The sequence below is a fragment of the Cyprinodon tularosa genome, unplaced genomic scaffold (assembly GCF_016077235.1).
Source record: "Cyprinodon tularosa strain WSP-4 unplaced genomic scaffold, ASM1607723v1 ctg160, whole genome shotgun sequence".
Classification (NCBI taxonomy): Eukaryota; Metazoa; Chordata; class Actinopteri; order Cyprinodontiformes; family Cyprinodontidae; genus Cyprinodon; species Cyprinodon tularosa.
Window position 1 is genome coordinate 1,829,410 of NW_024038438.1, and position 72,089 is coordinate 1,901,498.

Sequence of the window (72,089 nt, forward strand, 5' to 3'; positions counted from 1 at the left end):
TTACTGATCTCACTCTGGAGTAATGTAATCGTTACATCGGCTCAAATAGTCAAAAAGAAAAGAAGGTGCCAAAGGAAGAAAAAGGTGAATGGGGGTATATTCAGTATAAGTGCGTCCACATTAAACAGGATTATTATACAGGGCCATTTACTCAATGGCACAGTGGGTAGCACTGCTGCCTTGCAGCAAGAAGGTTCTAGGCTTGATTCCCGGCACGAGGTGTTTCTGCATGGAGTTTGCATGTTCTCCCTGAGCATATGTGGGTTCTCTACGGGTACTCCGGCTTCCTCCCACAGTCCAAAAACATGACTGTTAGGTTAATTGGCTTCTCTAAATTCTCCTTACAGTAGGTGTGAGTGTGTGATAGTTGTTTGTCTCTATGTTGCCCTGCAAAGGACTGGTGTTCTATCCAGGGTGGACCTCACCTCTCGCCCGTAGACAGCTGGAGATAGGCACCAGCACCCCTCACAACCCCACTTGGGATAAGCGTGACGGAAAATGGATGATGGATATTATACAGGGTTATTGCACAGGGTATTTACATGGGTATTTATATAGATGGATATTTTAATATATATATATATATATAGCTTTTGCACAGGGTATTAAATAGTAATTGCACATTAAACATTGCACAAGTTATTGCCATTGTAGTGTCGCATTGTAGAGTCAGGTTGCAGCAGGGAGAATGACCTGTGGTAGTGCTCCTTTTTACAAACAGGGTGTAAAAGTATTTCACTACAGTCTGGTGTAGGGGGTGTGCAGTGTTGTCCATAATGGATGTAAGTTTGGACAGCTCACTCCTCTCAGCCACTTCCTCCACTGAGTCCAAAGGTCAGCCGAGAACAGAGGCGGCCTTTCTCACCAGTTTGATCAGTCTCTTTCTGTCCCGCCCAGCATAAGATAGGGTAGAGGAGGGCCGATGCCACCACAGAGTCATAGAAGGGTTTAAGCAGGGTCTGCTCACTCCAAAGAATCTCAGCGTCCTCAGAAGGTGGAGGCGGCTGAGAGCAGCCATTTGCAATAAAAAAATCTTTATTCCTTTTCCTAACTTGTGATTTTCTGTCAGTGTGACGAAGATGCAGAAAAATAGCGGAAATTAATTTTGAATGCATGCCACCAATTCGACGTTACACACGCTGCCAAATTCCAGCGTGCCTGCACTAATGCAGACTCACTATTTAAGGGCTGAATGGTCCACTCGCCCTACCCGCTACGTGGTTTGGGTCAGCCCTTATTGTGGCAAACCTTCTTTGGGAACGCACAAAGGGAGGGTTGGTCCCTAGGGGCCCGTTTGGCCAGTTTCAACCTTTTTTTTCTTTTTAATAGAAAATGAACAGTATACAAAGACTCGTTGAGGTGGAAGCATTAAAACATGGGTGGAAAAAAGTAAAACATGGGGCTAAACCTAAGAACAGATACATTAAGAGTAAGGCCAATGAATAAAAATAAGAGCAAGATAAGGAGAAATACAGGCAGTTACTTTTTTTTTGCAGAAACATATTTCAAATGTTTCAATGAGGTATGAAACAGTTTAAATTGGTTAAGAAAATAAATCGAACAAGGAGTAGAACCTCTCAATTTACAGCAATGTATATTATATCTGAGCAAGAAAACAATATCTACCATATCGGATATTTCACTATCAAGGTCATCAACATAGTACAGTATGTGGGTGATGGTTATTTCTGGGATGTCCTCACTTTTAAGGGACATCTATTCGTTAATGTCTACAGTTTAAAAGAAAGAGGACAGGAAAAAAATAGATGATTAAGGGATTGATCTGGACATTCACAAAAGGCACTGCATGATAAATCAAATTTAAATCTTTTGAGAAAGAAATCTGCCATTGGGTGAATATTGTGAGAGATTCTGAAACAAGTCTCTTTCACCTTTGGTGTATCTGGCCATTTAACACTCTCTCAAATATAGGCAAATTCGTTTTTGACAAAAAACTATTATTGTACTCATTAAACAATTATGAAGCTGAAGTTGGCTTCCGAATCTGGAAATGTATAAATGGCGATTCCACTTAATTTTTCCATACCTTCCACTGCATCTTTAATTTATAAATAAAAAAATACCTAGACACGTCTAACCTGTATTAGATTATTTCAACTACTAGTATAATAATTTAAACCCGGGATTTGTGAAACCTTTCTCTGATTTGTGAAACTTCAATAAAGTTTTTAACACTTTTGTTTAGTGTCCATGTCACACAAATCAGAGAAAGGTTTCACAAATCTGACCCTGGTTTTTATTATTCTGCAAGTATTTTAGAATAATCTAGTCCAGGTTAGACATGTCTAGTAGTTGTAGAGCCAGACCAGTTTTAGTCAGGGATTATGGGGGGGCAATCATTGGCCCCCCCATGTGGCCACCCCTATCATCTTTTCCCCCTAATAATAAACATTTTATTTTTTTATATATTAATTATTATTTTTTCATATATTCATAATTACTTGATAACAAAAAACCCTGTAGTTAATCAAACACATCAATATACTAACATTAAAGACAGAATTCATGCTCTTTTCTGAACTAGATTTTGGGTTTTATGGGTTAAAGAGAAAATTATGTGTCTCTGCAAGTCATCAGTGAAATCATAGATAAATAACAATTTTAATAAAAAGGTATTAAATAATCTATTTATGTAGATATTAGTGCTTATAAATATCAATTTTATGCAGAATGATTACTGATAAAAGTAGGAAAGTAATGAAAATGGAAAAGATGTTCGCCCAAAACTCAAACCTGAAAGAATTTTATCCACTATACCTTTTATGTAGAAAGCACAAATATTTGAATATATTCCTCTATTTGTTAGCAAATGCTTTAGGAAAGTATAGCTTTCCTTTATTTAGAAAATATGGATGTTTTGCTCGTTAATTTTCTTGTTGGAACAGTATGGACCGAGCGTGAGGTTTTGGTGCCTATCTACTTTCAGCCACCCCTCAGTGTACATTGGTTACTGCCTGGCCACCCTTATTAAAATTTTCTGGCTACGCTGGCTAAGTGTTTAAATCGGACTTTATTGAAGTTTCACAAATCAGAGACCTGGTTTTAATAGTACTTTAAGTAGGCTACTTTAAAATAATCTAATCCAGGTTAGACGTGTATGTTATTGTTTTTTGTTTTTTTATTAGAGTAGATTAAAGATTCTGAAGGTGTAGAAACATTGTTTTCCAGAAGCCAACTTCAGCTTTGTTAAATAATTTAGTTTTGAAGGCGGTAACAAGCATACTGTCCCTTTAAGAGCCGCGTGCTCTCGTCACTTCCTCCTCGCGCCCCCTCCATTGGCTCACCTCAAAGGGTTAATTATTATTGTGTCAGGTGAAGGAGCGCCGCCTGCTGATTGGTGGGAGGAACGTTGGTCGTTTGGTGCATGGCGCGTGTTTTGAAGCTGCTCTGCTTGTGGAGAAATGTCCTGGGCCGTGAGTAGTGAGGAAACAGGAAGCGATTCTTGTGGGATGGAAGAGGGAAATAGTGACAATGAAGGTTGGAAGATAGCAGCATCAAAAAATGAGAAAAAGCGGAAAAAACAGAGATCAGTTAAAGGGGAATCTAGTTCAGAACAATCCAGTGATGATCAATCCATACATTCCACAGCACAACAAAATGAATTCAAAGTCATATTCAAAGTCGTTAATCAGGCAGACTCTTTTACAAACTGGAATCCGGTTCACTTAACAAAAACCATCAATAAACTTGTTGGAGAAGTCAGAGGTGCCAGAATTCTGTACAGTGGAGACCTGCTAATTAACTGCAGAGACAGCGCCCAGCAAGGCAAAGCAATACGTATTAACAAAATTGACGGGATAAGAGTTCAGTGCAGCCTAATGGAGAACAAAAAGATCAGCAGGGGAGTCATTGGAGGAGTTCCTCTGAAAATTTCTGAAAAAGAGATTCTGGAAAACATAAGCGGTGCAAAAGTAAAAGAAGTAAAACGGTTAAAAACAACAAGAAACGGAGAAAGATCTGACAGTTTATCTGTACTAATTAAATTCGAGGAAGAGCAATTACCAAGCAAAGTATTCATCGGTTACATCAGTTACAATGTCAAAATCTACAATCCACCACCATTGAGATGTTTCAAATGTCAAAAATTCGGACACATTGCAGCAGTTTGTAAAGGGAAACAGAGGTGTGGAAGGTGTGCAGGAGAACATGAATATGGTAAATGTGGAAAAGAAGCTAAAATAAAATGCTGTAATTGTGGTGGAGAACATACTGCTGCTTATCGCGGCTGTGAAGCAAGCAAAAGGTCTGAAGAAATAAAAAAAATGAAATTTGAGCTTGGAATAACTTATGCTGAAGCTGCAAAAAGGATCCCATCTCAGTCAGAAAAACCCAAACCTACAGTTCAACACACGGCAAATTTCAAACCTCTAGAGAAATCTCCAAAAATTGATGAAGACTCACTAATTGTTAAAAAGACAAATTTTGTTCTTTTCATGGTGGAAGTGATTAATTGTACTGCTCAGACGACAAAAAAAACAGAAAAAATCAAAATAATAGTGAAGGCTGCAGAAAAATATCTGGATGTTAAAGATATGAACTGGGAGATGGTTGGAAGCATGATGGAAAGACCAATGGGACCATCAGAAACTGGCAGAGGTACGATGACCTAGAGTAAATTAAAATTATACGGGCAAATGTAATTTAGTATAATTTAGTATTATGTGGGTTTAAGTTACACAGGTTATTTTATTGTATTTTTTTTTTTTTTTTTTTTTTTTTTGGGGGGGGTGAATCGTTTCCTGTTTCCTTGCTTTACTCCATATCAGTTGGTGGCGGTAATGCACATTTCACAAGTTTGCCAACCGCCATAAAATCTCATAAGAAGAAGAAGAAGAGCGCCGCCTGCTTCTGTTCACATTACAGACACATTTAGATCCAGTTTGTGAGCAGAGGACACCTCCAAGTCCGGAACGAGTCTCAGGAATCATCACAGTTATCTGCTTCTGAGGTTTTCAATCGATGCTCTGAGGTTTTTTATTTTTATTTTACTGTGGGCTTTCACTGCCCAAGAGACTCGAAAAGATTATTTAATCACCTGCTTTCCGGTAAGGAATCCGCTTGTTGTAACATTATTTTGTTTGTGTTGGAGGTTTTTCAGGGGATCCTGTGAACTCCGGACCGGTTGGCTTCCCTTTGGGTCACAGATCCCCCTCGGATTATAGATTATTTGGGTAAAGGGCAATTTCCTTAGTAATCTGGCCCCAGACGGGATCAGAACTATGTGAATGACAACAGGTTGTATGCAGAGTTAACAGAAAAGGATATTTAATGAAAATATGTGTGGAACTGACCAGGAATTAGAGACAAGATTAGGAAATGCTGCAAAGATGTAATCTGTAACAACAAGTACATGTCATCAAATTAGATGCAACATTGGCTCTAAAGTTATAGGATTAGATGTAAGTTATGGTTTTGGTAACAAAAGTGCCACCTTTTCTGTTCTATTTGTTACAAAAGGAGTAAAATTGCACAAACTAGGACAAAGATGGTAAATGTAAGGTCATTGATCAAAAAGAAAAAAAAAATCTGAGGTCTAAAATATACAAGATTATACAAAAGTAGTTTAAATTGTTGTACAAATTAATAAAAAAATGATGGAATTGTCTTTTAAGTTTGGAAACCTGAGAACAACTTTAGTTTTCCAGGCGCTTTATTCTCTGTGCTTCCAGATGTTCAAATCTTGTCTTTTTCATTCTTCTATTTTTCCCCCTCAGGGTGCTGAAGATGCCCAAATGATTTCAAATAAAGGTTTTTACAGTAGAGTCTACAATATTATATTTAAGCCCTTTAATTAAAGCTTTGAAACTATTAATGTTAAATTTCTTTAGCAGATATTGAAGAAAATCTTCTATTTGGATTTGAATGTTGCTTATGTAGCCAACTCTAATTTCTGATCCATAAAACCAAAATGTCATGATGTAAATAAATAACTAGCTAAGAACAGACCTATTTTAGTTGCAGTGATTCCTTTAAAGACATAAAACTCCAAAGTACTGTGGAGCACGTTAGAGCGGCTCTAGCTGAGGTTGCTTTAGTTTATAAAGCTTAATTAAACACTTTAAAAAAGCAAGAGATTTTTTCATAGTGATGGTTGCAGTGGAGTTTACCTTTCAACAGAAGGGTTGTCGGTTCAAGGCCCGGCTCCGGCTTTCAGTGTTGCTGTGTCTTTTGGCAAGACTCTTCACCTGCAGTAGCTACTGATGGTGGTCAGAGGGCCTGGTGGTGTAATTGTCTTACCTCTTCAAAGACACTCGGCTCAGTGACCAAGAAACTGGAGGAGTGGTTATAGCAGATCCCTGGAAATACATCAGACATCTCAGTCCAGAAAAGTGTAGTTCTAGGAACCGCAAAGATTACTGTGCAGAACCCTCAAGCTCCCAAGCCTCTGATAGAGGTCCCGAGCTTGGAGGAAAATAGGGATACCGTCTGCAGTGAGTGAGGAAGGAGGCATTTAAGACATTTTCGTCTGTCAATAATATGCTTTATTCATAACTCCTCAAGTGGAAAAGCTTACATTTTCTCCTGGTTTAAATATATTGTCTTCTTCTGTAAAGAATCTTAGGCTATTTGATTATTAATCAAAAAATAATATTGAAAGATGAATTAATTTGCTAAATAATCATTTATTGCAGCCGTAATATATTTGTGTGTGTGTTTATGTATATGTATATGTGTATGTATATGTATATGTGTATATATATATATATATATATATATATATATATATATATATATATATATATATATATATATACACTGCTGAGTCTTTAACTAAAATGAAAAAAAAGAAAAATGGATACAGAGATACAGTGAAGGTCCATAATTAAAAAAACAAATACATCAAAAAACATTCCTGGAAAACTGAAGATAAATAAATTATAGGGGCAGGCACAAACACGCACAAAAACCCAGAGACAAGGAACCAATGCATAACACAGAATCTGAGGCTATACCATCAGAGAGTTGCATGCTTGACTTTTGCATGGTCTTGTCCAGGCAACAATAATGAAGTCAGCTAAACCTGTCGGACAGCTCAGAGTGATTTAGGCTCACCACACCCTCATGCCTTATGCCATTGATAGGTGTTCCATAATTTTGGAATGGAATGAAGCTTGTTCAGTTTGCCTCCCAGTCAACTCAGCACAGGTTGACCCCAGAAGGCAAATGATGAGACACTTACTCCTTCCTGATCGATCAAAGGAACAAAGTTTCTCCTCCAAATTTAGTGTCTACTTGAACACGAACCTCTGGCTTAAGGTCGGCCTCTCTTTCCAAGCCTTTAAGTGGTATAACCTGCATTTTCAAGATCATGCAGGGTCCGAGAGTCAGAGCCGAACTGGGCCAAAAAAAAATAATAAATTATTTTTGTTCCATCAATCTGGAGTAATCCATAAAAGCAATTGAAATTGAGAACTCCTTTATCTACGAGGGATTTCAGATCTTTTATAAATGACAAAGTCACAACATTCAATTTATTGGATGTTTGGACTGGATTTTATAAACTGTTAATCTTGTTGTCTGTATTGCTATGCAATGTGCGCACATTTATTAATTCACCTTATGTATTAAAGAATCTGTCTTGGCAACGCCAGCATTATTTATGTCTACTATAGTGGTCTCCAACCTTTTTAAGTGCTGGATTCCTTACCTCCACCTGTATGAGAGACAATATCTCCCTATTAAAGTGTTGATGGAGACTTTCTAGATTGTAGTTCCAACTTGATGTCTTTTATTCATGAATTAATGCATGAATAATAAGTTGTTTTTGAATTACGTAAAATTTTTTAGTCTAATGTTAAAACTGATTAAACAAAGAAAACATTGTAATAAGCATATCAAACTGGAGATAGCTTCACATCAACTTCAAATCTCAATTTAACAGCAACTAAGTCTCATTGATATCAATGTGTTACAAAATAGAGCTGTGCTAACAAAATTCTTAATACAAGGTACAGCTTGACGTCCAACACTTCATCCTTTCATATGATGTCATTATTTTGTTAATAGAATGCTCACATACACACTCGCAAATAATAAATAGAATGGAACTGATTGCAGGTTGAGCTGTTTATCCACTCAAGCTTCATGCAAGTTACATAACACCTATATTTTAGAAATAAAATGCTTTGTCAAAATAGAACTGTAATTGTGTTTAACAAAGTTCATGGTATAAATGAGCTCAGTGTAGTTATATACCAATTTATGTATCATTACTTTTCTCATTACCATTACATTTAAAGATGTTACAAAATATTACTTACTCAAGTTAATAATAATAATTGTACTTTATTGACCTCACATTGGAGAAATTTACCTCTGCATTTAACCCATCCCCTTGGGGAGCAGTGGGCTGCCATCGTGGGGCACCCTGGGAGCAGTGTGGGGATAAGGGTCTTGCTCAGAGACCCAGAGTGGCAGTGGGGGTCGAACTCCCAGACTTCCCTCTTCCCAGACAACTTCTCCATCTCTGCGGGGGGGAAGCTTGAGGCTCTCCCAGGCCAATCAAGAGACATAGTCCTTCCAGCTTGTCCTGGGTTGCCCCTGGGCCCCTCCCCATGTTATGTGCCTAAGGAGAGAGGATGAGAGGTCCGAGCAACCTCAGCTGACTCCTCTCGATGTGGAGGAAGCCAAACCCAGGAGATTTGTTCAACTCCAACCTCTGGGTGAGCATCTCCTAGATTCTGGGGGAGACGGGAGTCTGAGTGGGCCATGTTCTGTACCCATGAAGTTTGCGGTGCCTATTGTGGCGACAGTCCCCAAACCCAGTGATGGACTCTGGTGAAGTAGTGTGATTTTCGACCTGCTGTGCAACAGTGGTCTAGCTCTACACTCTTTGCAGGGTTCTTGAGGGTGCCTGGGAATTGCCCAACCAGTCTACATGTGTTTTGTAGACCAGGAGAAGGCATATTAAGAAGGTGAAAAAAAAAATATATATAGCTCTCTACTGCTATGTTTTCAAGAATGATTTAAACACAAAAGTACTTTACCGTAAAGGACTTTTCAAAGGTACACTATTTCACCTGGAGTGAAACTAAGCAAGGCAAGTTTATTTGTATTGCACACTTTAGTACATGGGTAATTCAGTGCTTTACATCAATCAGACAATAAAATAGAAGAAAAATAAAAGCTAATGCCATATATGAGAGGAAGATGGTATTGTTATAAGAGATAGACAGTCCAGACTGTTATAAGGTTGAAGAATTTACACAGTGGTTGTTTTTTGAACAGCTTTACCCCTAATGAAAAACATAATATTTGGTGCTTTTTAACATTTGGTTGTGAAAAAAAACAACAAAAACTCTGGAAGAAAATCTTGATAGGGAAACACTTAATCAATGCACCGCATTTCATGTTCTTCCTACTGAAGCTTTCTTGTTGACTACTTCTCCTCTTCTACTTTGGCTGCTCAGGTATTCATCATGTTCCTGTAGACACTTGAATCTGGGGTCTGCCACCATGCGGAAGCGTCTTGACAGAATCCGGTTCCGGGGCCAGAGACGGGACGAGTTCCTTGACACTACCGAGTCGCCTAACACTTCTGATACAGAGTGCAATGACGACCTAATAAAACCCCGCATCTCTCTGCGAGAAGCTGAAGAACTACGGGAACCTGAGGGAGAGCAACAGATAGACATCCAGGTGGAGTAAAAAGTGAACACCCCTATGCCTTTGGTTTAGAGACAGTCTCTAATATTGCTTCTTTCTTAACTGTGTGTCCAAGGCTGGTTCTGGTTCGTTTCCTGCTGGTCTCCAAGATGAACCAAAGACTGATTTAAATGAGGTCAAAGGTCTCCTAGAAATCGCCTTGTTAGAAAAACACTTCTTACGTGAGTATGCCTTGCACTTTAATGAGCCATGCAGAAGTATTCATACCTGTTTAATAAAAAAAAAAATATTTCATTGGGTTTTTTGACAAACCAGCACATTTCAACCTTTTGAAATAAAATCATATGATGCTTTTGGGGGACTTTATATGGCATGTATATTCATCTGACACCTCTAAAGAATTCCAGTAGATCCATTTGACATTAGAAGTCATACACTTGTGAATATTTATCTAATTTTGCTTCTATTGTTTCCCTTGTAGCACTATTATTTAACAGACCAGTAGAAAATCCAGATGTTTCAGTGATAAAATTAGTGGCAGTATCATGGTGTAGTACAGGAAGCTGCTTAGGGTTTATATGAAGATGGAAGGCCATCCTGGCCCAAAACCTGTAGATGCCCGGGTCGAGGTTCATCTCCCAGCAGGAGAACCCCCCTGAACAGCCAATACCCGAGCAGAAACATGGGCTAGGGTTGTTTTAATTTCTGCTAACTTAGAAACATATGCATGCCTCACCTTTTAAATTTTGTAAGTAAAAATATATAAAAACTAATTAAACATTCACATAAAAATTCTGCATCAACATTGCATGTATAAGACACCCCCAAAAGTTGGAATGGAACTGCTGTCCAAAGTCTGTGAGAATCATTGCAAGATCCTGAATTAACATTTCTGATCAGGCTGCAAGGTCTCATTTTAAACCCTCGTCAAACACATAATTAGCAGGTAGTCCTCAACTGCTGTATTTTTCTGGCAAAAAAAGGAGACTTTAGGCAGGTAGCTTTTCAAGCTGTGTAGATATGGTTTAGTACAAATTCTGTCACCTCAATGACCAGATCAAAGCACAGAAAATCCACAGCACAACTGCATGTTGGGTAATCTGTCAATATCTGCCTTTACATAATTCACCAACAGCTATTTATAACAGTGCAGTCCTCATTGGCATGTGAGACACACACTTTTGTACATTCTCCTCATGCTAACATTATCAGTGCATAACTAACACTAACCTGAACTCACACATCTTAGTCTTAACCCTGACCACAGGAAAAAGGTTGCTAGGTTCAGCAAAAATAGTACATACAATCTTCACTTTTTAAGGTGAAATCAGAAAAATGTTCCTCACTATGATTCAAATAAAGCATGAGGGTTTCTGTTTGACAGGTGTTGGACTTTGGACACTTTTTAAACCAGCCTCTTATTTTTCTCTGTCCTCTTATTCCTCTTTGTTGCGCTATTAACATATAGGACATGGTGATGTACTAGTGTGAGGCTCTTCGGGCTCCTCAGGACTTCATTAAGCACATAATGGATGATGGAGCCTTGTGGGTTTGAGGCTATTACCTAGAATTCTGTCAGAATAAAATGCAGAATGCAATGAATTAAGTTGAAACATGATCCACAAATGGGTTTTTATATTATCAATAGAAAAGTCTCATGTTATTTGTTTTTTAAAACAGACAAAAAAATATATCTTCACAAATATGTACTGTTAAAATCTTGAACAGGTTAAAGGTTAGGTCTAAAGGGTATTTTTCAATTTTCTTTTAAATGTATCATAAAAATTTAAGATGTACTGTTCTAAAAGGGGAGGTTGTAAGTTATGATTTAATTTGGGTTTGTAGTGGTCTGTGTTTCTTGATTCTTTTTTATGGGTTAAAAGTGCAGCACAATAACATCACTAAGCTGCATGCTATTTATGGAATTCATAGAATGTTTTTCTCACACTTTACCACATGTTATGGCAAGCCCATTGCCACAGTATATGTGAAAGTTTTCTTGTATGGGTGTGGTTACAGTGATTCCTGTGGACACACCCCCAGTATTTCAGAGCAGAGAGATCAGTTTTTTTTTTTCATGACTTTTGATATTTTAATTTTAGATACTTTGCAGTGTTTTTAATCATTCGATTTTGGCTGGATGACTGATAACAGATATATCTGTAGGTTGACAAACTTAGAACACATTTATTGCTACTTAGGATGGAATTTAAGAAATCAATTTATGCCAAACAACAAGAACTGACAACTTTAAATAAAAAAAATCTTCCATATAACTTGAATGCAGGAGAGCAATAATGGCTGCATCTCACTTTGGGGGATGTGTACTCTGAAGGCTTTAATATTAGACTGATTATGTCAAAGCGCCACAGCGAATGCTGTCTTAAACCACTAAATCCTCATAAGGATGCTTCAAATGTTGCAGACAAATAATTCAACATTGGGCCAATCTGAGGGATCAATCCAGAGTATCCTATATGCCCTATCATGTCCCACTAGTCGGTGCAGGTCATATCGGTTCGGTCAAGCTTGGGCAGCACTAATGGAAGGCTCTGGCAATTGTGGCTGAGAATATTGAACCTACTTCTGGGTTAAACCGGTGGGTGGAAGTTAAACACATAACTCATTAAGATAATATCAAAATGCTCATGTTTGCATATTTAGATGCTACATATCTTCTACCAGTCTGTTGTCAGAGTGAGATCTCTTCTGCCATCATGTGCAGTGATAGCGGCATCAAAGCAGATGACTTAAAAAGCTCAGTGAGTTGGACTTCCGGATATGGCATGGAGCTGAGCGGCTGCAAAATCTGGAAGCTCCCAGAGGGTCGTTTCCCTCCAAATGTTGGGGAACTGCTGCAGTAGTATTGTGGCAACTGCTGCAGTAAATTAACAAAAACAAACAAAAAAAACAAATTGAGCAAATAGTAAGGATTCATCCAAAGCTGTTGTATTTGTTTTCCAGATTGATTTAGTTTAAGGATGTAGCCGCTCAATTGGGACACCCATAATACTGTATAGTTATAACCTTCTAGGAGTTATATCTGATAAAGGTGCCTCTACAAGGTGCTATGTTATGTTCTGACTCATTTTTTTCAACTTAAAATTTCAGTTTACTGGTTCTTGTAAACTGATTACTTTTCAGTACATCCCTGTTCAAATTCATCCACCTCATGGCCTTTTCACTTTTGATTGTTGTATCAATTACACTTGATGTTGCTTATCAGCTAAAAGACATTTTGGAAAGAAACAAGTTGTTCAGGAGTAGTTCTTTATTGTCCCGATCTTTACTCTTTCAGAGGAAGAGTTGCGGAAGCTGAGGGATGAGTCCCACATAGATTCACTTAAACAGGAACTGGAGAAGGAGCGATGCAGGCGAATTGAGTTGGAACAGAAGGTCAATGATGCCATAAAATCAGGGTAGGTGTTTAAGATCATTTTCTAAACGGATTCATTTTTACTTTTCTTGACTGACATTATATATATGTGTTCTCACAGACTTGAGGATTCACCTTCTCAAACCTCCAAACCTCCATCTCCTCAACCTTCTGTAAGCAGCAGCACAGGTTAGAGAGCCAACTCGTTTTATTTTTTATTTTTCAAGTTGTTCAGGTTTGGAAAAGGTAGCGGTCACTATCCATTTTCTTTGATTTAATGAAGCCTCTCCTTTTCTAAGACAAACAGAAAGAAACCCTATCCAACACTTTCCTGAGATGGTTTTACGATCGATTTGGATGTTATATCGAAGACTTCCGCTTCCAACCAGAAGAGATAACTGTTGAGCCAGATGAGCCACTTAGTGGCAGGAGGTAAAAAAAAAAAAAAAAAATACTAGACTGTCGCAGGACAATTTAGTGCTGTTTGATTCTAATAGATGTTTCGTTTATTTAAAATCCAAACCAACATCCATTGTATTTGATCCCCAGGCTGACTGAAAACATGAGACGTCTTAGTAAGTATTTCTCTCGCTTTCCTGTCTGGAGTCCCATACTAGATGACTAAGAGTTCCAATAATGGATCCCTGTGGGACCTTAGACATAATAGATTTGGCATATTTTTGATAACTTTATTTACTGGATTCTATGGTAAACATTATGTTGTTATTAAAAGCAACAACATTACAAATGAGTCTAATATACTGTTTCCTCTTACTTTGTGTTCTTAGAACGAGGTTTCAGACCCGTGACTAACTTCATGAGGAATCTGTCTGCTTTATCCAGCTGGTATTCTGTGTATACCTCTGCCATTGCCTTCATTGTAAGTTCACACACAGACAAGAATCATTTTTCTCCACCCCTCAAACCTGCTACAGTAAATAATAACAGCAGTGACCAGACAGTTAATCTATGAATTTAGGGGTGTTTCCTTTGGCTATGAAACAGTTTTCAGTAAATATTGTTTGTAAAATTATACACTCATACTACATTACATAAAAATATATGAGCAGGTGTGAATTGATGAAAAGATGCCAATAATCCCCCATTAATACTGTTTAACATACAGTATCATAAGCTACGTTTACATGCATACAACATTACATGGACACTAAAAGAAACAATCCGATTATGGCGAATGTATACATGTACCAAGAGTTCGATCAGATTAAATAATTTAAGCATGTACAGAAGTGTCTAATTTTTCGTTAACGCTTTATTAGTAAAAGGCAAAACTGCCTGTTTTGTAAATTAAGCAATACTTGTCTGCTTATCCTCAACTATGGCTACTGTACTGCCTTTCTTTTCTTTTGTTCTTTGTCTTGTCTTTATATGTAGTTTTTTTTTCGATTATGGATCTGTGTCACATCTTTGCATCCATACGTTTGGTTTTGGTGGTCACTTTAGTTGAGGGCCCACCTGTGCCTTATGCTCACACATTTCTTTATTTCAAAAATCCCTCCATGAGTTCCAAGTAGTCCAGAATTTAGCATTTACATTTTCACCAAAACCCCCTCTTTTCATCACATCACTCCAGTTTCACAGCAGCTCCATTGACTTCCTGTTAAATTCAGAACCCAATTCTCCAGTATAGATTGAATTTTATTGACTTGATGTCTCCTACCATTTAGATCTCCTCCATATCTCTACTATATCCTTAGATCTTTCTCTTTCACCCTCTGTACTGTTCCTTTTCTCACTCAGCTCCTTGGAAAATTGAGCTTTTTCCTTCTCTGCTCCCAAACTCTGGAAATCTCTTCCTCTAGACATTCGCTATGCTGCCACTTTCTGTTGTTGTTCAAATCTAAACCCAAAACCTATCTATTCCACAATGTCTACTTTCTTTATGTGCATGTTCCTTGATTAATGTATATTGCTTTTATCTTGTCTTATTTTCTTAACTTGTGAACTCCACTGGTCCAGATGTTTTTGGCAAGTGGCAAGAAGTTAAGCAAAATCAGTTTAACTTTAAGTTCTTCACTAACCATGAAGGCAAGATAAACATTTAGCAAAGGTGCTCCAGACACCTTCATTTCCATCCATTCTATTTGTTTTTAATATTTTCTGCTAAAATATTAAAAACAAATAGAACAAGTTGTACACAAATAAAACATATTTTGTATCATCAAGTAAAAATTCTTCTCTACTTGCAAACAAAATAAACTTATGCAACCTTTTGTTAAATTTCTGTTGTATCAAATGAGATCAGTTGTTCTCCCTCAGTGACAGCAGGGGTCACCGTTGAGATTATATTCAAATACTGGAATAACATCAGTCTCTATACCTTTGAAACATACAATAACATATTTATAGTGAACTGGTTAGCAATTTGATAAAGAGAAGGATAGCTATTCAAATTCCTTTATTGATTTGTGTTGATTTTATTATATTGGTTAAACAACTTCTGAAAACTAATTGGCTCTTGTTATGAGTTCCTCTCCAGATTTAAGGTGGCTATTCATCCAAAAGATTATGGCAAGCCTCACAAAGCCCCCAATGACCATGTCAGGCATCCTGAGGCCCATTCTAAATATCAAAACTTACCATTGAATTTTAAATTTATTTTGTTGCTCTTTTTTCACTTGTTGTTTTAACAGGTGTACATGTATGCAGCATGGCATGGCTGGGCCATCCCCATGTTTCTGTTCCTCGCAATAGTCCGTCTTTCATTGAATTATCTGATTTCCAGGTGAGTTTTCCAACACATCTCCTGTTTAAAGGCTGACTGTGGGGGAGCGACTAGGTGTTAAACGTAATACCAAATTCTTATTTAGAGCAGAACTTTTCTTCAAAAGAAGTCAAATGAACTCCAATAGAAACGTTGTGTTATTTAAAAGATTGCATTAAAACTTTGTCATTGTATAACTTTAACATAGCACAGTACAATTATAGTTGTGCTCATAACTTTAAATAGTCAGGTTACTTTTTTAGGTAATATTAAAAAATGCTCAGTGGAAGAGTGCGTAGAACTGCCCAGGGTCTTTCTGCATGGAGTTTGCATGTTCTCCCATGCGTGGGTTGTCTTCAGGTACTCCGGCTTCCTTCCACAGTCCGAAAACATGACTGTTGGGTTAATTGGCTTCTCTAAATTCTAGGTGTGAGTGTGGCGGGAATGTTTTTTTGCCCTGTGTATCTCTGTGTTGCCCTGCGATGGACTGGTTACCCCTCCTAACCCCAACTGGGATTAAGCGTGACAGAAAATGGATGGATGGATTAAAAAATATATATCTCATAAAAACATCAATAAAGGCCTGGAGTCTTTGTGGTCACTCCACATGTACTACCTGTAAATTTATTGGCTGCATGTTTGAGACCGCCCAAGACTGAGGACTAATGTAGTCTCTCTAGAACCTTCAGTTTCATCTGCTGTATCCTATAATGAGTCCACCTGACCTTGTGTTTTAGTTCATTGTCGTGTTGGAACGTTTTTGCCGAATGTATTGTTGCTCTACCTGCCTGTGGTTGAGTTTTTTACGGCATCCTTCTTTTTCCACACCTTAGAATTTGACCACTGCTGACTGGCATTCCCAGTCAATTTCGCTGCAAGTTAATTTATGTAGCACCAGTTCACATCACATGTCATCTCAAGGCACCATCCAAAGAGAATTCAATCAGATCGTTCTTTCTGGTTGGTTAAAAGTTCTCTATCTAAGAAAAAAAAAAAAGCAGCTGAATGCATCAAGTCATTGACTTGCAGGTCACGCTCTTCCTGGATGAGAATGTAGAGACACTAGATATTTTCTTGCTTTTTGACGTAAACTCCACAGCAATGCCTCGCACCAACCATGCATGCAAAGACAGTGGAGAGGGAAAAACTCCCTTTTAAGAGGAAGAAATCTCCCGCAGAACCAGCTCAGTGTGAGCGGCTTGCTGCCGAGGCTGAGTCGATGGTTCAAGGAGAGGGAAGCAGGCATACAAAAGAAACATAAAAGCATTTGTAAAGGAAAGCTGGGTGTTAAAACCTTTAAGCGTTCTCTCCCGATTCTTTCCTGAGAAGACATAACTGGGAACAAACACTTTAAGTAACACTTTACAATGTGTATGTATTAAATGACTATAAAATATGACGGCAGATTTAACAGAATTAGAATTTTATTTAGACCAGATGGGGTCACGGATAAAATGGCATCAGGCTTGCTTGGACAGGAAGTCTGCCCAGAATAACTGTTAAAAAAGCATTTTATACATCTCCATGGTCCCACCCTGCCACAGCAATCACAGACTTCATCAGAGGAATTTGGTTGCTACTAAATATAGCTTTCAACATAGAACAGGTGTGTCTAGCCCTATCGTAGCCTTTGGCCATGGGCAACAGGATGTTGAATAGGAGCCGGCTCCTTCAATAAACTCAGTCACAGGGGTGTGATGTCAGAGAGGAGTCGCTCCTGTTACCTCACCCACATTCTATCTCAACACTGTGAATGTGAAATTTTAAATTGCTGTATGGAGTTGCCTCATTTCAACTAACAAGATCCTCTTGTTGCTTCCAGGTTTCTGTAAAACAACATAAATAATTTTTTGTACAAATCAAACCATTAACCAACAAATAGTTTAAAGTGAGAGATCATCATTATCAGATCTTAATAAACCACATTTATTTGTTTTAACCGATTTTTCAATTAGAGTCCAGTTAATTTTAATCAGATTATCATAAATGACTCCGTTAGCCTTTTTTTCCCCTGTCATTTGTTGGATTTTGGCCAATATAGATGGTCTGAATGGGGTAATGGGTTGGTAACAGTAAAGAAAGTTTAGAGAGGTTTGCATCACTAAAACATATCTCCTGAATCCTGGAAAGACAAGCTGCAACAGCGGAAGTGAGATGGACACCATCTCAAAATCACACCAGGTTTTCCCCCCGAAAATCAGCTGATGATCATTGTAGCCCACATCATAATGCCTCCGTACATGGGTCGTGTTTGCTAATCATTGCGCCACCAAAGCATGCCCAAGCCCCAGAGATGGGAAGTAACGAAGTACAAATACTTCGTTACTTTACTCAAGTATATTTTTCTGATATTTTTACTTTACTTTACTACTTATTTTTATGGCGACTTTTTACTTCTACTCCTTACATTTTTACACAAATATCTGTACTTTCTACACCTTACATTTTTAAAAACTGGCTCGTTACTTTAGTTTTGAATCATTTCAATGGAGTTACCGTTATTATTTTTCACGTCATCAATACCAAATTCAATCTAATTGGATGGGAATCTACATTGCATTTGACGCACCACTACAAGATGAATCGACAGATTCGGCGGTATTCATTGGCGGCAAATCATTGCAGCTTGGTGGTGGTGGCGTTAGCATAGTAGTATGGACGACGAGATGATTGAAAATAACCACACAACGGAGATCTAGTCCTATTGGCAGTCATCCATTTAAAATGTAGGCAATGGCATGAAAAAAGTGGTTTCTACTTTTACTTTTATACTTTAAGTAAATTTACAAGTCTGTACTTTGTTACTTTTACTTGAGTAAAGAAGTTTAATCAGTACTTCCACTTTTACCAGAGTATTTTTTAACACAAGTATCTGTACTTTTACTCAAGTACGGAAAGTGAGTACTTTTGCCATCTCTGCCAACCCCAAATCATTTTCAGGACGCCACCTTGACAACCAGTGTTTGAATGACAACATGCTGCTAAACATGTCATTGGTCAGATCAAGGAGACGGTTATTTGCAAATTGTCTCACCAAAGCAAACGTAAAAATCTATGTTGCCCTTTCTGGCCCCTATCAGACATAAGGGTATGGTCCCTGGTGTCTCTAATGCCCCGTTTCTGACTATAGAGCTGCCAATCATCAGAGTTGGCTTCTCAGTTGGTGTATCACTGGGCAGGGAAAATTGCTGACAAACATGGACGGGTTGGACAGGGATTTAGGGAAAAAAAAATCTGCATAATGTCACCCAGCTGTCCTTGCATACTGACTACTCAAGGACTGCTGGGGGATTGCTATGTTGCTATAAGGTTGATTTGTACTCAGAAAGCAGGTTATCTGCATGTGTTTCGCAGTTAACCCTTCCGCAGACACTCTGGTGCATCAGCTTGTAGGTGACCACAGACAGTGCCGCAGACAGGAGGCATCTGATTGGTCAAAGCTACATCCACTCTACACTATCTGTATTTCCTGGCATTGTCTCTGTAAAGTGAGATGACATGTGGTGTGAATTGGTGCTAAATAAATCAACTAAATTGCATTGAAATGGAATTATTTCCTGATTTAACAAGCAGGACCATCATGTAACGTGGGGCTGATTTGAGAGATCCTTTACTTAATTAAATAAAACCATCTCTTGAAAAGTGTTTTTTTATTCAAGTTATCTTATGTCTAATATTACACTTAGGTGCATTATCTGAAGAGTGTATTCCTGGCCATTTTTGTTTTCATTTGTTTGTTGTTTAAATTTTTTGTAATTGATAAATGACTTTTTAAACATTTATTACATGAATCCTTTAGAATGTTATTTCATCAGTATCGTTTAATCAGAACAATCTTGAAAGGGTTTCCTGTATAATTGTTCATTGCATTTCTCTCTTAGAGGCTGGAGGATCCAGTGGAGCATTGTACCTGAAGTGTTTGAGCCATTGGTGAGGCATCTCCCTTTGCCCTATGAAGCATGGGGTGATTAACGACGGGTCAGGAGATCAGTTGATGCTAGTTGCTGAGGATGGTAAATCGCTTACAACTATTTTATTTTCAAGGAACCTTCAAAAGAAGACTTGACTGTATCTGAAAAGTTCCAGCTTGTTCTGGATGTTGCCCAAAAAGCTCAGGTGAGGGCAGGTGCTCCAACAAATTGATGTTATCGTTAATACTGTCGTGCAATTTGACCAGAAGATTATTAAAATAATATTAAATAGAACTGGACGTTATAGTTGATTAACATGTCATTTAAATCATGGGTAAAACCAAGTCATGATCGTTAGTTAAATGATTGAAACAGACAATTTGCTCAATTACCAGGTTTTATTAAGAGCTTGCCTTTGTGGCTGAATGTTTTGGACCAGATGTTTAAAAACCTTGATGTCTTCATCATTATTAAATGTCAATAAGTTGATGTATAATTCAATTACATTTCTATTTAGTTTATTTATATGGCACCAGCACATGTAATTTCAAGGCACTTTAAAGAGACAAATTAACCAGATTTGTTCTGGTTGAAAACTAGCTGATAGCATCAACTAATTGATTCGAAAGTGATCCCGCACACTGAGCATTTATATAGCAACAGTGGAGAGGAAACTCACTTTTAAAAGGAAGAAACCTCCAGCAGAACCAGGCTCAGTGTGAGCGGCCATCTACCGAGACCAACTGGGATTCAAGGAGACAGAAGCAGAGACACACACAGCCAGGCAGGCAAGCTCCTAACCAGCTCCCATGTCAGAGGATGAAAGAGAGCACATAGAGTTAGTCACAGTAAGAGACACAGGACCACACTGAAAACAGCCCAAACTCCAACATCTATAAACAAAGATGCTTATGGCAGCAGCACAGCTGATAATTCATTCTGGGATTGTGTCAAATCCAAGGAACAGATCAGACGAAGCTACTATGATACAAAAAAGCAGAGAGGGCATTAAGTTAGAGGTTGACCTAAAAATTATTGCAGAATGGTACAAAATATATAGAATGAAGCAGAATCATCAAAAGTGGTCCCTATGTCCTCCAGCAGCCAAAGCCTATAGCAGCATAACAAAAGAGATAGCTCCAGATGACCAGAGCCACTCTTACTATAATTTTTATCAAAAAGGAAAGTTTTAAGCCTACCCTTGAAGGTAGACAGGGTGTCTGCCTCATGGACTGAAACTGGTTGTTGGTTCCACAGGAGAGGAGCCTGATAACTAAAAGATCTGCCTTTCTTTCTACTTTTAGAAATTAAACCTGCAGATTGAGAGCAAAGTGCTCTGTTAGGAACATAAGGTACAATAAGATTTCTGATATGAAATGGAGCTTGGATGTCTAAGGCTTTATATGTCAGAAGAAGAATTTTAAATTGGAAGCCAATGAAGAGAAGCTATGATAAGATAAATCTGTTCTCTCTTTATAATTTTCATCAGAACTCCTTTTTTTTGGATCAGCCAAAGGCTTTTAATTACAGTTTGTGGACTTCCTGATAGTAAAAAAAATACAAAAGTTCAGGCTTGAAGTAATAAATGCCTGGACTAGTTTCTCAGCATCACCTCTGGACAGGATATTTCTCTTTGCAATATTCCAGTGATGAAAGAAGAAAATTCTAGCAACTTATTTGATATGGGATTTAATTGACAGGCCCTGATGGGAAATAACAACAAGATTTTGTCATTTGTTATCTGACTAATCAGCTTTTTTTCCCCAAAACCTCTGGTCCAAAGATAATAACTTCTGTTCCATCTTTATTCAGAAGCAGATAGTTAAGAGTCATCCAGGTTTTTAAGTGTTCAATACATGCTTGTACATGTAGTCTATGTAATGGTTTAGTTTAATCAGTATTTAAAGTCATATATACAACAGGTAAAATAAGTATTGAACATGCCACCATTTTTCTCAGTAAATATATTTCTAGAGGTGCCATTAATATCACATTTTCCACAGATGGCATAACTAAATTCCTGGACATCTATGGTTTGATATCTTTGTATGTGTGGATTGCATGGATTGTTACTGACATCTGATGAAAATGTCATCTCAATAGCACCTCTAGAAATGTAATAAGTGAGAAAAATGATGGCGTCTTCAATACTTATTTTACACGCTGTAGTTGAGTATAATTAGCATAACACTGGACATGAATCCCACACTGTCTAATAATTTTACCAGTTAGGAGAATCTATAAAGAGAACTGGCCCTAGCACTGATCCCTGTGGTACTCCACAGGTAATCTTGGAGCAGGAAGAAGATTTTTCTTGAACATGAAAAAAGGACAATTTGTCAGATAAATAAGATTTAAACCAGCCTCTTAAACTTTTAGCTGATTACAAAAAGATTTATTCATTGGTCACCGTTCATTAAACTGCAAGTTATTTGGTCACAGTCTTCTCACAGTCCAATAGATTAAATGTTGTTTTCCTAACCTCCATCCAGAATATTTTTGGAAAGATGGCCAACATTCTTGAGAAGATAAAGAAGTAAGTATTTTTCCAGTACAAATGTTATTTCCCTGAAGTAATAGTTTGCAAGCAGGGGTGTGTGATACACTGTTTATGTGTGTGTGTGTGTCCATAGTCTGTTCATGTGGGTCCAGCCAGAGTTGACTCAGAAGCTCTACGTGGGATTGTGGGTGGCCTTCATCTCCTCATGCCTGTTGCCTTACCAGCTGCTGGGTTTCCTCATAGGTATATTATCAGACACACTCAGCTATGACTCTCTGACAAGACTCAAACTCTGAACACTAGTGCACACTAAAGATGCTGAGCTATCTGACAGTTGTGACAGGTTGGACCTGTGTTTGCAATAGTAAAGGCCGCTCTTAACGTCTTAGTACCGATGTCCAAACTTAGGTCTAATTTGTTTAGGATTGCATTTCCTGGGACAAGTAGATAGACATTTTGTTTCCGAATTTGAGCTAAAACATTTTAGATTTACACAATATCTAAAATCCCTAAAGAAACAACACATTGTTAACACTGTTGAAAAACTGCTAGTTCTGATCTTGAGATGATGTCCCTGTTGGTTTATTAAAGTATTTGTTTACTTTATTTCATTTTAAATGAAAAAACTCCATATTTTAGATTCTATAAATATTTCCCCATTTGTTATGTGTCTCTAGGTAGTGTCTTAGTTGTAGATAGTTGTAAAAGTTGTGAGCAGGTAAATTACATTCTTGCTATCTGTTGTAATGATTTAAGGGTTTGTCCTTTAAACAATTGTTTTGTATATTTCAACCACTGATTTGTCAATCTGTTATATTCTGTATCCAGAATTTATTATTAACAAACTCTTCGTGAGAGCTCTTATGTTTCATAAAACAAATTTTATTGTTTTTTACTTGTTTCTCAAGTGGAGTCTTGTAATTTTTACTTAAGTTATCATGATTTATGTCTGTAGAATTGTTTTCTAATCTATTTGGTTTTGGCTAAGGACCGGGCATATTCTGGATGGGGTAATTGGTGGGTAACAGTAGAGAAGCTCCAAAGACATGTGTATGACTCTGCTTCTATGCTGCACCCTGGGCTCTCAGTTTTCGGGCAATATAAATTTGGCCAGATTCCTAGAAAGGGATGTGCCTTTCAATGTAGGATGGATGCCATCTCTTCAAATTAGACATTTTCCTCACAAGGAAAAAATAATCCCCTTTAGGATCAGTAAAGTATTTTTTGAAAACTCACACAGCTGATTGTGCAACTTTAACTCAGTTTTCAACATATTCATAATTAAAGATTGGAATCTACAAAATAATTACATGTTAATAACATGATTGCACACACTTCCAAATTCACTATGTGGTTCAGAATCAGATGTAGAAATAATACACCTTTTCTAAAGATTTCTAAACATTCGATAAACCTTCTTAGTTGAGTCAAATTCTTCCCAGCCCCTTTGGTCTATGATTTTCATATGAAATGGACCAAATTAATAAATTTTACTTCCTGTGATATTGGTTAAGCTGCTGAGTTTGTTTTATTTGGATTATTTGCAGGAATTTATGCAGGAATCAAGTTTTTCATCATTGACTTCATTTTTAAAAGTTGCCCCAAGCTGCGCCAGCGCTTTGACACACCCTTCATCATCTGGACCAACCTTCCCACCGACCTGCAGCTGAAGGAGCGCAGCAACACCACAATGAGCAGGCGGGTCAGTCATAGATTCCATTCATTTCATTGATATAGTTCCAATTTACATCATATGCAATCTCAAGGCACTTTACAAAGACAATTCAACAAGATAATACAGTCAAAGTCAGTAATAGATTCAGATATGCACCTCCTACTTGGTCTGCTGTGAGCAGCAGCCTTGTGGGATTTAAGTAAAAATCATTTTTAACACAGGAGGAAAGAAATGTAATATTCCTGTCATCTCTGTTGCATGAAAGGCCAGCACAATCTGCACAGCTGCTTTAAGTTCAGTTTGTTTTTATTCTTCTCTCTCAGCTGTCTGAATGTGAACAGGTAGGAGGATCTGCTGTGTCTTGTTTTAGAGGTCAGTGTGTGTTGTAGATGCATAGACACATAGACTCAGCAGCAGTAGGTACTTCCTCTAAAGCCCCCAGTGATTGTCTTTATCATGTGCATTTCTACATTGCAGATGCACAACCACCTTTTTGCTGGAAAGAAACTGATTTTACCGTTAGAATCACTTGCAGAAGTAGTTTAAGCTCCCCAAACCACATTACAACCATAGACAGAATTCATACATGGTTTTCAAAATGTTATGTTTTTCATTTAATCTTTTATTAGATAGGAAACTCTATGGACACTTAATGTCTCTTTACAAGAGAGATCTGTAATGTTCTACAAAATAAAATGTAAGTGCTTTTGAACATTTGTAGCCAGCGCCCACTGAGTCAACCCTGTTTGTTGCATTTGTGAGCTTTTAACTATGTTTTAGGGAAAAACCCTTCATCAAAATTCAGGGCCAAAATGTATTTCTCTTGATTCCTGCATCTCTGAGTAATCCTTTAGTTGATTGATTGTTTGTGCTCTTTAAATAGCTAGCAGCATATAGACATGAGGAGTCCATTAAATGACTCTTGGTCATAATTGGTAGTGGAAATGTAATGAGCATATGAGAAACACATAAACACTAAAGTTATATCAGTGTTTAAACCCTTAGTGAAATAAAGCTTGTCCAAGCTCCAACAACAGCTCAAAACATATTACTGTTGCCATTACTGTAGCATAGCATAGCATATTCTATCCTGTTAGCTTTGTCTTTATTCATCAGTAAACACATGAAATGATCCAAATCATCAAAAGACATATTGTTTGTTCTGTCCCTAATTGTGCCAGACCTGCAAACCTTTTTCCATGTCCATTTGAAAGGCTTGAGTTTTCATCCAGCAGGTAGGCTCACAGCAACCAGGGGTTTTCTTTTGTCCATGTGGCTCACAACAAGACATCCTTAGGATGCTTTGTCATCCAGTCTGGCTCTATAAGTTCCGCAACTCAAGAGAAATGTGTTGCAAAAAGTCTTTTCTGCAGCAGTTTGGTTCTGAAAAGTCACCATCACGACTTGATCATCATCTGGGCCTTTTTGGGCCTGTATCTCCATTATGTTGGACCCTCAGGCAGCTTCATGGGAAAGAGAGAGAATACCTGTGAGTTTTGTGGTTTTCACTGTCCTCAACACAGAGGGAGGTGGCAAGTCACACCTCTGTGGGAATTCCTGTGGAGGCAGTTGGCTTAAAAGTGTGTCTGTGTGTATAATCACAGCTGTTTAATCACCAAAACTGTATTTTTTTTTCTCTGGCCATTATGTCAACATGAAACGTGGACACTGGTTCTCAATGTCCAAAACCATGATCATGGCATATGGCCCAATAATGTCATGGTAGGTCTGCAGGTGCTTTGTCCTCTCACCATGTTCAGAGGATGAATTGATCAAAGCTCTGGAAGATGTTTAAAGATGGTATAAAAACTGAATTTTATAGGATTTTTACAGGCATTGCAATGAAACTGGTTGAAGAAGAAATAAAGAAGATTAAGACCATCCAATCTTAATTGCATTTTTTTTTTCCATTAGTAAAGTTTACATTGAACTGGTACTATTTTTATTACCTGCATGCTTGCTCATATCACTCCAGTCCAGGGCCCACAGTGCAATAAAAAATCTAACTCCCACTTACTGTTACTGATACTGTTCTGTTGTAATGGAAAATTGATGATGCCTCACTCACACTGACTAGGGTGAAGTTGTGGTCCTGATCCATGGCTGTTGTGCTAAGAAGTGCCACTGATGCTGGTGTAGTGGGTAGCCCGGCCAGCTGTGGTGTAGGCTGCGGATACAGCGCTCGAGGGAAAAAAAATAAATTCACACGAGAATACTCTCTTTCTGGAAGTTCTAGGGGGAAAACTTGTTATCCTTTTCCAAAATATTTCCTTTTTATCCCCCAATGTGTCTCATCATGTCTCTGTTTTGCTGTTTTATTTCCATTAGTCAAGCTAGGTTTAGTTGGTGGGATGATTGTATTCTGAAACTCTATCCTGTCTGGCATCCATCTTTTCCTTTTGGTCTGTGAAATGAATGAACGTGTAGAAACCGCTGCTGCATCCGGCAAAACGGTCTTCCTACAGAACTATCCCGTTAATCCACACAGCCTTAGTAACCAGACCCTCACCACTAATGGCTCATGTGAATGCACATATTGATTGTATTAATTTGGATCTGTTGTGGCACCATAAATGCAGCCACTTAGCCTTCAGTGTGAGCCCAGTTCCCAGTTGAGTTTAACTAACTTGACCTGAAAAGATGGGTACCAGCGGAAGGGAAACATGGGCGCTACCAATCCTGATCTCTTTGAATGAAATGAATAGCAGCCTTTGACGGCCCTGCTGTGAGGCAACTGGCCGGTAATTGTTTGTCCATGCAGGTCCTTGATTGGGGGAGGTTCTTCTGATTACGTAGCCACCTGGATGGTATTTAAGGAACAAAGTTCCACCCATGAGGTGTGTCGCCGTGGTACCAGGTGTCATTTTTTTTGCCAGGTTTTTTCTAGGCTCGGAGCACCACTGGCTCCAGAGGTTGCCGTAGCTCGAGAGAAGAACAGAATTGATTAAGGGGACCAGCCGAGGCTAGGACCCAACCGAGTCCCAGGTCCAGTTGGGTCCAGAGGTCCCAGATCAGTTGGCAAGAACCAAGCAGAGAGAAGACCAGGCGGAGGTAGCGAATGCTTGGAGCACATCTGGGGCTGCCACTCATTATCCCCTTGGCTGTCATTTTAATAAATGCCTCTGAAGGGCTAAAAACATCTCTGGTTTCCATGTCCTCCCTGTTTTTGTTGCGGCCATTTGAGCTAGACCATAACACAGCCTCTTTAAAATGACTCCAAGAAATTTTCTTTTTTATCATGAGCAAAGGCTAAAAAAGGCCAGTTAGGGGTTTTAAACATGTTTTTATCTCACACCTTTATCCTAGAGTGCTGTTACAAGGAGGTTTGCCACATCTTCTTTATTGCAATTTCTTGAATCAACATGCTTCAACTGGAAACTCTTAGCTATTACCTATATAGTCAGGACATGGTTTCCAATGTGTTTGCTGCTGCTTTCAGTGTCCTGCTTTGGCTGTATGGGTGGGTGGAAGTTTGTTGTCAGCAGTAAAGTACCACCGCTAGCAATGTTGGCCAGAAGAGTAGAGCAGCAAGGAAGAAGATGCATGAACCCCTAGGTCCAGAGAGTAGATTGAGGTATTATTGCTTGGGAAATAGCTCTGTTTTCCACAGCAACCAAAATTGCAAACATCTTCTGTTGGGAATTCAAACACAGTAGTAGCTTTTCCCTCGCTTTTCTTCCTGGACTAGAGTGGGCAACTAATGATTGGTCTGAGATCTACATTGCAGTTCGTCTAGTGTGATTAACAGATGGAAGAGATATCGCTGGAGGTGATCCTAATAAACTACAGAATATACATCTCAAACATTAAATACCTGCAAATTCAGTCCCTGCACACCTTTTATTCTTCTGTTCAGGTTACCTCAGCGGGGGGTCGCAATACCGTCTCTACTTCTGCTCCTCTAGGCAGCAGCCGAGAAGATGATGGGGGGCGATACTACAGCACAAAAAGAGGAGCTTTTCATGAGGTCTTCAGCCTTCCAGAGAGTGAGCGCCCTCTTCCAGGTAATACTATGAACTGCAAAAGGAAGTGAAAGAATTAGATACAATATTTAACAACCATTCTTTCAACACAAAGCACATTAAACAACAGTTAAAAAACAATCCACTGGACTGATTCGAAGTTTGAAGAGGTTTCACCTCTCATCAAGGAAGCTTTTTTTAATTTAAAAGTCATAAATAGTCTTGAGGTCGAGGCTTTATACAGTAGCCCAACAAAGCCTTCTTTATGTTTAGAAAACATGCAAATTGAAACAGTTGAAAGGGTCCACCCCTTTGGAATGGGGGTGGTTTGGCTTCTTTTGTTAGCCTGCATTGCCCCATACCTGTCTATGTCTCTTAAAGTCATTACATGTAATTGTTGGCCTGGCTGAATAGGCAAGGTCTTCAGAGTCCCTTTCAGAGGAATGTTTTTTAACTTTTTTGGGATGACTGAGAATCTTCACCATCACAAAGCACATTAGTGGAGCATGTAATCATAAATATGCCTTAATAAAGTTTGTATTTGCTCCTTCGTTTCACAGTGTGTGAGAATGGCTGGCGCTGCTGCCTGATCAATAGAGACAGGAAGACACCAACAGATTACATCCGTAATGGGGTGCTTTATGTCACAGAGAAGTATGTTCCTTCCCTTCAATTCAATGTTTTTCACAGCTATGCAAAAAAATAAAGATCTGACCATCTGATCTGGACTCTTAAAAGGAATAATTAGGTTTCTGAGACAGGAGCTTAAATTGTGTCCTTTGGATTTATAGCTACCTCTGTTTCGAGAGCTCCAGCTCCAGGTCTGGGTCCACAAAAAGGAACAAAGTCATCAAACTGACTGAAATCACTGAAATTCTGAAGGTAGGTGTTTGCTGTAGGTTTGCCACAGATAACAATTGTTGCTTCTTTTACATTTGTCTAGAAGACTTGCAGACAATTATTTATGTGCAGCTTTATTAAATCTTTGATTAATGAATGTATTATGGAGTAATAATCAAATCATAAACAACTTACTTCCCCTGTAAGCTGAGGTCTTTTAATGTGTGCAAGGAAATACATTTATTGTGTGTTATTTATATATAGATTGTTATTGATATCTAAAGATTTATATAGATGTGCTTCTGCTAGATATGTAAACTTACCTCAGGTGATTTCTACTGTTTTATGTAATCGGAATACATATTTTTTCATTCCAACAGGCAACTAGAATTACAATTATTTGCTCTGAACCTCTGAAACCCAAATCTAAACATCCACAGAACCTAAATTACATAAAATATAACAAGGATATTTACAAGGTTGATAAATTAAATGTTTCCTAATTATGCCCAAGGTATTTACCACAAGTTTTACATTTTAGTTAAATATACCAATCCAGACAATACCTTTTCCGTTTATACTAAAAATAATGGCTGGCTGGATTGATGAAGAGATATACTGAGCATCCATATTTGTATATATTTGTATAATATGAAGACTGACTAGAGAACATTTCAGGTTACAGTAGAGAAATTGTTATATGTGACTGATTTTCTACTCTTTCTCACACAGTACAAGGTTTTGTCAGTGTTGCCCGGTTCAGGGATGGGTATCTCCATAGCAACACCTTCAACCCAAAAGGTAAAGAGTGCAGTTTTGGGTGTGATTTCAGTCCAAACTGAGAGTTCCAATAGTTTTGAAAACTCAAAGCATCTTTGCAAGGGTGGCTGGGTCACTGCAGGCTTTAGATAAAAAAAAATAAAAATAAAAGTAAAAACCCTTCAATAATGCACATTTAAAATGCTAAATTTGAATAATTGATGAAATTTTTACTTGTCAGTCTTTTTATGGATGAAGAGTTGTTAGAGAAACAGGATTGGAGCAGAATCCCAGCAAGTGAGTTGAACTTTTGCAATATTTGTGAATTCACAAACTTGAGAATATATATGCAGCCAGAAGCGAACAAATGCAATAACCCTTATACAGAAATTATTTCTGATTATAATGTGCGTGATGTCATCACGTCAATCAGAAGCTGAAGACTGAAGCAAAAAACACACATGGCTGTTCCGGTTTTAGCTGGAATACCATCTGTTTATTTTGGGAAAATTAGCATATAGTTGCAATTTTTGCCATTTTGGATGGAAAAGATATTTGTGCCTTTATCCTGACTGGATTTGGAAGAAGTCGATTTATCAGTCAACCCCTCTAGTTGTTAAATAAATCAAGAATGTTATAAATTGGCTTAAATCTTGACATGGGAAGCATGTGCCGTTTGATTTTCCCTATCAGCTCGAACAATTGCACTGAATGTCTCTCCCATTTGCAAACACTTTGCACAGTCTTACCAGGTTGATACCGTGTAGAATTCAATTTGAACAAGGATCAATATGGCTTATGCCTGGTTAGTATTGGAGCCGAAATAAGAGATTCTGTGCAAGTAGGCATTGAGAGAAAAAAACTCAGTTGCTGTCCCGATTCCTGAGGAGGCAAAAAGTATTTGCCTCCACTTGTATGTTGAAGTGACCCTGATCTGAGTGGGTGCCTTAAGGACATTGGATATTATGGGCAGCACAAGCTTAAGGGTGAATTCGCTTCTAGACATGACAATGGGAGCAAAAATTAGTTGTGTATTTTCATTTTGAATTAATAAAGTACTTTTGAATTACATTAAAACTGAGGTGTTTAACAAATGTCTTAAGGTGCATTCAGACCGAGCACGGTGTCTGTGCCAAGAGGGATGTATCTACATAATATCTCTTTGCAAACTGCGTGGTGAAGGGCGGGGAGGAGGCCAGCGAAAATCCTATGTGCTGAGGGCGTTCACTAATAGCTGTTTGTTTGCTTGATGAGGTGAACCAACAGAAGTCTCTTCAGGACATTCATGATGTGGGATGTCAGGGCAAAAGGTCTATAGTCATTGAGGACTGTTGGCTGAGTCTTCTTTGGTACTGGAACAAGGCAGGAGGTCTTCCACAAAACTGGAACTTCTCCTTCAGACATTGGCTGATTTATACTTCAAAACTAGGTCGTCTGCGTAGGTGTCACAGTGAACAAAAAGACGTTCCCGCCCCCTCCGCAGACACTCTGGTGCACCTCTCCCAAATTGTAGGTGACCGAAGACAGGAGGCCGACTTGTTTTGTTTTTATGACCACAGTTGCGGAAAACAACTCGTGAAGTTTAACCAGCTAGAAGATCGAGGTACGCAAGAATGCTGGGACCCTTTTTTCACCTGGATCCCCGCTTTTTTTTCGCCGTCATGCTCCTCTGTTGTAGGACAAACTTGCCCCAACTTCCTCACCGCCTCGACCTTGTGAAGAGGTGCTTAGAATCCCACAGAGCTGCTTTCCATAGGCCTTAAGGACTCTTGGGCTGACACCTTCAGGACCTTGTGACATATTGTGATTCATTCTCTCCATTGTTTGTTAAGACAGAGAGGTGAAAGGCAGAGGGAGCAGCGCCAATTTCTGATTTGGCTGACAGCAAAATCATAGAAACCGGAGAGTCAATGGCAGAAGAAGACAGGACATAGGCAAAAAAGAGGGATGCTGAGATTGTTCCTGAATTTAACGTATTGAAGAATGTCTTCAGTTCATTGAGTCATTGGAGAGGAGCTTTAAAGCTGGAGAGCTGCTTACTTTTTGGAATTTTAACACAATGTCCAAACAAAACTGGTGGCTCTATTGATATGCATATCCATGGCTTCCTGGAGAAAGTTGTGGGTAAAATATATAAGACTTTTTAACAGATTTTTCTGAAAACCAAAATGAATCTCCTCTTGTCACTCAGCTCAGCCACTGGTTTGTTTGAGTGAAATACCCTCCTTGCTGTGTTCTAAGATCGCTCCTGATCAACATCCTGATACTCTACAGTGCTTGTAAAAAAAAAAAAGAAAAAAAAAAGAAAAAACTTCTGCTTTTATAAACTTATGTTCTTCTGACAACATTACACGACCTAAATAATCATGACAAATTAAGTCCTATCCCACCATTAGAAATAAATAAAAAGGAAAGGCACTCTGATTTCTACCAGAATAGGAATAGAAGGTTTAATTTAGATGAAGCAGACACCAAAGCAAATACCTTTTGAGACTCTACCAGTGTGGATAAGTTTGAAGCGCTAACTGCATATCCGGCTACAAACACATCTGCGCTGAGAGAGACAGCATCGGTGGACTTCAGAGCTGCCGTTGTGTTTCAGAATCCATGTTTCATAAGTTATTTTTGTTCCTTTCTTGTCAGTCCACATGAAGCATTTTTTTTCCCCTTCTGTGTTCATGTTTTACACACTGCGTCTTCCACCCGTTTACCCTCTTTACTCCTGTAGCGATGTTATGGAAACCTCAATAGCAGGGTGGAGGCGGCATGGCTAGTTTGAGGACAAACAACTCAACATAACAGTTGCAGTTGTTTAATGACTTGGGTTAGTTCAAAAGCAGACTGTTTTTTGGTCTTTGTTTAGGTCCTTGCAGGAAATTCAGAGCCCAGGTTGTAGATCCAATCTTTACATAACATTGCAGAACATGGAGGTAAATAGTAACACCTCATTTGAATAGGTCACATAAAAATATAAATAAAATAAATAATAAAAAAAATAAAAATAAATAAAAGATATTATTTTTTTACTTACTTAAAGATATAGTTGAGGATGTAAGAGGTCCTCCAAATTTCCAATCATTCTGGTGATATGTTGACATAAGGCCGTCCTACGTGCTTGTCCCCATTTAAAATTTCTGGTTGTGAGTCTAACATAGTGGAAAAATTGCTAATCTTCTTTTGGAAACTAAGCTTGTATGAGCGTGCATGAGGAAAAATGGGATCCTGCAATCTCGCACATTCCCTCTTGAGAGTGGGTACAGGTTTGTGCATGTGCATTTTTGTTTTTTGTTTTTTAAGTCAAGAGGGCTTTTAAAAAATTCACAAAAATCCTCCATTTTACCTTTAAGTTAGGGTGAAAAAAATGAAGAAAATTTGGGTTTGGACACTCAGACTATTCTTCCTTCTATGAAAGCAAGCAGGAGAAGAGTTTGGAGTTCAGATATCCAATAAAGTGTTTTAAATAGTACAAATGCAAAAACTATAACAGTGTTTAAAACAGTTTCTGTTTTTGAAATGAAAAGATCTTAGATTTACATTAAAATAGAACATAACATTTTTCATTTCTTACTTTTGGGTTTTTTTGTGGTTAAAAAGGTTATCATTTTTTTAAATAAATGCAGAGGAAACTAATGAAGGTTGTCATAACACACAAGACTGAAGAAAATAAAGTTATACCAGCTAAAACAAAACTTTTGTTTTATTAAAGCAGAACCTCATCCCCTGTCTTGCTTGTTTGTTTGCAGCCAATGATCTTTGGTGCAATGATCCACAGAGACGAGGCGTTTGATGCCATCTCAACCCAGCACACAATGATGGTTGAAAGGGCTGGAACCAGAAACCCGGAGGCTTAGGTGCTTAGGTGCTATTTGAGACCGCCCCTGACATACTGCTGGGATCATGACGTGCAGTTGTGGGTCCGCTATGTGCTACGGTCAAACTAGTTTTTCAATTGTGGACACTCAGCCTACTACTGGAAGATGGCCCAAAGCAGACAAACATTTTCTGTGCCACCCTTCTCATCATAGCTCTGCATTTGTTTTGCTACAGTGCTAATCCTTAGCCAAATATTTGTGTGATTGTATAGCAGGGAAGTTTTTTTACATTTGGCTTTTTAATATCCTTCACAAGTTGACATCTTTAATGCAAGTTCTGTTTTTATTTCTTTTTTCAGTTTATTTCTATTCTTCAGCAGTTGCTCTTTTAAACACATCCTGCCCTTTTGTTTAAATTGCTGGTCTGTTTTCTTTAAAAAGTTTGGTGTCTAGTGAAAATGTAAATAATTTACACCAGGGGGAGGCAACTTTGGTCCTCAAGTGCCACTGTGCTGCAGCTTTTGTGTGCATCCCTGCTCTAACAAACCTGAAACAAAAGGCCAAATGACCTCGTTGGCTGTTGGTGGAAGATGCCTGGCCATTAGTCATTTGTTTGTTTCAGGTGTATTGGAGAAGGGACACTTGCAAAAGCTGCAGGACAGTTGAAGTCGATGACCAATATTACTTGGGCCTAGTCAGCCAGTTTGAAACATTTAAAGATTCCTTTTTGGTTTAGCCAATTTACTCAGGCATTGCAACCTGGGAGCTGATGTCTAGAGCAGGGTGTCGCCTTCCCAGTCTCCTGTCCGGTGTGCTCCAGGTCCACCTGGAGCAGACTGTATAAGACACTCGCCCAAAAATCCTGCATCCTCTGTTACCGTCCTGCTCCATGCCTTTGATAACAAGTTGCTCTTGAAGTTGGAAGATGTGGTCTGCATTTGACGAAATTTTAAAACCTTTCGCCATAAAATCAATATTTTGATTAGGATGACGAATCTGCTTACTTGTATGTTGAAGTATCAATAGTTTGCATCCAATAAACCAGTCCTCTTTTTTGGGGGGTATATAAACATTATTCTCTAAGTTGTATTTACCAATCTATCATTGCCCTATTTTACTTCGTGTTAACTCTGCAGCAGTCCCTCACACAGACCATGCATGCAGCAAGTGGAGATATACATTACCTTTTCTGTCCTTGTTCATTTATGGACACCGCCACGGATGATCTTTCCCCCTAGTTTTTAACTTCTACTCTAATGGAGATATTAGGGTGGCTTTAGGGTGGTTTATCAAGTCATCAAGGTCATAGTCATTCAAAAAAAGTAAAAAAAGCAAAACACTGGACTTTGTTTGCCAAATTTGAAGAAGTTTTGCTTCTCATCCAGGAAGCTTTTTCAGTTCAAAATGTCTGAAATAGCGTTGAGTTTCATGCTTTATTGAGTAGCCCAACAAAGCCTTGTTTTGGCTTAGAAAACATGCAAATTGAACCGGAAAAAAAAGAAAAAAAAAACAGGTCTACCATAGTATAGGAGAGTCATTAAGGTTGTTGTTGGCCTACAATACCTGATACTGGTCTATGCCTCTGAAAAGTGGGAATCGTTAGAGGCATCATTGGCATCCAGAGGACCAAGACATGTCACCTGGTCAGCATGGCCAGCAATGCCTCTAAAGACTCCCTTTTTCAGAGTAATAGACCAGTATCGAGTATTGGAGGCTAACAAAGCCCTCAACGACTCCCCATCACAAAAGGGCCGACTTGTTCTTTCGGTTCAATTTGCAAAAGCAAATTAAAGCAATTAAAGAATGGAACTCACTGCTATTTCAGACAATGTCTCCAAACTTGGAAAACAGTGTCCTTTGTTTTTTTTTTTTTTGTTTTTTTTTTTACTTTTTTGGAATTCATGTTCAATGGTATTGGCTTCTGTTGTTATGAGCAAAGTTTTTTTTTTTTTTTTTTTTTTTAGATAAAACATCCCCACTAATTTTGCTGAACGGAACAAAAGTTTTTACTTGAATGTGGTGTTGCCTCATTAAGTCATTTTTCTCAGGCTTACTGGTTCGGTGTTAAAACTTGCTGCACTTTTTTATCGTACTGTGTCTTAGACTTTGATATTGTCTTTTCAAGGTAACTCCTGCAAATATGTATTTGTCTTATGTTCAGGGTTTTATATAATATACTGATAAAAAACGAGTAAACATTTGTAATTATTTCTGTGCTTAAAATATGTTAATTTTGTACTCCAGTAAAAACGGTTATTCCTTACAGACTTTGTCCTGTTGGTTATTTGTACCCCAATTCTGCTTCTGTCTGTTATTGGTTTCCATTTAGCTCTAATATAAAATGTGCATATAATGTATTAGAAAAGTCGGCACAGTTCAGTAAGAATAAAGACGGAACCAATAAACACCTTATTTAGGAAAAGAGTCAATCTAAAAAGTAAAACGGATGTCAACCAGGCTTCTGAAATTCCTTTTATCCTTATGTGATGCTGAACCTGGTGGTGCAAGAGTTTGCTTCTTTCTTTCTAGGGTGAAAGATATGAAGACTTCTAGTTTCATCCAGGTAATCAGGTAAGGTAAAAGGTGCTTACAAGGCAATATTAAATGTAATGCCAAGTTTACAGGTTAAAGCTGCTTGGTTTACACATAGGAAATGGAGGTAAGACAGAATAAAATGAGGGGATGAATCTGTGAAGACCTTAATCCCCCAGAGCCAAGTGCTCATGCGTTAAGAACAGTGATTCCCAACCTAGTGGTCCACGAGGGTATTGCAAGGGGTACATAAACATATTTTTCTTAGATAGTAAAATAAAATAGGGCTGGGATTTGTTCTGCTTTGTTAGGACCCAATAAAAAAAAAATCAAGCTTTTATTAACCAAAAAGTATGTTTGTTTTTTTTGCTAGTTCACCTTCAGCTGGGACGCACATCAAAATCAGGCAGAGGAACAGACTGTGGATCACAGCTATAGGAGCTCATCAAAGCAGCTCAGGTGTCTTGATGAAAACAATGTAAAACTAATAAAGTCACAATGTAAAACTAATAAAGTCAGTCTGACAAATTTTTTTTCTGTATATGTTAAATGTATTTATAAGAGAGTTACTCAGAGGAGCTCCAGTTTTCTAAATACAGGTTTATTTTGATTCCATACTAATTTCCAGGCAATACTAATACTATTTTTTTTTTATTTGAGATGTAAAGAATACAATGGTAAAAATGAAATGCTCAATTTACTAGATTTAGGAAAATAGTTTTTATTTTATAATTATTTATTGTTTATTAATACTTTTGACTGAGAGGGGAACTCATGGTACAAAAAATTGCCCAAGGGGTACACATGTCAAAAAAGGTTGTGAAACGCTGGTTTAGAGCAGGAGGAGACTGAGCTTATTAAATAATCTGATTATAAGACTCTTACAGGACTTGAACTGGTCCTACTGTTCAGGTTTAACGCTAAAATAACCCGTCATATTGCAGAGTGGAAAAATACCAGACAACATGAGATGGTTCTGCATTAGATAGACTGACCAGAGATATGGATGTTACAAGAGCACTGAAAACAACAACAGACTTGAAAGAAGGAATTTCAACTCATCATTGCTCTTCAAGAGCCAAATCAGGCTCTATGCTTATGAAGGCACGAAGTCAGTTAAAGCTTCAGTGATTGGTTATAAGGTTTTCTTTCCAAAGACCGATCATCACTGTCCTACTGCATGGCAAGGAAAAATACTCACTGGTATTTTGGTCACATGCTTGAATATGCTTAATATGGCCAGTACATTTCTGCAGTGTAAGTCCAATAATCCAAGTCAACTACTGTGTAGTCTTTCCTTATGCTTTACTGTGCAGATATGTGTATATCTAAAGGAAACATATTCTGGGACGTTACAATTTTTCTCATGCTCTTTTGTTCTATGTACACTCTTTTTGTATTGTCTGCCTCCTCCCTTGGTGGGGGGTAGGATTTCCTGTGTCATCGGCTCTTCACAACCACTATTTAGCATTTTTCCTTTGGATGAACTTAACATGCAAAAGTGCACTCTCACAAATAACTACAGGTGCTTGGTTCCAGGTACTTAGAGATTCACTTCCATACAAAAAGCCCATATTCTTATCTTCAGCTACTTCAATATACATGTCAGATTAAATAATACTACTTTTACTTCAGCGATAGTATCAAGGTGTTACTTTATTGTATCTCTTATACTATATCCGTTGGTTGTGCTGTTCTTTTTACATCTCTTTGCAGGTGATGAAGCAGACTGAAGATGTTTTATCGTTATCTCCCTTTTGTCTCTAATCTTTTTTCTTTTTTTTCAGTTTTTCCTTTCCTGTTCTACTTGCATTGCAGCGTCCATACAATCTGTTACACTCCCTTCATGAATTATAATAAAGCCATTTATATGCATAAATCAAGCGGAACACTATGGCGATAGCCGTACTGCTCAACTTGTGAAAGAACAATCTCTTGGGCTCTCTTTTTGGCATCAAGACAATTATTCTTATTGCCACATCGCCAGACAGGACACTGTTGAGGTGAAAAAAAATAAATAAATAAATATATATATATATATATATATATATATATATATATATATATATATATATATATATTGTCTGTTGTATTTTTATATATTTTTTTTATCTTTAATGGCCTCTTGCTTTAACTCTGCCCTTTGTATTCTATATAAGCTATTGGAACCAGAGTTTCCCTAAAGGAGTAATCCCAAGGGATAAATAAAGTTGAGTCCAAGTCTCTGAGCCCAGTGTCTGTGTACCTACATCTCAATTTGGTTTGACCAAAGTTCAGACTTATAAATGTTTATAACTGCTTAGATGAGCTTAAATTTATCTCCATTCCTGTGATGTTTTTCTTTTTTCTTCTTCAATATACGGGTTGCTGTTTAGGTTTCGTCTTACGTGTCTCTGAGTATTTCCTGCTTTTTGGAAATTATTTAACTCCTAGAACATTATGTTCATTCTTAAACTATAGATATTTACTTTGCTATGTTTTATTTTTTTTTCAATACTAATCGATGTTTAGTTGAATATTTATTGCAGAGAGAAGTTACCATCACAAAAACTGTCAGAAAGCTTAAATAATAAGCATCACCTCAGCCTCAGTGCAGAATATAAGAATGTTTTAATCTGGTCATTCTACAACTCTTTCTGCATATATCATTTTTGCACAAAAATAAACTCGATTATATTAATTTACAGGAAAGAAAAATATACTTTTTAAGCATGATAATCAACACTTTTTACATTTTAAAATCTGTCTTTAGCTGCTTTTGTAGATACTGAATCTCAGACTGATAAGATTAACACTTTTATGTTTAAAAGCTAACTTCAGTTTTATTGTGGATTGTTTCTGTAATTACTGTACATAATCACCTGGACTTTGTCACAGATCAATATTAAATTCATTGTCACTCTCGGAATCATTTGCTGGATCATCAAACTTCACCCCAAGACCACTATCCAGGTCTGGGTCAGCAAAGAGAACCTTTGGCGATTTTCGCTGATTTGGCTTCTCATCTTCCTCATCACTTTCTTCATCTGCGTTTTCTGGTATGATGACTACTTCCTCCTTGGCATTGGGATCAATGTCCTCTTTAAACCAGACAGACTTGTATCCCTCTTCCACTTTTCTTTCCTTAGTCAGGATAGGTTTCACCTCCTTTTCGTCGTCAGCCCTGTTTGAGCTGGTGTCGCTGGTGTCGTCAGGAAGTTGGTTGCGTAGTCCTGATGAAGTGCTTTGGATCTCGTCTTTGGGGGGAATGTTCCATAGCTGCACTGGAGGTTCTCTACTAGTTGTTATGCTTCTTCTCTCTGGACCACCAGAGCCCATGCTGCTTCTGTCATCATCGTCTTTTTGGAAAGCCTCATTGGTGTATTGAATTCCCTCTTTTTGCCCACTTGAACTCTGAGCCAGCTGTGCCAAAAAAAAAGATTTTTCACATAATTTTATAAAATCTGGTGACTTGATTTTTTTCCCCATCCTTAATCATGATGTAGTATATATTACATACTTTTTACATCAGAAAAGATTGAAAGGGTATCCCCTAAATTTAAAGGCAGTACTTATTTCCCCCTTTTTTTCTATTCGGTGGCAATAAGTGAATAATAATCACCTAATAAATGTTTAAAACAAATTAGTAATTTATGTGAATGGGGGCCAAATAGGGGAAGAAAAATATCAAGGGATGTTTGGAAAAATTATTCAAATATTCTTTGACAAATAGTGGCAAAGAATTGTTTGTTCCCACAGCATAGTGAATAGCAAGTTGAAAGGTTTAGATATTTAAATTGAAAAAATATATATACATATAAACAAGAATAAATGACTGTGGAGTGAGTGCAACCTAACATTCTAGGAAAAAAATAAGGACAATTATTAGGAAAAACTTTCTCGTAGTAATAGAATGTACTACTGAGTAAAAGGATTTGAAAAAAACATTGGAAAATATACATCTTTGTAAATGCATAAAATCATCAGACCACAAGAATAAAGAAAAAAAAACATTATTAAAAGCATTGGCAACATAAAAGCCTGCAGAGTTTACTTAGAGTAGTGATAGTTTTAAAATTTAACAGCATTTGAATGGAAAGATCGGTAAATGTCCTCTTTTTGGAACCAGGGTCCAACTGTCTAACTCATTTTAATTCAGCTTATTTCTATAGCAACAAAGTGTCATCTCAAGGCACTTTACAGAGACAGTTCAGTCAAATCATTCAGACAGATTAGTTAAAAGTTTTCTATCTTGAACCTACCTTCTCCATACCTCATCCAAGGTAGTTATACTATTTACAATATTTATGCTGCTATAAGTTTGGGATACTGGAAGACATGAGGACCACTATTCAGAATTCTGCTTCACTCTGTCTCGTTTCTCCCATTCTGCAGTATTTGTCAGATCCTTCCATAACTTTATGCTCTCTCTGTGTTTTCTTGTCATAGTAGGTTCATCTGGTTATGTGCTCTCTTTCATCCTTTGACATGAGAGCTGGTTTGGTGCCTGTCTGCCTGAAAGGAGACTCCTGGGGAGCTAGTTAAGTTACTTTGTTAAATGTGTTTATTTCTATCTCTTTTAACTCCAACCATCAGTTTGTAGACCTCATCTAGGATGAAGGATTAACCCCTTGTCCTAGATGAGGATTTAGTGATGGTAGACATGGCATTCTTTCAATCTTCAGCTAACACCCTCACAGAGCATACATGCTATTGTAGTTTTAATAAACCTGGAAAATGAGCCTGGTTCTGCTGGAGGGTTCGTCCCATTTAAGGGTTTTTTTCTTCTCAACTGGGTTGCTGAAGAGTTAATGACAAAATGTAATAGAAAGTCGTCACTGCAAACTCATCCAGGAGAAGCATGTATAGCAAGTTAATGACTCAATGCAATCAACTGCTTTTCCTTGATATAAATTTTAACCAATATGACTGTATTGTCTCCATAAAGTGGCTTCAGATAAAACATTGTGGATTGGCACTTTGTTAATCAAATGCATTGGAATCCAGCTAATTACATCTAGTCATTGACTTTGCAGGATTAGCTCCTTCCTAGTAGATTAGGGTTTAGTGATGGTACACATGGTTTGCGTTGTGTCACCGAATCTGCAGCAATTACCCAGACTGAGCATTCCTGCTTTAATAAATTTGGAAATATCTCTTAAAACTGTTTTTTTCATGTTTTTAGAAAGGTGTTGTGTGTAAAATCTAGAGGAAAATAGATTTATTCAAAACCATTTGAAATAAAGCAGAAAAACTAATTAAGAATAAAGTGCAGAGCTGTGATTACTTTCTGGATGCTCAGTATGTTGGATTAGTGCAAAGTTAATTACCTTGTGCAATTAGCTTTCCATTAACTATAGTATGTTTACATAGATATACAGTATGTATTGGGAATAAAGGGCCAACCTCAATATAAAGCATGATCAGAACATTACAATTGAGATGTAATGATTAAATTTAACTCAATATGAATTAAATTATATTCTGATTAAGAAGGCTTATTTATGGACAGCCTTACTCCATTCTGAGTGCTCAGAACAGTTGGAATCACATTTGTTTTGGGGTTTCTTCTGCACAGACAGAGGTCCAACTCTTCTTCTCTGATTGTTTTAGTCAAATCTGTGCAATTATCGAGAGCTTCTATTCTGAATGAGGCCTAGTGCAAGTTAAAAAGGCATGAACAGTGAACAACATAATAATCTGCTGAGCTTGTAGGTTTATCAGTTTAAATTCTAATTAAACTTTGCCTGCAGGGTCTGAAATACAAAATCAAATGTGTTACTAACATTGTTTTTTGACTAAACTGAAAATGTCTTTTTTTGCACATGAAGTTAATCTGTTTTTATTGTAAATAGTTTCCAGTAATTTTGTTGTATATTGGTGCAACATGAATAAATAGAATTAAAATTCCTTCTATTTTTACTATTTCCTCGTGACATCAGGGGTTCATCATCAGTGCAGATAATTTAAAATCCATTGTTGTTCAACTTTTTCCACAATGTTTGAAGTACATTACTTGACTTGGAAGCTACAGATCTATAATTTGCCAAAAGAAATACCTTGCTTAACAAATTCTACAAGTTGGTTTTTCATGTGATATGATAAGCATGAAATTAGTACTGGCTAAAAAATGTCTTGATCAAACAGTAGATATGACCATTAATAGATACACTGTAATGTTCAGATTTGTTACAAATAGATTGTTCTTGGGGAGAACTTTGTTAACATTACAACAAAAAAATATTGGTGATATTAGATAGAAGGTCCCAGGTTTGATAAATTCTCTCTAGAATTAAGTTTGTCTGTAAAAATGTAGTTCTGAGGGTGGCCCAATTTCAAAATATCAAAACCCAATGTGGTAATCACAGAGCTGAACTAAAATGTCTGGTTGTTCCAGTTTCTTGTTGGCCTGCATTTTTCTTTCTATTTATTTATTTTTGTTTGTTTACTTTTTTACTTACAGAGCTTCGAAACAAACTGGCTTCTTGAATCTTCTTCCAGGCTGCTTTTCCTTTCTGCATGCGATAAACAAGCAGCCCAATGACCAGCAGACAAAGAAACAAAAGGACCCCTAAGGTTGCTCCCAGCGCAGCCATGTCCACCGACCTGAACCCACCGGATGGGGCCACTGAAACGACAGTTGCAAAGATAAGATACTTCAATGAACTTAGTTTCAATCAGTAAAAGTTAAATATTGTGTGATTACTTGTAAACCACATCTAAACAATTTATCGACTTATTATACTTGATTGGCAACTAAATAACTAAAACTAGTGTTCTGTGGTTGGTTTGCTTTCATATCTACAACTACAGTGATTTTAACAAAGATTTATAATCGTTGTTAGGGCCTCTATGGCCCTGTGTGTATGTATGTATGTGTATATATATATATATATGTATGTATGTGTATATATGTATGTATATATATATATATATATATATATATACATATATACATATATGTATATATATATGTATATATATATATATATATATATATATACATATATGTGTATATATATATATATACATATATGTATATATATATATATATATATATATATATATATATATATATATATATATATATATATATATATATATATATATATATATATATATATATATATATATATACATATAAATATATGCATGTATGTATGTATGTATGTATGTTTGCATGTTGAATCCTTCTTATAAATGGAGTGTAATGTATCATGCAGCAGTTGTTGAGGGAGGAACACAGGACCACCTGGGCGACTTGTTGAGACTCCTGATGTTGCACTAGCAGTGACGATGGTGGCTGAAGTGTCAGTTGTTGACACAATGGGAACCGTGGTCGGCTTGACCTCACTGGTGGTTTCCTCTACAGATGTAGTGCTCTTTGTAGTGCTCTTTGTCGTGCTCTCAAAGCCTGTAGTGCTCTGAGGCAAAGATGTAGTGGTGAAACCTGAGAGGAGAGCACACTGAAGAAGTTTTGTTTGAACTGCTTCACTCCGGACATAAGCTACATTTGAACTGCTCACAACTAAGTAGCTTTGACTGCCACAAATGGAAAGAACAAATGAACTCAGTGATGCTGATGAGCTGAAGGTTACCGAGAGCAGAACAGGCCAGTTTGGCATTTAAATGGCATGTAAACATCAACACATTGTCAAGAAACGTCCTGGTCTAATTTTGGGTACTCGTTCATTGGTAAGGATTGTTTTCTTCACGAAGGAAAACCAACCACAGAACACAGTAGTGTTTAGTGCTACTAAGTTAAAATAGAAAGGAGCTGCCGTTTTGCCTTCATAAAATAAGAACTTTTACTTTACTTTCTGAATGAGTCAAACACAAAGAGAAAGGCTTATTCAGCTGGTGTTGAAACCTACCTGATGTCACTTCAACTTGGAGCCGTGATGTACCTGTTTCGTCATTAGATGTGTCTGTCGCCACAATCTGGAACGTATAGATGGATGTGAGCACCCAATAAAAAGACCAGTCATTCAGTACAGGTAGAATGCAATCATGTTCAAACTTACCTCAAGTGAATACATGCCATCTGGCTGATCCTTTATCAAGAACAAAACGTCACCAAAAAACTCAAAGTCACTATTACCTTGGACGGAATATTTGATGTTGGGGTTAACTCCCTGTTGGAAGAGATAAATTAAACATTTATTTCCTAACTGGTGATGTCAGACAAATTAGAATACAAAAACTTATGAGAGATTTTGGAAAAACTATTGGAAAAATCAAAAGTTTTTGTGGATTGGTTTGCCCTTTATACTTCCTGCAGCCAGCAGTTCAACAGCCTTATGTAGTGAAGCATTCCAAAACCTAACCTGAATCTTTCAGATAGAACTGCACTAAAACAGCTTTCAATAAAAAAGTTTAATAAATTATGGTATTGGTTAAGTTTTTTTTTTTTTTTACCTTGTTGATAGTGATGAATAGACTTGAATTGAGTTGTTGATTTTGCTTGTGTTTTAATTTCAAGCGCTAATGCTAAATCGCAGAAACTCTCAAACGAATGTTGCATCACATATGAATCAGTCAATCAGAAACAGCTGTTGAATTGTTGAAACTGAATTGCATCAGTTAGGGTTTCACGACTAAACTTAATGCATGAGCGTATTTATTTTGCATGGAGAATGATTGAAAGTTAAGCATAGGACTGTGTACACATGACCCATGTACCAAGGCTTGGCCTTCAATGTGGCTATTACATGTTAGTGTGCATGACTTACCCCACTCTATACCCCCATTTCCCGTCTGCATACTATCAAAATAAAGGCACTAGTACTTAGAAATAATAGTTAAAAAGTAAGAATGAATGAAAGTTGCTGGTAACCATTGACTGAAGTGTAATATAATTTTTTTTTTTTTATTAGCCCTTTTATTTTCAGGTTCAGATTAGTTATTCAACATAACTTAAACAAAACACGGAAATAAATAGAGTTGCCAACTAAAATATACTTTCAGGAAAAGAAAGACCCCTTAGGGATTTGTTAATCGAAATGTTTTTTTTTTGCTTAGATTTTTTTTCAATATACTTTTCTTCAATTACATTAATTAGTTTCAATGTCATGCGTCAACCACAAACTCTTAAAAAACAATCTTATTGTAAGGAAATGCAGTCACAACCATTGCAATAATGTGGCATTTACTATAAATGAAGAAAGTGTTACACCTGACATAGTGTGTAAACATAAACAGTGTTACATTGGAAGTCTATTTGTGGTTGACCTGATAACAGCAGATAAATATTTGTATGAAATTTTACTTTCTTGAAATGTACAATTAAAAAGTAGGCTTTTAAAAAGATTTCAGACCATTCAAAGAAAGAAATTTGAAATTAACAAACCATGTTCATAAAGCAGCAACACTCAATTTACTAATCGAAAAAAAAAAAAAAAAAAAAACATCTAAGGAAATAGATACTCTAAAAAGAACAAGTAGGAATCATCTCAGCTCATACCAGGTTTATCATGTCAGAAAAAGTGTTTTACCCCAGTGCCAGCATAGTCTTCATCTAAAGCCGAGACCCGTAATGGCTGGTCTTTGTTATTCCGGTCCATTGCCATAGAGCCAACTGAACTGATGAGGCCTTCATATAGAGGCTTTTCGAATTTTGGGCTATGAAGGCTCTTCACCAGGACAGAGATTGTCACGGTGGTTGTTGCAAACTGATTAGTGTTTATCTTCTGAGTAGCCTACATGAGAAACACATTCCAGGTAAAAGTTTAAAAGGTCAAACATCATTAAAGATTAAATTTATTACTAAAACAGATCCAGGAAAAAACAAAAAGGTAAAGGGTTTTGTTTGATTTATTTACTGCAAGTTGATATGGTTCATCTGGATAAGTGTAAAAAAAAAGTCCCTATGGTTTGTCATGATCATTTTGTTTTTGGGGGCACCAGTCAATTGTGAGCCAGAACTTTGGGTTTGGGTCAGAAAGTAGCGTTCACATGGAGGCGATGCTAAAATGCCCTCTTGGAAGTAAATCTGTGCTAAAATGCTCTCTTGGAAGTCAGAAGGAGTGCTAAAATGCCCTCTTGAAAGTCATAGCGTGCTAAAGTTCCCTCTTGGAAATAAACCTGTGCTAAAATGCCCTCTTGGAGGTCAAAATTAGTGCTAAAATACCCTCTTGGAACTCAAAACAATTGCTAAAATGCCCTGATTGAAGCCAAAACGAGTGTTAAAATGCCCTCTTGGAAGTAAACCTGTGCTAAAATGCCCTCTTGGAGGCCAAAACGTGTGCTAAAATACCCTTATTGAAGCCAAAACCAGTGCTAAAATGCCCTCATTGAAGCCCAAACGAGTGTTAAAATGCCCTCTTGCAAATAAACCTGTGCTAAAATGCCCTCTTGGAGGCCAAAACGTGTGCTAAAATACCCTTATTGAAGCCAAAACCAGTGCTAAAATGCCCTCATTGAAGCCCAAACGAGTGTTAAAATGCCCTCTTGCAAATAAACCTGTGATAAAATGCCCTCTTGCAAATAAACCATTGCTAAAATGCCCTCATTTAAGCCAAAACCACTACTTAAATGCCCCTTTTTACCCTTTTTTCCACTCCTGACCCTCAAAAAGTCTGTGGCTTTCACTTGGGTCAGATTCATTTCACTAGACACGAAGCAAATAGAGCCTTTGGATTAAGAGTTATTTTATTTATAGCTAGTCCTCAATAGTCACTGTCCTGTTGGTTTTAAAAGTTTCTCTGCTTCGGTATGGCTGATTTTGTTTTATAGCTGATTAACAGGCTTTTACTGAACTGCAATCACCTTAATCAGCTGTGCTGAAGTCGAGAAACATTGAAAACAGGAGAGCGCCCTCAAGACCTGACATTTACCATGGCTGGGCTAAACTGTATATTGTGGAGAGACAGTTTAGTGGATGTAAAATTAAGTGATAGTTCTGTGTACCATTGCTTACCGGTCCACTTAAAAGACTGTGAAATAGGACTTCTATAGCTCCTCACTAATGGCCCGTCCAGATGAAGCTGGGTTTCATTGTTTATACCAAAGGTTTCTTTGTTGGTTTCTGGTCTCTAACACTGCTCAGGTTCCATCTGATAGTTGTAAGGATGGAGAACTGAGGGTTTTATTTTAATAATAGGACTTTTTTTTTATCAGCAAACTTATTTTGAAAAAATAAAATGTGCACATTCAGCTTCATTGAAGTTTCTTGCATGTTTTCTTTCCAACTCAGTGCAGCACATGAGTGCATATGCACAAATGGAACTGCCTTTTATCCGAATTTGATCCTATCTGTATTGAGTAGCCATATGCATACCTTAGTGAATGTTACATATTGGCTGACAAGCATTATAAAAACCTGCTTTCAGCCAAACAAAACCCTTTATTTAAACAAGCAGCAAGTTTCTTCCCTCCCAATGTGCAGAGGCGGCTGGCTAAAGTTGTATCTTGAAAACAGACTTAGTTTAAAGTTCACCATTTTAAAACCCCCGAAAAACCAATGGTTCGTTCCAAAAAAGAACACATTTGCTTCTAATGGTTCTTAGAGTTACTGTACCAGAACTGTCAGCACGATTGGACCCAACGTATCTGCTTTTCTCTGCATGGTGATGTTTCCTGTGTTTGAGTTGATCGCAAAGAGTCCATCCTCATTTCCTGAAACACAGGCTCATCCATTACTTCTTATTTAATTAACCAACAATTTATGCTTAATAGATAATTTATGAGAATTAGCTTAATTTGCCAAGATTGGGAAACATGATATTGGGACAATCCAGGTTTCTTACCACTAAGGAAGGAATATGTAATCTCTTCATTTATGCCAGAGTCTCCATCAATAGCATGAAGAGAGGCAGGATCCAAAGGCAATGCCCCAGTCTGAAAAGACAGAAACTGTACCACTGTACCTTTACCAAGGTAAGATGAGAGGTGCCAAGGAACTGGCTGGACTTATGTTCTATCTTATAGTCTCAGAGGAGGACTCACCTCTTGTTCATTTAAATGAATTTTACCAGTGTAACCTGTATTCTGGCAGACCACAATTTCACCCACTTCATACGGAGTACAAGGTCTGAACCCTGGAGGTTTGTTATCAATGTCTATTATGGTGATCACAATGGTTGTGGTAGCAGTGAAGGATGGGCCTTCTGGTGGAGAAATCTCTTGAGTATCCTAAAAGAAAAACCATACAGATTACATTTTTTCTCTGGCAGACTTAGATAGGAAATGATACAGGAATCTCTTAACGAAAAAGCTGTGAAACAAGGAGGCTTTGTTCACAACACAAACTGACCTATTTAAATTTGATAAGAATTTGTCAAAGTTATGGGCATCCGATTTACTGACTAAAAATGCTTTATGTTCTTCCCAGTCTACCAATAACATTAAGGGGGGGGCCAGGGGAGGCATGTGACGAGTGTAAACCTTATGGGCCTTTCACAGCACATTAATTGCTGAGCCAGTGCACTGCTGTGCTGTCTTTTCAGTGCTGTTCTAGCTATTTTTGCTTTGTCTATATATATATATATATATATATATATATATATATATATATATATATATATATATATATATATATATATATATATATATATATATAAAATTCTTAGACCCGGTAAATCTCCTCTCGATTTACCGGTCGATCTACGTTCCTACTGTCATCTATGGTCATGAGCTTTGGTCATGACTGAAAGAATGAGATCCCGGATACAAGCGGCTGAAATGAGTTTTCTCTGTAGTGTGTCTGGGCTCTCCCTTAGAGATAGGGTGAGGAGCTCAGTCATCTGGGGAGAACTCAGAGTAGAGCCACTGCTCCTCCACATCAAGAGGAGCCAGTTGGAGTGGCTCGGGCATCTGGTTAGGATGCCTCCTGGGTGTCCCCCTGGTGAGGTGTTCTGGGCACATCCCACTGGGAGGAGGCCCTGAGGGAGACCCAGGACACGCTGGAGAGACTATGTTTCTCGGCTGGCCTAGGAGGGCCTTGGGATTCCCCCGGAAGAGCTGGCCCAAGTGGCTGGGGAGAGAGAGGTCGGGGCCTCCCTACTGAAGCTGCTAACCCCACGACCCGACCCTGGATAAACGGAAGAAGATGGATGGATGGATGGATGGATGGACTTCTTAGACATCTTTGATTATTATTTTTTTTCTTTTCAAAAACGTGACTTGCAACTCTAGTCAACCCACTTGCATGCTGGAGCGGTGGCCTAGTGGTTAGGACATAGAGCTTGGAATCCGGACGTTGTGAGTTTGAAACTCACTCCCACAGACTGCCAATCTGGCTCTCTAAGCGAGACCCTTAACCCCCATTTCCTCCCTGTGTGCCCCGTGATGGCAAAGGGATGGGTTAAATTCAGAGTTAAATTTTCCTTGTGTGAGATCAATAAAGTTCAATTGTTAATTGTGAGTTCCTATGTTATGCGAAATAGTCACAAATAGTCACTCAGAGTTTACTGTGAACGACCCCCTTCCTTCTCGAATTCTCTGACTGGGAGTCAAAAGCAGCAGCTGCAGGCTGTGGCTGCTGTTCAATCTTTCCTCGCTGAACAGGAGTTGCATAGGTTCCACTGAGCCCCCCTGAATTAAAAAATGGTGTGCAATAATATATTATTTAGCTTTCTTTCGCTCTTTAAAAATGTTGCATTAAAATAGATCCTCCCTGCATGTAATTCATAAACAGCCTCCTCCACTGTGTTCTTTAAGTTGAATTTAAGATAAGAATAATATTGATTTATGTAGTTTTAGTTTCGGTTGAATTAAAGAAAATTCTATGGAGTTCATCCTTAAACATATTTAGAGGTTCTTTATTCCCTTTTCCTCTTGCTGATATTTGTTTTCCTTCCCCCGGCTGGAATAAAGCATTAGCAAATATGCAAAAATGGTGATGAGATTATTTAGCAATTTCTAGAGATATTTAAGCCAGGCAATAATGACTTTCATTGTTTAGGATTTGGCAACATTGTGCTAGCTACACTGCAAAAAAAAAAATGCAATCATGTTTGCCATTTTCTTAATCATATTTACTTACTTTAACACAACTGTTTTATGTCCTAGCTTGCTAACAAAAAAGAAAGAAAGAAAGGAATGAATGAATGAATGAATGAATGAATGAATGAATGAATGAATCAATGAATCAATGAATCAATGAATCAATGAATCAATGAATGAATAACTGAATGAAAACTCGGCGAAGTGTGGAGCAATATGACAGTTTGCTGGGGAGAGCCAGACCGGTGATCTCACTTAAAACACACCTGAAACGCCTACTTGGCTGGTTATTTGTCTCCATTCCATTACTTTCCCCCCAATTTCCCTGTATAATCTTGAACTTGTGTCAAAGAATACACACACAAGACTAGTTTATCCTCCATTCTGCTGCACAATCTTCCCGCCTGATGAAACGGTTTATACTGGTCAGGCATTTGCATGTGCCGCTGTTAAAGTTCAACTAAGTTGAACTTATGACACAGCTAGCAAGATGGTGTTACCATTGAAAACAATGGGTTTCAGAGCCCAACGCTTCCTGTCTAGAAGGCCCATATGTCCGGGACCTGGCTGCAACAGGTTCTAGTCCCAACCTGCTGACCCTTCCCCTCTCTCTCAACCTCATTTTTTGGGAGCTGACTTTCAAATAAAGGCTCTATTGTTGTAAAAGTCAAAATTTTAATTTTTGTTATTTTTTGGCAAATCATGTTTAAAATATTATTTCCATTAAAACACCTCTTTATCTACCCTTGCGATAAGATGGTGGTTGTCGAGCACATAAATGTTTTTAATTACCATTTTGAGGACCATTTTTCTGAATTCACCATCAAACTGCAGACAGTTTGTACCAAAATGACGATATTTTGCTGTTCTTCTTCTCCATTTTTTGTTTTAGGAGGGAGATGTGAATTGAGTTTAGGTTTATTTTAGGGTAAGATATGCAATGGCAGTGGTTAGGTTTAAGGTTGTCAGGGTAAGGGTATAGAAAGGGCTTAAAATGATGGAAATTCAATAGAAGTAAATGGGCGTCAACAAATAATCCTCATTAAATCTAGCAAGAATGTGAATATGGATCTGTGTTTGAGAAGGAGAAAAATCTGTCTGACATTCTGATTAATATCAGACTGAGATGACCAAAAACACAAAAACCAGGGTTTGGTTTTGCAAAAAATAGATGCCTCCCTGCCTTAGCAATCCCACAAACTGTCTGGTAAAAAGAAAGTAAAAAGAGAAAACTTACTCGAGCTTCCAGTGTCAGTCGGACAGTTTTGACTTTGTCATAATTAAGAAGTCCGCTGACTAGTATTTCTGGGACAGTCTGTGACTTCAGTTTGAAGAGAGGCTGCAGAAATCAAAAGGAACAATGAGAATTCAGAAGATAAACATTTTTAATGTGACATAAATGTTGACAAAACTGATATAAAAAACTTAAGTTTATGAAAAAGATAATGGCATCTAAAAAGCAGAAGTTATACAGATTCAGATGTCAGCGTATAGAAGATAGAAGTTCCATCACGGTCCGTTGCTTGGTAGGTACCCACAGTTTTGTCGATAGGAGACATCTGGATATAAAAAATGACAAAGCGTGAGGTTTTAAAGGTTGGGACAAAATCTAATGACCCGATGTGAGTTTTGGGCTTACCCTTGTTTTTCTAACATTTTTCTAAATCTTACCTCATCGACATTGGCCTCATACAAAGTCTCTGCAAATACGGGAGGGTTGTCGTTTACATCTTTCACAATTACAACAATGGTGTGGGTCTGGAAACATGGAATAAAATTTATCAGCTATCTTTGCACATGGAATAAAGCGCGGAGACTCCATACTGCATTCACCAAATGCATCAACTCATTTTACATCAACTCAAGAATCTATGTTTTTTATGGAAAGAATTTATTCAATCAAAAAGACAAAATAGTCTCACCCGTTCTTGAAGCTCTTTTTTACATTTTATTTCAACTGCATAGTTATCTTTCACCTGGAAAACAATAATAAAACAATTCAATTTCATGTTGAAAGACCAAAAAAGCCCCCTTTCCTTGGTTGTGTTTTTTTTTTGATAGTATGTGGTATTTTTAAAGTTATGTTTTCATTAAGGCTGCTCAGTGGAGCAGTGGGTAGCACTGCTTGCTTGCAGAAAGAAGGTTCTGGGTTTGATTCCCAGCCCACGGGGCTTTCTGTGTGCATTGTGTCTGAATACTCGGGCTTCCTCCCAAAAAACATGACTATTAGGTTAATTGGCTTCTCTAAATTCTCCTTAGGTGTGAGCGTGTGCATGAATGGTTGTTAATCCTTTTTATCTCTGTGTTGCCCTGCGATGGACTGGAGACCTGTCCAGGGTGTACCCTGCCTCTTGCCTGTAGACAGCTGGAGAAAGGCACCAGCATGTTGTGATTCTTCTTGTTTAAAAGTCCAAAATTACCTCCCGGTCCAGTTGTTGCGTAGCTATCAGCTGGTTTACTTCAATCCTAAATGGTAGTTCAGTGTTGACAAGAGAAACTTCCACCCCAGTTTCAGTACTGATTGTTGCTACAACATCACCAATATTGTTGTTTTCTTTGAATTCCACTGATATGGGAGGGGTACAAACTGTTGAAATAGAAGAACAATTTGTCAGGACTGACAGGAAAAACAACTCAGTTTTATGCTGGTAAGTAATTCCACATGATTTATAGGCCACTGTGATTAGATATGACTGCCAACAAAATTTAGGTCACATGCAGACAGGTCCACATTTACTGACACAAAATAATGCTAATAATAATGCTACAAAATATGTAAAGAAATTTTTTTTTTTTATGTTTTTTTTTTAACTTTTATTCACAGTCAATAGTTTTTGCTTCTGTTAAGCCTAAAAATATCAACATAACATTTTATAATATTCCCTCCTAACTACAAACTTTTCAACACATTTTTAATGATATATCTTTATTTATATGTTGTAATAATAAAAGGGGTTAAAGTTGGGCTCCAGCCGAAACAAATTGAACCAGGGGTTCTATGGGGTCCAGCGCCGTCCACCTGTCAGGCTTCAGTCCCTCAGTCCCTCCAGGGCAATAACTACCATTGAGGACAGCATGGTCGTGCCCTCGGTATTTTATTTTATTATTTTCTTTTTGTTCTGATTTTGATATAAACTAAAAATAAACTACACTGAAACTGACAATTGTCTTGGTCTGCCACAAAACTGAGGTGTTGAAGAGTCAAAAGTAGTGTGACTGTTTAAACAGTAGCTTCAGGTTTTGGACACATGTGCCGCACATCACGCACTGTTGCTATGGGAACTGCCACACACAAGCTACCGCTTAGTTAGTCTCTAAGTCATGGCCATCAGTGGAAGAGGAGCACATCAAGCAACAAATGTAGATGGAGAGCAGTGTAAGTTGTATATGACTGAGAAAAAAAAATTATTTTCATGAGGAAAGTTTCTTTAACTCTGTCAGTTCCAGTCAACAGCTAATTTCTAACATTTGATTCAACATTCACTATGCAACTGATATGTTGAAACAGACCACATTATATAAAGAAAAGCAGTATGGTTAAAGACACAAAGGATGGAGGTCTCAAAGTTATTGATTTTGACTGCCTTAATGGATCTTTATCTTGGATCAAACACAGCAACTCCTTTTGGTTTTGTATTCCAAAGACCTTGTTCAAGAAAACTAGAGGATTGGAATTTCTTCTTAAAGCGGACTTTAATGTAGACAAATTGCCAATATCACTGTCAGAGTTTTACAAACAAATCCTCTTGTACTGGAAAATGTTATATGTGCATAACTTCTCACCCCACACAACTGTTCTCTGGAACAACAGATATATTCTGCACCGCTACAAATCTCTGTTCTTTGAAGACTGGTAGGGGAGAAACATACAGTATGGTCCATGGCAGATTTAATGGATACCAACAGTTTTTTATAATTTTAAAAATTTTGCAATAACCATAATTTCAAACCTGTAGAGTCAGACTTTAATAAATTACATAGAGCACTACCCCAATTATTTGTCTTTTTAACCAAAAATACTTTGGCATGTCATCCAATTCACCACCAATTAGCTGCTCTATCAATTCAAGGGAATGTTATTATGGATAGAAAATGCACTAACCATTTTATTTAAAAAATTTTAAATGAATAACTTACCCTGTAAGACAAAATAAAAATAGCATCCTACAAAAATTTGATAAAAACTCAATATCTAAACTAAGAACAATGTATCTAACACTTCCTATGTCCACAAAGGAGAAAGAAACACACTTCGAAATAATGAACATTTACTTCTCTAAAGAATTACTGAGACTTTGGTATAGATGATAACACATATAGGTTCTATGAAAATAAAGTAGAAACTAAAGACCATGAGTTCTTCTCATGTTCTGTGGTGCAGACATTTTGGTGTGATTTGCAGAGATGGATTAAACAACAGGTATCTTCATTCCCAACCTTTATCTCCAGAGACGATGTAGCTTTTGGTCTAATACTGCAAAGTAAAAGTGATGAGCTTTGCACTAATACAATTGTATGTATAGCAAAATGTTTCATTCATAAATGTAGAATTGTTAAATCATCTCCCAAACTTGTTGTTTAAAATGAGTTTAAGCTATATATAAAATCATTAAACATTCTGAAAAGTCCTAAAGCACAAGAAATATATGATATCCTAAAACACTTCCCAATAGAAGTAAACAGCTAAACAAAGACTGAATTCTCCCCTTATGTTATTCTTTCTTATTATAATTTTATTTTATATAATTGTTTTTATTTTGTAGTCCTTTATCATCATTTTTTATTTGTTTATTTATTTTGTTTTATGTATTTGAATGTTTATGTGAATAACTCTTTTTACCAGACTACACTGCAGGTATATTTCCTATTTGTATTAAGAGATGCTCCCCCTGGCTATACTTGAAGAAACTAATTCTATGCAGCCATGTTTGTCTGTTAATCTTCATATTTTCAGAAAAAAGAAAAAAAAAAAACTCAACAAGATGGCACAGAGCAAATTGTGCAGGACAGGAAGTCATGAGTAAAAAAATAAATAAAACGTCAGGTTAATTTTCTAAATAATAATGATAATGATAAAGCATTTTCTGTGGTAACTTGGCCTTACTTCAAGAGTCATCAAAATTGTCCAATACAAAGCCTCAGAACTTAAAACTAATTGAAACATTTTAAAATGGCATATCAGTTTCATTTCTATTGGTTTAGTTTTTGTGTTGATATTCTTCTCTTAAGGGAAAACAGGATAGGGAGGAGAGGCTGAGTCAAACCAAGCACGTATCTGGGCCAAGCAGCAAAAGGAGCAGTAAAGAGAGCGATAGAGCGAGAGCAGGTAGTACAAAAGGTAGAAACTGTACCGGAACTGAATACATTTTAAAAGCCAGATGTTTAATACAATGATAATTAAAGTATTGGGTAAAATTATTATAGAAATATGCTCCAAAGCACATTGGGGCAATGATTTATATTTTAAATATTGAAGTAAATATGAAGCAACTTATTTAATCTATATTAGACTTTTGTGTTACATTTCTAACCAGTAGTAGATAGAAGTTTAGAAAGAAAGATGACATAAAACTCAAGTTTATAATGTCTGGAAATGTCCGGCGAGACAGGAGAATAGAGACAGAGAAAAGCACAGGCAGCTTACTGAATACGGAGCCAGGGAATTTACATGGGGGGAAAAATATATAACGTTCCCACAAAATACTACTTTGTGCACATGGAGAACTTTTTGTGGCATTATATGGGCATTTATGTCATTCTAAAAACATCTGGGGGTGTAGCCTTACTTCCCAGGTTTTTAATTCCATTTTTAATCATGCCCTTTAGAATCTAAAGTCATGCATTTTCCCCTACATGTCCATCCTTTCCGCAGCGCAGCAATGACTACATTTAATTTCACAAACACCTGCTGAGTGGCCCATTATAGACAATTGGTACCGGATAATGGACTTCCAAACCGCCCTTTCTCCGCTATAGAAACCAGTGAGGACCATAACTGTAAGGGGTAAGCCTATAGGCTTCACCCTTAGAGCGTTTCTCTTGGGGGATAAAGGCAGAGCAGAACAAAGTCTATGTACGTTCGACCAGACCACAGACAAAGCATCTGCTCACACAGTCACCTTCAGCATGTGTAAATACTTCAACATAGAAACATCAGTTAGACCTCTTTGAAAAGATACCACTTAAAGGAATTAGACTAAACTGTCAAAATCTTTTTTTTTTTTAATGATCTCTGGTCAAGACATAACCAGATATCACTGCTGCTGTGAATGATGAAGACAAAGGTTATAAACTGTAACAGTTCAGATGAGTAGAGAACAGAAGCAAACTGCTAACAGTGCCTGGATGAGCGTAATGACAGGTAAAAAGGCCCTGTGTGTGTAAAGCGCTGCTGCAGATGGAAAGAAACTCTGACCACTGGAGGTTTGATGAAACTCGTCTCCATTTAATGATCTAGAAGCCACTCAGTGACTTCTAGATCATTTGAGGCTCCAAGTCATCTAAGGCGATAGGTCCTAGTATTTTATTCTGTCATTTTAAAGCTGTTCACTCTAAAAGAGAAGGTCCGTTCTCTTCTCCTCTGTATCATCTTCTCCACATATAGGTCATATATCCCACACCGTTACAAATGTACTTTTTTGCTGCTTAACTGAATCAATCTGCATTTATCACATGAACATATTTGCATTCTTTCCTCCTTTAACTGGACCTTAAGCTGAAATATGAAGTGTTCAAAACAAGCACTGATAGGACAGCAACAGGTGTTATTTTACAGCATTGTCCTGCACACACCGTAACATCTTGTAATCATTCATAGCTCGCTGTCAATATTTTATTTAAATGCCTCACTAATGAAAAATCAGAGTCTTTCTATAGTTTATCCTTCACCTAAAATAAAACTCAGACTATCCTAGTCTGTCCTGTTGGTTTCTTCCTCACTTCCTCTGTTACAGAATGTGCTCTGCAGGAGGATAATATTTTTGAATTTTGTTTACTTATTTCTGTGTCCACATTAGCTATGTTACATAATGAGAACTAGTTTGCACACAAATTCGTTTTTCGAGCAAACAAATTAGTATTTCGTGGGCACATATTAGCTTGTCGTGTGCATATTATATACGGTATATATTTTTCCTATGTCAGTTCCCAGGCTCCTTAATTGAAGATGAAGAGAAGGGAAGAGAAAATGGAAAACTAGAAGGTCCTGGAAGGGAAATAATGACAATAGTAAAGGCCAGATTTAAAAATTTTTATTCAAAAGATTTCCAGGGAGGCTTGCCTCCAAAAGTGCCTAGAATTTCTCACCCTTGACCTCAACGTCTTTAGGTACTGTGTGCAGTAGGATGATTTCATAGGACCTGACTTCTGATGGAGTATAGTAATAAAAAAAAAAAAAAAAAGGCTAAAGAATTCTTCAAATTGTTTTCTACTGGAAGTCGACAGCAAGGACGTTTGATACCCGGTGGAAAATTAACTAGACAACAGAGAGATGCAGAGTTAATGATTGAGGGAATGATCTTTTCATTGCTCTATCTTGATTAAATGGATTGGATAGTTAAAGTTTTCTAAGTATATTTGGTGGCCTGCACTGCAGTTTCCTGCTTCTTTTAGGAGACGTAAACCTAATTAACGCAGATGGGCTTAATTAAAGCACATTTGTTTTTTTGTTGCTAAGTGTTAAATGCTGGCTGCAATGGATCATCATCACCGTTCGGCCATTTTGAAAATCAACACAGAGAAGAACAAAGCTCATATCAGCACATTGGACCTACTTTTTGTTCCGTTATTTGAAGCTGAATGAAGACAATGGAAAAGCAAAACAAACTCAGATTCTAGGGTATGGTAACAAATAGAGCTTCATTTTTAACCCAAGCTTTGTTTTCTGTTTTATGTCTGCGGTTTGTCATGGTAGAACTGGAATTAAGATCAGAGTCTGTGGACTAATTTAACATCCAGAAATAAAAAAGGAAAAACAACAAAGAGAAATTATCGAAATTATTTGTTCATTGTTTTGTTTTGAATTTTAGTTGATACTAAATGACCTATATACTAAATGACCTGTACGATGACATGAAAGTGATAAGAATATATTAGACACATAAAATAAGAGAATGAAACACAAGTAAAGATTGCGGATGTAAATAATAATGTAATATCTGTTTGTTTTTACTAATAATTTGCCATTTTTGGCTGAGTTTGGATCTTTTAGTTGCTTTCAGCTTGTTGTATGTCATCTGACTGTGAAATATTTTTCCATAAGGAAATATCCCAGATGGATTTTTTGCAGCAGTAGTCTCCTATCATGGGACCAGGTTGGAATTTACTGACCCTTAAGAGCAAAATATTTATACCAAGATAGAAAAGGGACAAAAGCAGGAGTCTCTAAAATGTAGCTTGTGAGCTATCACAAGCTCTCAATACGTTTCCAAGTAGCTGTCCAAAGAATCATTCCAGGACATGCTACTTCCTGTTCCAGCCACCAACCTTTATCTTGTTTTTCAGTTTCTTTTATTTCTTCGAAATGTTCAAGTTACAAGTTCAAACTGATTTAAGGAACTTTAAGAATCTGTCAACATGAATGACCAAAGAGTTATTTTAAATTATTGTTCTTTGTTAGAGATATGAATACAATTAAAGAGAACTCACGTTGATCTGAGTAGGATACTTGGAGGAGAACCAGAAGCAGCCAGATTAAGGATCTTTTAACAAAAAAGTGTTTGATGATTTTTTTCATTTCTCTGTCTCTGTCCATCTTGTATGAAGGGCTCTTTGCGTGTGTGTCTCCAGTCTTTCCACCTTATCTGTGGGCTGTTACAGCTGCAGGTGGACTTTTACCCATCATAAAAATCTTCATGTTTGTAAAACCATATAAGATCAGTTTCTCCCACTGATTGCCTTTTATTGAACTGGGCTGACATGAGTTATAGGATCAAAACAAGTCTAAACATTTGAATAAAACATGAAATATTGGCCCCTTTTCAAGCAAGCAGTTCCTCCTCTTCACACTTTCTTATTACGTTTGATCACAGTTGGAAAAACGGATAAAAAAACACTTGTTGAAAAATGAAGCCCCACAGAAATGAGAAAATCTTTATTAAAGTCTCTTCACCATGGTTCTAAGTCCTAATGGAAGATCAGTCGCCTCTACTCACTTTTCTATGAACTTTCCTCAAAAATGATAACAGTAACCAGAGAGGATATTTGATTTTGCTTAGATAGTGATAAAATAATACAGTTTTAATCAAGTGAATATTCTAATAACTGCTGTTGAAACAACTAGAGATTTACTCAAAAGTATTTGTAAGATATTTCAGCAACTTATATTTCACCTCTCTATAAATTAAGTCAAAATCGCATTAGTAGTGTGGTTTAGGTCTGTAAATCAAGCAGAAATGCCAGGAAAGAGAAACCAAAAATGCCCTGGATTTGTACTGATTCTGTGGTGATGATATTAATGTATTTATAAATGCTTAATATTATTGTTTATCTTTGACTGAAAAAACATGGGAGGATAGAATAGCATTGCAATGATGTCACACTTCCGAGGGTAAAATCATTACAATGCTATCCATAATTGCTTTTCAATGATAGCCTCCGTCTTATCAGCATTGCTTAGCAACCACAGGGGTCGACATTCAGACAGTGATCTCAGTAGATTTTACACATGAGTAATAATAATTGATGAAAACCAAAAAAAAACTATCGAAGATAAAGGCAGATATGATGAAAAATTAGCTATAATCTGACAGGGAAACAGCGCCTGGACAGGGAGAGGCTACAGCTGACCAAGGCTGGCTGACCAAGGGTAGCTATATAGTATACTACTGTATATATAATGAAATCTATATAATTACAGTAACCATAACATACAATTTCTTGATAAAATTTGTATATTTTTTATATTGATGGATCACTACTCATGCAGAAATCATTGCTTGTACTGTATATAAAACAAAACAAAACAAATTATTGGTCTCTGGGCCACATTGGCACACAGATGTCCAAATTAAACTTGGTTTTGAGACAAACTTATTTTACAAGAACAGTCTGGCTTTAGTTATGGAAAACCTTCTTGACATTCTAAAACACAGACAATCTAACAGCTTCACTGACCTCTCTCAAAATGAGATCTAAGGTATGCCTGTGTGAATTTTGAGGATGTTTCAACCGCTATTCAGTTGTTTTTGTCATATCCGAAAGGTCGGAACAGAGTAATCTGTAGTTGGAGTGCTGATTAATTTAAGCAGCAAGGAGGTCCATCCATCTACTGTAGCCTCGTGAGACCATCCTGATCTCGCGAGCTTTCAAGATTTCACTCGCTAATCAGTCTGGAGACTCTCCGTTGAAGAAAATTTGGAGCCGTTCACCAAACGAACATCCAATCAGCGTTGGCTTTGAGGCGGGTTGAGGTGTGACACAACGAGAAGCGCGACAGTTCAGTCTAAAGAACATGGCGGCTTCAGCCGACGAAACTAGCGTTAGCGTGGCTATCGAGCAAGTTTTATCGGAATTACACTGTATTTCTTCACTGAAAGAAGAGCAATGCACTGCTCTGGAGGCTTTTCTCAGAGGAAAAGATGTTTTTGCTCTTCTCCCGACTAGTTTCGGCAAGAGTTTGATCTATCAATTGGCTCCTCTTCGTCGTCGCTCTGTTACGTCATATGCTTCGTTGATCTGATTGGTTTATTTGGCCTGTCTATCACCAACATAGGCCAATCAGCTAACCAGTATTTTCGCCCCTTCCCAAAATTACTTCAACGGAAGGTTTCCAGATGGATATGCGGAGCAAATCCATCTGGCGGAGTCAGGTTACCATCCATTGGAGGCTGAAACCACAATCCTCTCCGTCTGTTCGGTGATGGCTTTTCCCTTTCCACAAAGATGGCTTCTTTCACCCCTCTTTCAAACCATCTATCCTTTTTTTCTAAAATCTGAGCATTTTTGTCTTCAACGGTTTGTCCTTTGTTCTTGGGATGCAATTGTACAGCTTACCCAAAGTTACTGGCTCTCTTGTATTGTGCCATGCATTTGTTTAGGTGTTATTTGGTGTCTCCCATATAGGAGGCTGTACAGTCCTCACTGCACTGGATCACAGAAACAAAGTTGGGTGTTCTGTCTTTGAGATGAACCAGTTTTTTTGTCGGTGTGATGTTGTGTTTGAAATTCACCAGTATGTTGTCTTTCAAGAAAATCCTCTGAGTTTCTCAGTAATTCCTGACATATATGGAAGTACGGAATTATGGAAGTGTCTCTCTCTCTGACTATGTTAACACTGCTCAAGTCAAATTTTTGTCAGATCCAAATTGTATGGCTGTTCACATAACCATCTCAAATTATTTCCCTGAAGTAACCCATATGCGATAACGAGACATGTCAGAATTCAATACAATTCAATTCAGTTTATTTATATAGCGCCAAATTCACAACACATGTCATCTCAAGGCACTTTACAGTTCAACCAGATCATACAGTCAAATTGATACAAGGTTTTTTTATCTAAGGAAAACCAGTTGATTGCATCGACTCAAATACAATCCCTCACACTAAGCATGCTTGTAGCGACAGTGGAGAGGAAAAACTCCCTTTTAACAGGAAGAAACCTCCAGCAGAACCAGGCTCAGTGTGAGCGGCCATCTGCCGAGGCCGACTGGGGTTCAAGGAGACAGAAGCAGAGATACAAAAAGCAGCTGTAAAAGGCGGCCCCGTCCAGGAAACACACAGCCAGGCAGACAAGCTCCAAGGCAGCTCCCATGCCAGAGGACGAAGAGAGCACATCCAGCCAGTCACGGTCAGAGAAACAGGACCACTCTGGAAAACAGGCCGATCTCCAACATCTATAAACAAGGGTGTTTCTATTGATGCATTTAAAGCTTTTCAGCAGTGGAGGTAACTGGATGATACAGCAGACAATGCACTAAAGGAGAGTTAAGAGAAAAAAGAGCTAAACTGTTAATTTGGGCTTTTTGAGGAGCAGTGGCAGCAACATCTTTGAGTAGAAATGTGTTGGTGCAGCGTTGTAGTCAGCTGACCTGTTATGGTATGACCCCTCAAGTTTCTTTTGGAGTTGATACTTATTAACTCCAACATTTCATTGTCCCTCCACCGTACACTTATGTCTATGCTGCCCATGTTCATGTTAATTGTTCTTGTTGCTTGCTGTCAGTAGAGAGGGTCATCTTCGCCATACTAATTCTGATATGGGTCACCTAGCTGTTCAGTCCACAGTCGCATTTCAAAAAACCTGTGACGGATTCAAAACTACATACAAATGTGGCCCAGATCAAACTGAAACAAGTCCAATTTGATGTGACTTGCCATATTTATACAGTCCTGAAAGAATCCCACCTGAGTCATTTCAGGGCTAAAAAAATTGGATTGGGCCACATTTGTCTGCAGGATGATCGTAGCCTCTGTTCTCTAATGTGGTTCTTCCTGCTAGTTGTTTTTGCCGACTTAACAAATGCTTAGTTTGGATAAACACATGCGTTAGGTGATTTCCTGTTTGTGGTCTTTTCATTTCTTTTCTATAACTGAGGGAACATTCTCAGCCTGTTAACTCAGATTTCTGATAACAGAAAGTTCTTGTTCCAATAGATGCAAGTTAAAAGGCAGGTGTGCAGGTTTCTGGTAAACCTCAGTATCAAGACTCCCATTGTCCTCAGTTTATATACTTACCTGGCAGGGGCGATACCTTGATCATGAAGGAGGTTCACCCAGAGTGAGGCTTGGCCATCGCACCCCGGCATACTGACCTTTGCAAATTCCCCAAATGTGGGAATCTCGACTGCATGATTTGTGGTAGTGGGGGACTGCGTACGCGCTCTCCCCTGAGAAAACACCTGTGACCCCTGTTTCCATCCAGGGGGTTCCTGTTGACACTGTGGAGGAGTATAAGTACCTGGGAGTGTACTTTAATAATAAGTTGGACTGGACTAGAAACACAGAGGCGGTCTACAAAAAGGCCAAAGCCGACTATTCTTCCTGAGGAGGCTGAAGTCCTTTAACATCTGTGGGGCGATGCTGAGGATGTTTTATGAGTCAGTTGTTGCTAGCACGCTCTTCTTTGCTGCCACATGCTCCGGCAGTGGGTTGAGGGTCGCTGACAACAACAGACTAAACAAACTGATCAGGAGGGCCGGTGATGTTGTGGGGGAGCAGCTGGACACACTGACCACTGTGGCAGAGAGGAGGATGCTGTCCAGGTTTCATTCCATCTTAGACAATGACTCACATCCTCTCCATGACACACTGGTCCAGCAGACGAGCTCCTTCAGCAGAAGACTCCTCCTACCCAGATGCACCACAGAGCGCCACAGGAAATCATTCCTACCTGTGGTCATCAATCTCTATAACGCCTCCCTCATGTGATTTAGCCCCCCCCGCCCCCGTAGTTTACATTTATGCACTATTTTTGCACTCCACGTATCACTTTACTTGGATTTAGTTTTTACATATGCGTATGTATATATATATATATATATATATATATATATATATATATATATATATATATATATATATATATACAGAAGAGCTATATGTGTATATATTTTATCTCTGTTTTATTTTTATTTTTATCTTTATTATCTTGTGTAGTTGGATGTGTGTATATATATATATATATATATATATATATATATATATATATATATATATATATATATATATATATATATATATATATATATATATATATATATATATATATATATATATATATATATATATATATAACTGTAACTGGAGCGTGTAACAAAAGTAATTTCCCTCTGGGATTATTAAAGTATTTCTGATTCTGATTCTGAGTTTGTAAACCACAATCCAAAAATGGCAACATCTTGTCCTTCACATCCTCTCTAGTAATCTTGATGTTTTAGTCCCCTAGTGCTGAGTGCCCTGCTCACCCCCTCAATATTGATATTGGCAACAATGGGTGAAACTGGGGAGCCCATGTTTCTATTTGTAAAAGTTATCACTGTATTGTAAGTATGTGGTTGATAGGCAGAGATCCATCAGGCCACACGTCTTGTTAGATGTTAAAGTTTAATCATGTTCTAATTGTGTCCTGACTGTCTTCAGTTTGGTCACCTATTAACCTTTCTGCCCGTAGACACCTATATCTAGTTTAATTTCATCCATCTTAATTTCATATTAAGATGATTTTTTTTTTTTAAAGATAAGAAGATTACTGTTAACAGGTAGTCTAGTTTATTATAGCCTGACTAACTATGTTTTTGATTAGTTAATCATGTAGCATATTTCTTTAGGGTAAATAAAAGACCACCTGTTTGAATTTAATGCCTGTATCCTGCATGCTTTATTAATTGGTCCCTGATAGTGTTTAACAGAGACAGAGGCTGTGTCCGAATGTGCACCCTAACCCCTATATAGAGCACTATACGGTTACGCAATTTTTCATGATTGTCTGGTGGATTAAAAAGTAGTGGACTCAAAATGTCCCACCTTAAAAAAGAAGTGTACATCAATGGTCACTAGATGAGCAGATATATCCCAGAGTGCTTGACAATAACTCTCCTCACAAAGCATGATGGGATTTGTTGTGGGGACAAAAGAGAACAAAGTTGGTGCAGGAACCTTTAACTTGTAGCTGAGTAAGATTTGACCATGAGAGTTGATGTCGGAGACTTTAGATTTCTCTCTCTCAAATATTTAGTTATGATATTTAACCAGTGAAAAAATGTTTTTACTCAGTTTGTTTTACCTGTAAGGCTGAGAAAATGTCTGAGTAAGGGGGGGTTGACTTATTCCCACAATAAGCCAAATTACTTCTCAAGGTTTGTTAAATTGTGTTTAATTTGTTTTGACTCTGACTACTTTCCATTGTTTTAAGTAAGGGGGGGGGGATGAACACTGCTCAGGCAGAACAGGGCTGAATACTGTGCATGATGAACTGTTCTCTCTTTGCAAAGATATGATTAAAGTGCTGATTGAGTGAAATCAATCGATCTCCGTTTATTTATTTATACTATGTAGTCTCTACTCTTTATAGTGATTGAGGGGTTAGGGATTAGGGTGGACATTCGGACACAGTCAGGAAAAAGAATTTGCTCCCAAGGTAATTTGTTTTTGCCATTAGTGTTCTGTAACTAAAGGAAAGAGTTGAACAGCCTTTTTAAAATATCATTAAAGCGTCATACCTAGTTTTTTGTAGCGCTCTACATCTGAGCTTCCTATAACTGAAACATGAAACTTTTAGAATTGCTCTCAGTGAAGGTTATTAATAAAAGAAACTTTACTTATTTAAAATTGTTTATTTGCACAATGCCCCTTTGAGGCAACTTAAACATGAATTTCATTTCAGGTGTTTTTTTTAAGTGCCCAGTCTTCACTAGTGTAGCTATTGTGGACTAGCTTACTCTCTACTATCAACAGAAGATCATTGATTTAAAAACAAAGAGTAAATCCTTTAAGGAAATTATCTTTAGATACATTTTAGTAGCAAAGATGTTTGTTTCTACATGAAATACAACAGTCGCATGTACAGAGATTTCTCCACCACTTTAATAAACTTGTTTGTCCAAGTAAGAAGCTTAAATCTCTCTGTCCTTGCTGAGCGCCCTCTACAGGTCAGTTGGCCAGTTGTTGTAAATGGAAGGGCACATGTAATGTTTGAGCAGCAGGTTGACTTTTTCCATGTCTCCTCCAACGCCACTGTGGACAAAAGAAATAGATCACGATTGGTGTGTTTTATAAAGTGGCCTTTACAAAACACGCTAGAGGAAACAAAAAACACGCATACCTTTATCTGAGGCTTTTAATGTGCTAAATTAGCAGGGAAGGTTTACTCTAACTGAAAAGATGGTGCACATAAGCAAGCAGGAAACATGGGCAGGGCAAAGTCAGCTGCTAAGTTTTATTTTCTTATCTAACTGATAATAAAGCTGCTGATCACTTTACTGCAACTGTAACTGGTAATTCTAAAAGTCACTTCCTTATTTTGTGGACCTGTTTTTTCCAGTCTTTTATAATCAATTCTCATATAGCACCTACAGCAGGTGTTTTTTTTACACTTAATTAAACTCGTCAAAGCTTCACTCAGTTTGATTTTATTAGCAAAATCCTTATTTGGTGCAACAAAATAATTTCAAAACAAACGTATATAATGTTTATTCATCCATTTGCAGAGCTAATCCCTGTTTTAAATGACTGGTGCAGATTTAGGGTATTTCATCCAAGAACTCAAATTCATTAATCAAATAAGCTCTGAAACACACCTAATCCAACCAATTAAGCGCTTCGTTGATTGTATTAGGTGTTCCTAAGGCAGAACACCACTGATAACTGCAGCCTTATCAATACCAGGCACCTACCAGTGGACATCGTACTTTGGAGAATTAACTAATCCTAAACAGAGTCACTTCTGCCAACAGTTGGAGATTCAGTTACTGCACTATCAAAGAAACCATCAACTAGGTGAAGAAATGATGCAGTCCCTTTTTATCATGTTAGACGCTAATGAATTTGAATGACTTTCTAGTCAACTGAGAACAATTATCATTTTAATTTTTAATATAAATCAAATTTTATAATGAATATAAGTAACCAAAATTGACTAAATATCATAAAATATCATCCACTTATTTACAACCTTTTATTTTGTTGGGAAAAGTGTGACAAGAACTGTTTAAACTGCAATATGGTAGTGTAGATATGAAATGTATCAAAGTTCATAGTAAACAACAAAAACTTGATATCTATTTATATTAACATGCTACATCTTAAATAGGTAAAAATAGGTTATTTTTGCGGCCCAGTGCTGAGAGAACTGTTTAGAGCTCTATATTGGAGAAACCAAAGAACAAATACAGAATGTTAATGAAATGTACATATGCTGCACATATTTGATGACCAAAATATTTAGATTTAGAACTCCTTCCCAAGAAAAGACCAAAGAACAATCCTCATAATTTTAATGACCTAACACATCTGACATACAAAACAAAACAGGTGCACAACAGGTTGACCATTGATTTGCATATGACCTGGTATGTACTTTCAGTGTTGGGCAAGCTACTTGTCCAGTGTAGTGAGCTAAGCTATCAGTTACTCAACAATAAATTAAGCTTCACTACACAAAAGCTACCACCTAAGAATTATAGCAAGCTAAGTTACACTAATGTGTTAAAAGTAGCTTAACTACATCAGAAGCTACTTAACGTTGTACCAACCTAATGTCAATACAAAATGAGTCTGATGCACTGGTTAAAATATTTATTAAAGATCAGCCAATGACATATAACAGTGTAAACATTGCTTTATGATCAGCATATTAAAATAAAAACTAAAGTAATTACTAGTAGACAAACTAGTAAACAATCTGCCGTTATTAGAACCAAATTAAAGGTACTGTGTAGTGTTCTACACATCGAGACATGGCTATGAGTTTGCATTTAATGGACATCTCTAGGGAAAACAAAACCCTACAAAAGACCTCAATTAAACAGTTGATTCAAGTAACAAACAAAACTGTTTACAAAAGAAGGTGAAAAAATAAAGAAGCTAATTAAGAGATACATATATATATGTCTCACCATTTAATTTAATTTCTACCTACATATTTATTCATTGTATTTTTGGAGGCAATTAATTGAATGCTTATTTATTTATTTATTGAGCATTTATTTATTTATGTATTTATTTTATATACGGTAGAGCTGTTCCTCCATAAAAAATCTTATCTGTGCACAGCCTAAAAACAGATTTATGTAAACATCCTGTCAGGTAAACTAGGCCATGAAAATACAATATGGAAGTTTCACTACTGCTCTCTAATTACAGTATCTTAGTGGCACATAGATATGGGAGAATTATCCTGCCATAATGCAAGAGCACATAACTTCAATTAGAGAAAACAATTTCATCTTCTTGCTCTCAAAACTTATAATGCTCACACTCAAAACATGCGCTCTCTCTCAAATATTTTCTCTTCTTTCTCAAATCTTTGTTTCTTCTCTCAGATTTAATGCTTCTTGCACAGATATTTTCTCCTCTCCTCTCGCTTGCCTCCTTCTCTTCGCGCACAAACCGCGCTCTGTTACGCTCGCAAACCCGTAGGCTCTGCTTGCGGATTTGTTTTGCTCTCTCAGATTGCAGTTGGATCGTTGCCTAGCAACCTTTCCAGCCAATAGAACGACAGCCTCGGAAAGGGTGCGCTTGTTTAACCCTACTGAGTGTGCCTGTGCTACTACGCCACTTATAAGAGCGTCAGCTGAAACTGCTATTTACAGTAGTTTTGTGGCTGATTGTTGTTTAGAAATAGAAAACCTGGTTTCATTTCTTAGTTTTGCCCTGGATTTTGTAGCGTTTGTGGACGCTACGTCGCTACTTGATCAAAACAATAACATCGCTACAGGAAAGTTACTTGATAAATAAAGCAGCGACGCTACGGTCAAGCTACTGGAAAATGTAGTTAAACTAATAGCTTCGCTATATGTAGCGGCGCTACTGCCCATCACTGTGTACTTTGGGTTATGGAACTCCATGCTGTTTAAAAATGATCAGCCCTCCAACTACAGATTGCGCTATAGTATAAGCTGACAAGTTGAGAAAAACTGCTGGATAGTTGTCGAAATTACTTCAGAAAAACTGAGTAAAAGTTTGGTTGCCTCCAATTTAAGCCTGCTTTTTGGTTTCCATAATCTGCATGACTGAGAATTTACACAGGCAACAAGACAATAGTTTATCATTAAATATATCAAGAAAGCTGCAAAAACGTATGGCTCTTGAGACTTTAAACTAGCAAGGGAAGGTTGTGGCCCAATGCCAATATCACTAAAGATAAAGGTGCAACACTTACTTTTCAAATATTGTTAATTTAAACATGTTAATTTGCCCAAGGGAACAATCCCTTATAGTTTCTGTGCCAATAAATATGCTTATAAAACGTTATTTATCTCTTCAGTAGAGGGGCCATAACCAAAGCCAGGACTAGTACTACAGAGGCACTGGCCCCTGTTACCCCCTGTCTAGAACAGCCCATGTCCTCTACGGAGGGCTAAAGAAGCTAATCATGAAATGATTAAACATTTTTCAAATCTACTGTAGATAATTTTTTGCAGCTGTTTGCACAGATTGCAAAAACTAGTAGGTCTAAATGTAGTTCTACTAGTTTGCCAGTTATATCTCACCTCTTCTTCACTCCTTGCATGCGGCGCAGGAAGGCACAGATGGATGTGTGCTTGGCTTTAGACCGAAGGAACTCTGCATATCTGTTGGAGAACTCGATGTCTCCCAACTGCCTCCTGCGATTCAGACCTGCAGACAAGAGCTGCCTGAAAAAAAATGTTGATGTACAGTTAGGGCTCTGGCAGAGAGGTTGGACAGCATAGGCAAAAATTAAGTATCATTACTTCACAACCAACTTCACAAGTTAGTAATCCAAAAAGATGCCTGAGTAATATTTAAAAGCAGTCAGATAGATGCCACTAAGTAATGAGAGTGCATAATGTCTAACATTTGTTAAAATCATATACTCAGACAGCATCCAACTAGAGCTTTAACTAAAGTTTAGGATCTTCTCGGTTTGGTTTGGCTTAAAGCAATAAATTATGTCATTGAGGCAGGCTATTTTGTATTTATTGTAATGGCGGTATATATTGTATATATATTAATATTGATTGTATTGTCTAGACAATCCAGAGACTGGAGTCTAGGGAGCAGGTGTAAAGGGTCAAGAAAATGTTGAAGTGTTTATCATGGAAGATTGATAATGTAAAAAAAATAATAAAATAAAATAGTAATAATAATAAAAAAATATTCATCATTCAACATAAAAAAAACACTAAAAAAAGAACAGGTAAGGGAAACATGTCCAAAACATAAATAGAAACCCTGAACCAGCCTGTTCCTGTTCTCATCGGTATCCCTGACCGGGCTCAGGACTCCTGGACCTCTGAGCCTTTTGGTTCTGACCTGTTCCCCTGACCTGGCTCGGACTCTTGCTTGTTTTTTGGGGCTGCAGCATCTGGTGCCCCCCGCATCTCCTTGGCAGCCCACTGCCTGGACCCTACCTCTTTCTATGGAGATGAACTGAACTGTTAAACCAGGTAGAGATTCCTGTGATTCCGCAGGTCCACAGCCCACTCAGTTATTAGTAAAAGTTTTGAATTATCCCATTGTCTGTCTCGCCTTGAATAGTGGGTCCTTCTGTCCTGCTTCAGGACAAAGAAAAAAGGAAATAATGGGGCTTTGAGTTTTTAAGGTATGTTTGCACCAAATGTGAATTTCGCAGCTAGAGTGAAGGATGTTATCTCTATGTAAAAGGCTGATGTGGAGCAAAGCAAAGCAAAGCGAAGCTGAGCAAGGCAATGGTGGCAAATATAAGTAGCCGAACAGCACAATCTACTCCCCACTCTACTGATTCTCCAGGGGGATCCTCCAATATCCCGCTGTGGTTCCATAGTTAGAGAGCCTGACATGACTGGCAGCCTGGTTCTATTTTATCTACCTTTTTTCTCACACTGCTTTCCCTTGGCTTCTTTCTTGGCTTCAGATTGCCATCTCAAATAACACCCTGATGTCTGGGCGATTCTTCCCGATGCAGGACAGCAGATCCCCCCCCAACCCACTCATGGATAGGCAGAAGTACCACTTAAAGCGATTATCATCCAGAGGTAGCCTCTAGTGGTGGCAGTGGTATTTCCCAAACTTGTTCCATCTGTTAGAATCTGGTGAACATAGGAATGTGACAGCATTTTTCAGCTCTCTAAAGTAAAAAACACTGCCAGTCGCTTTCTAATTCCATGTCTGGCATTAAGAGGTTAAACCAGCAATCAGCAGACTGCTGATTGCAGCTTTCGTGTTCAGTGTGAACTGAACATCTGGGAAAAAAACACCATTGAATTTATTTAATTGAGATTTTTTTTTCTTTTTAGCAGATATTTGATGGTTTCTTTAGAATTAGACACTCTAAAATGGAAAAGTCTAGAGAGCTGTACTTAAGGAAACTTCTTTTTGTATACACTTTGGGCCGGATTTATCAAGATCCAATTTTGCGTGCAGTAATTTGCGCTCGCAAACTGGAATTTTGCGCGAGGGGCTGAACCATGGTTTGCGGGTGATTTAACAAGAGCGATTGCGTAACTGGTGGTAGGTGCAAAACTGTTGGAGACGCCCTATTTAAATGATGGTTTTGCGCATTTTGTGGTTTGCGGCAAAGTAGTTTGCAGTTTGTGCAAACTAGTGCATTAAGAAATTTTAATCTTACAGTGACACCCCCACCCCCTCCCAAAAAAAAAAAAAAAAAAAATATATATATATATATATATATATATATAAAAACCTTGGCAACCTTTATTCCCCAAGGTGGTATGTGGCTGAAAAATGCACATACCAAATGGCTCACAAGAAGTGACTGGATAAGATGATGCGCGTACGCTTCCCCGCAGCATTGGCATGTTGCTCCACAGGCGCAAGGGGGAGGTCAGGGTTTTTCGGTAGGGCGTCAGGGAGACATGGCATTTAGAACGTCGGACAGCACTTCTGAAAAACGATTTTGGGAGATCCCAGATCCCAGATGCAAAAAAGTGCAATGTTGCAAGGAGTTTTGTGATATCTGGTATTGCGTGGGTCCTCCTTGTAGCTGGCTCCAAATCCATTCGGAGTTCCCCCAACAGCTCCAAAATGGCAATGCTGGATAAACGATATGTTTTGATGATCGTTTCCTCGTTCATTCCAAAAATATTCACACGGAGTGAAAAAAATGCGTTCTCTGCGTCTCCTTGCTTCATTTCGATGTCTCCTTCTTGCGACAATAACCGCTGCCATGTGTGCGCAATTACGCATACAGACCATTTGCACCTTCTTTTGAAACGTGTTAAATATAGAGTCAGATACCGTCAGCAAAATTGCTTTCAGGTTTGATAAATCACTTTGCGAGTGCTAAATTAATATATTTACATTTTCTCCTCCCACAAGACGCACTTTTGCGTGTAAACGCCCCATATTGCATATTCATTGCAGAAAAAGTACTAAATGGATAAGAGACGCTATTTAGCACGTTTCAAAGACCAAATCCTTTTAGCACGCTGTTGATAGATCAGTTTGTACATTTTTTAGCGTGCGCAGTGAAATAGCTCACGTTTTTATACACGCAAACCTTTGATAGATCCGGCCCTTTGTGTACAAAATGAAATCAGTCTAAGTCTAAGATATTAGAATTTATTGAATTACTTGACGTGTCCCTCACTGCCTGCAGTTTTCAAATATTGTTAATGTAAACATGTTAATGCACTATACAGAAATACACAAACTCAGAAGCAGCTTCTATGGGGTTGGACAAATCTTTTGTTTAGTGAAGTTGGAAACATAGGGAAAATTAAAAGCTCTGAACTGTAGATTGCTAAATATAGGTTGTAGGTGAAGCATTTTGGCAGTTGATGTTGGTACATACCAAAGACGTCTTGAGTTCAGCACATAAATTGACTTT

At 37.6% G+C, this 72,089-nt stretch overlaps 2 protein-coding genes, 1 long non-coding RNA gene and 1 other non-coding gene across 6 annotated transcripts; 2 read left to right on the forward strand and 2 right to left on the reverse strand.

Annotated features, from left to right (window-relative positions):
• The first annotated feature begins 4,854 nt into the window (after window positions 1-4,854).
• On the forward strand, window positions 4,855-35,450 carry LOC119780458 (GRAM domain-containing protein 4-like). Of its 3 annotated transcripts, none has more exons than XM_038280524.1 (19): window positions 4,855-5,066; window positions 9,432-9,660; window positions 9,743-9,848; window positions 12,926-13,046; window positions 13,125-13,192; window positions 13,303-13,435; window positions 13,553-13,578; window positions 13,792-13,883; window positions 15,658-15,749; window positions 19,610-19,658; window positions 19,773-19,844; window positions 22,132-22,175; window positions 22,273-22,382; window positions 23,687-23,841; window positions 27,671-27,818; window positions 28,337-28,430; window positions 28,568-28,658; window positions 29,349-29,417; window positions 33,119-35,450. In XM_038280524.1, the coding sequence occupies exons 2-19, from the start codon at window positions 9,478-9,480 to the stop codon at window positions 33,224-33,226; spliced, it is 1,761 nt and encodes a 586-aa protein (XP_038136452.1). In that variant the 5' UTR covers window positions 4,855-5,066; window positions 9,432-9,477; the 3' UTR covers window positions 33,227-35,450. The 3 variants fall into 3 exon arrangements, with proteins under 3 accessions (XP_038136452.1, XP_038136454.1, XP_038136453.1); XM_038280526.1 differs by lacking the exon at window positions 33,119-35,450 and adding an exon at window positions 29,617-32,372; XM_038280525.1 differs by lacking the exon at window positions 4,855-5,066 and adding an exon at window positions 8,458-8,684.
• Window positions 35,451-37,813: 2,363 nt separating this feature from the next.
• Window positions 37,814-51,484, reverse strand: LOC119780433 (cadherin-related family member 5-like). The gene is made up of 13 exons (XM_038280468.1): window positions 51,476-51,484; window positions 51,314-51,400; window positions 51,115-51,201; window positions 50,880-50,981; window positions 47,645-47,830; window positions 47,446-47,536; window positions 47,217-47,314; window positions 45,193-45,396; window positions 43,723-43,833; window positions 43,573-43,639; window positions 42,951-43,148; window positions 42,160-42,326; window positions 37,814-39,121 (listed from the first exon to the last, which is right to left on the reverse strand). Exons 1-13 carry the CDS (start codon window positions 51,482-51,484, stop codon window positions 38,591-38,593), a joined length of 1,938 nt encoding a protein of 645 aa, XP_038136396.1. The 3' UTR covers window positions 37,814-38,590.
• Window positions 51,485-51,557: 73 nt separating this feature from the next.
• LOC119780423 lies at window positions 51,558-58,448 on the reverse strand. Its single transcript, XR_005280388.1, has 3 exons — window positions 58,289-58,448; window positions 52,063-52,229; window positions 51,558-51,618 (listed from the first exon to the last, which is right to left on the reverse strand). It is a non-coding gene; the product is annotated as an uncharacterized LOC119780423 (long non-coding RNA).
• Window positions 58,449-62,309: 3,861 nt separating this feature from the next.
• Window positions 62,310-62,472, forward strand: LOC119780468. Its single transcript, XR_005280396.1, has one exon. It is a non-coding gene; the product is annotated as a U1 spliceosomal RNA (small nuclear RNA).
• The last annotated feature ends 9,617 nt before the right edge of the window (window positions 62,473-72,089 follow it).

What these genes read in the sequence shown, in the direction of transcription:
- LOC119780458 (XM_038280524.1), top strand. Translation starts at nt 9,478, where the DNA reads ATGCGGAAGCGTCTTGACAGAATCCGGTTCCGGGGCCAGAGACGGGAC. An exon ending in GTTAGAAAAACACTTCTTAC is followed by an intron (nt 9,849 to 12,925) that starts GTGAGTATGCCT and finishes TTACTCTTTCAG; the next exon opens with AGGAAGAGTTGCGGAAGCTG. An exon ending in ATTCTTGAGAAGATAAAGAA is followed by an intron (nt 22,176 to 22,272) that starts GTAAGTATTTTT and finishes GTGTGTCCATAG; the next exon opens with TCTGTTCATGTGGGTCCAGC.
- LOC119780433 (XM_038280468.1), bottom strand. An exon ending in TACATATTCCTTCCTTAGTG is followed by an intron (nt 47,315 to 47,445) that starts GTAAGAAACCTG and finishes CCTGTGTTTCAG; the next exon opens with GAAATGAGGATGGACTCTTT. An exon ending in CAATCGTGCTGACAGTTCTG is followed by an intron (nt 45,397 to 47,216) that starts GTACAGTAACTC and finishes TTTCTCATGTAG; the next exon opens with GCTACTCAGAAGATAAACAC.